Genomic DNA, 72089 nt, shown 5'->3' with positions numbered 1-72089 from the left:
TCATCATTCTCAGCAAAGTAACACAGGAAACTGAACACAGTAAAACAGAAAACTGAACACTGCATGTTCTCACACATAAGGACATTAACTCATTTTTTCTGGCTGCATAATATTCTATGGTGTATATGTGCCACATTTTCTTTGTCCAGTCTATCATCAGTGGGCATTTGGGTTGGTTCCAAGTCTTTGCTATTGGAAATAGTGTTGCAATAAACATAAATGTGCATGTGTCTTTATAGTAGAATGATGTATAATCCTTTGAGGATATACTCAGTAATAGGATTGCTGGGTGAAATGGTGTTTCTGATTCTAGAACCCTGAGGAATCTCCACACTGTCTTCCACAATGGTTGAACTAATTTACACTCTCACTAACAGTGTAAAAGCATTCCTATTTCTCCACAGCCTTGCCAGCATCTGTTGTTTCTTGACTTTTTAATAATCGCCATTCTGATTGGCATGAGATGGTATATCATTGTGGTTTTGATTTGCATTTCTGTAATGACCAGTGATGATTAACTTTTTTTATATGTTTTTTGGCTGCATAAATGTCTTATTTTGAGAAGTGTCTGTTGACATCTTCCTTTGCCCACTTTTTGATTTTTTCTTTTTTTCTTGTAAATTTGTTTAAGTTCCTTGTAGATTCTGGATATTAGGTCTTTGTCAGATGGGTAGTTTGTAAAAATTTTCTTCCATCCCGTAGATTGCCTGTTCACTCTGATGATAGTTTCTTTTGCTATAAAGAAGCTTTTTAGTTTAATTAGATCACATTTGTCAATTTTGGCTTTTGTTGCCATTGCTTTTGGTGTTTTAGCCATGAGGTCTTTGCCCATGCCTATGTCCTGAATAGTATTGCTTCGGATTTTCTTCTAGGGTTTTTATGGTTTGGGGTTTTACATTTAAGTCTTTAATTCTTCTTGAGCTAATTTGTGTATAAGGTGGAAGGAAGAAATCTAGTTCTAGTTTTCTGCATGTGGCTAGCCAGTTTTCCAAGTACCATTTATTAAATAGGGAATCCTTTCCACATTGCTTGCTTTTGTCAGGTTTGTTGAAGATCAGATGGTTGTAGATGTGTGGTGTTATTTCTGAGATCTCTATTCTTATCTATTGGTCTATATAGGTACCAGTATCATACTGTTTTGATTATTGTAGCCTTGTGGTATAGTTTGAAGTCAGGTAGCGTGATGCCTCCAGCTTTGTTCTTTTTGCTTAGAATAGCCTTTGCTCTACAGGCCCCTTTTTGGTTCCATATAAAATGTAAAGTAGTATTTTTCTAATTCTGCAAAGAAAGTTAATGGTAGCTTGATGGGAATATCATGGAATCTATAAATTACTTTGGACAGTATGGCCATTTTCACAATATTGATTCTTCCTATCCATGAGCATGGAATGTTTTTCCATTTGTTTGTGTCCTCTCTTCTTTCCATGAGCAGAGGTTTTGTAGTTCTCCTTGAAGAGCTCCTGCACGTCCCTTGTAAGTTGTATTTTTAGGAATTTTCTTCTCTTTATAACAATTGTGAATGGAAGTTTATTCATGATTTGGCTCTCTGTGTGTCTATTGTTGACATATAGTAATGCTTATGATTTTTGCAGATTGATTTTGTATTCTGAGACTTTGCTGAAGTTGCTTATCAGATTAGAGAGTTTTTAGGCTGAGATAATGGGGTTTTCTAAGTATAGAGTCATGTCATCTGCAAACAGAAACAATTTGACTTCCTCTCTTCCTATTTAAATATCCTTTATTTCTTTCTCTTGCCCGATTGCTCTGACCAAAACTTCCAATATTATGTTCACTAGGAGTGGTGAGAGAGGGCATCCTTCTCTTGTGCTGGTTTTCAAAGTGAATGCTTCCAGCTTTTGCAAATTCAGTATGATACTGACTATGGGTGTGTCTTCTCAGTGCCACATGGCACTTATTCTAAAATCGACACATAATTGGAAGTAAATCACTCCTCAGCAAGTGAAAAAGAATGGAAATTATAGCAAACAGTCTCTCAGACAACAGTACAATCAAATTAGAACTTAGGAATAAGAAACTCACTCAAAATCGCATACTGCATGGAAATTAAACAACCTGCTTCTGAATGACTCCTGGGTAAATAATGAAATTAAGGCAGAAATCAAGTTATTTGAGACCAATGAGAACAAAGAGAAAATGTACCAGAATTTCTGGGACACAGCTAAAACAGTGTTAAGAGGGAAATTTATAGCACTCAATGCCCACATCAGAATGCTGGAAAGATCTCAAATTGACATCCTACCATCACAGTTAAAAGAACTAGAGAACCAAGAACAAAGAAATCCAAAAGCTAGCAGAAGACAAGAAATAACTAAAATTAGAGCAGAACTTAAAAATATAGAGAGGTGAAGTGCCTTTTTTTTTTTTTTAAGACAGTGTCTCATTCTGTTCCCTAGGTGAGGGCTCAGTGGTGCAGTCTTGGCTTAGTTCAACCTCTGCCTCCCGGGCTTAAGCCATCCTTTAATTAGGAGATCATTATACTATTCCATGTGAGAGATAATTGTGGCTCAGATTAGAGCATTAGCATTTGAGAGGGTGACATATGTCCTGATGAATTACATGTGAATGTGAAAAAAAGTGAGTATTCAAAATGACTCCAAGCTATTTTGGCCTAAACAACTAGAAGAAGGAGAGGAAGGAAATTGAGACAGAAAAACAGGACAAATTTTTTAAAAAGCTTTGCTGAGGAAGTAAGAGGAGCACAGGGATGGAGGATTGCAAAAGATGCAGCTCAAGAAAAAAAAAAATATATATATATATGTGTGTGTGTGTGTGTGTGTGTGTATCCAGGTCTGAAAGAAATAACACTGTTTTTATGCTGATTTAAATGAACAAATGTTGACAGAGACAACCAAAATAAATTCTGAAGAAAACCTAAGTGGAATATTTTAATATACACACACACACACACACACACACACACACACACACACATATGTATACATATGTATACACCCATATATGTACTTATATATATATGTATCAAAAATATGAAGATCTTAACAACATCCAAAATTAAAGAAAATTTACATGCAAATAAATGTCTATTAGAAAAAATACAATAATCAATGGAAGAAAGAAGGGTATTCTTATAAAACCAGGTTAGGAAGGATAAAGTAATAGTTAATAAGTTTTTACTACATTACAGTTACCAAATTTGTTTATGGAAAGATTCAGATGATAAAATAAAAAGCTACAATTGATAAAAAAAATTTCCATTTCATATATTCAAAGATATTCAAAGAAGTCAAATAAATTAATACCCCAAATGAAAAATGGAGCTTAATACTTATGAATAAATTTGAAAGAGGAGAAGTGAAAGTAGTGAACATGTGAAAAATGAAATCAAGCCTAATTAGTCATGGGGGAATATAAATTAAGACCTTCATGAAAAATTATTTTCCATTTATCCTAATGTCGAAAATGAAGACATATGATTATACAAAGTGGTAGAAGGCATGCATATGAATTTCTACTTTCAGATGTTACTGGAAAGAGCTTGTATCAGTGCAACCATTATTTTAAAAGGTTTGAAATTACTTTGTTTCTCCACTCTTAAATTTTTTTTGTTATACTTTAATTATCATTCATTTAATGGTTTTCTGGAAACCACAAAATGTATCTGTAACAAGATACTCTATCTGAAATTATCAATTTTACTATGTCCCAGACAATAAATGTAGAATACATCAATCATATTTAGTCCAGCCTTTTTAGATTTTGTTGTATGTTAAAATTCTAACCATTTATGTTATAAAGCCCACAAGACATAGTTACTGTTGTTTCTTCAAACATTTGCTCTCCCAGGCTCACATACCTGCATTCACACATACGTATTTATTTATTTTTTTCTGTGCTGTTTGTTTCTAATTAGAATTCTAGGTATCATTTCCTTCAGAGTGAAGAGCTTTATTTAGTTGTTCTTGTAATGCAGGTGTGCTGGTGGTGAATTATTTTAGCTTTTGATTTTTTTGAGGTACTCCTTGTTTCATCTTAATTGAAGGTTACTTTCATCCAGTGTAACAGTCTAGGTTGACAGGGTGGTTTTCTGTTATTGTTTTTGGTTTCTTCCATTTCAGTAATTTTAAAATGAGTAAAATATATAAAATATCTCAAGGTCCTTTTATTTAGAATATAAAAATCTATCCTTGGATAAACAGGAGATTATAGGATACAAATATATTTAATTAAATGATGGCCCAAATACTGAAACCTGCTGAGTAGATAGCTGTTGTTTCCTTGTTGGGCCTCAATAGAAAACTGGATTGTTGTTGTTGTTGTTGTTCATTTTGCCACTTTATAAACTGCATGATCTTTAACTGTGTTGCAATTAACATTTTATATTTTTTCATGTTGCCTTTTATAGAGCTGTGTATCATAAAATATTTCTTAACAATAACATTACTGAGTGTAAGATTTAAACTTTTAAAACCATTATTATATAGCAAGGCAGGCAGAATAATTTCTTCTCAAAAAAAAATGTCCCCTTATTAATGCCTGGAATCTGTGAATATGTTTATTTATCTGGCAAATGAGGCTTTACAGAGGGAATCAAAGCACAGACTGAGATGAAAAGATTATCCTGGATCATTAGGCTGGACCCAGTGTAATAACCAGGGATCCAATAAATGAAAGACAGAGTTAGGAGGATCAGAGTCAGAGAGATTTGAAGATGATACTTCTCTGCTGGCTTTAAGGATGTAGGAAGGGGTCATGAACTGGGGAATACAAGAGTGGCCTGTAGAAGATGGAAGAGGCAAAATAATGGATTCTCCAATAGACCCTCTAAAAGAAACACAGACTTGCCAACAACTGGACTTTAGCCCAGTGAAACCCATTTCAGACTTTATACTATATTCAATTTGTAGAATAATGACTGCTTTATTTTAAGCCACTAAATTTGTGCATATTAATTGTTTTGAGTCCCCATGTGTGGTAAGCATGTAAGAAGGGAATGTGAAAAGAGAATGGAAAAGAGACTTTCAGGGAGGTTTGTAACAACAGTATCAGGATCTCCTTGACTTTCTCTTGACTGTGCATTAGTATTTTATCTAATTTGCCCACAAAAAGGAAACATATACATACACACATACACACATGTATATGCACACACATAACTTTTTTAAAAAAGAAGACGTAAATGTTTTAGAAAGTTTAAATATATATGTATATATTTATGTATATCTATATATATAGATATACACATAATTTTTAAAAAGCACATATAATTCCTTTTTCAAAAAGAGTTTAAATATGTGCATGTGTATAGAGTTGACCCTTGAATGTGTGGGTTTGAACTGCACGGGCTCACTTATACTGAGATTTTCTCTCACCTCTGCTACAGCTGTGATATAGCAAGCTAATATACCCATCCTCTTTCTCCTCCTCATCAACTCAACGGGAGGACAAGATGGATGAAGACCTTATGATGATCCACCAGAATACAACATATAATACACATAACATACAAAACTTGTGTTAAGAGACTATTGTCAGGTCAACTGTAGGCTATTAGTAGTTAAGTTTTGGGGGAGTCAAAGTTATCCATGAATTTTTGACTTCATGGGGGTTGATACCCCTAACCCCAACATTGTTCAAGGGTCAACTGTATGCAATACATGTACGCCCACCACTCCTGCAACACACACATTCTCCAAAATTGTCAGGGTATGTGGGCAGGCTGGAAATTTATATTGGATTTCTATGTTGCAATCCTGAGGCAGAATTTGTTTTTTTATTTTTAAGAAACATCTAATGTTTTTGCTCTCAAGGTCTTCAGCTTACTGGAACAGGCCCACTGAAATTATTGAGATTAATTCAATATTTAAAAATATTTAAATTTTATTTATTACTTATTTTAAAAATGGATTGATAACAAAAAGTATTGTGGTATAGAACATGATGTTTTGAAGTGCATATACAATATGGAATAGTTACATATAGTTAATAACAAATTTTTATCCTACATAGTTATCATTTTTACCATAAGAACATATAACATCCATCTGCTTTACATTTTCAATAATACAATATATTATCATTTATTATAGTCACTTTGCTGTAGAACAGACTTCTTGAAATTGATTTCTCCTATCTAACTATAATTTTACATATTTTGGCCAACGTGTCCCCAAATCCTACACCCTCCTAAGAAACTGCCCTTTGCCCATTTTGTATTCTTGATATCAGTTAACACTAAATGTCCAGATTTGTGTCTGGATTCCTTTTTTCTGTTTCTTTAGTCTACATGTCTATTTTTATGTCAGTACTATGCTGTTTTGGATACTATAGCTTTGTAGTATATCTTTAAGTAAGTTAGTGTGATAAAAATCTAAATCTTTTACTTAACATCAACTGACTGCAAATGTTAATCACATATAAAGACACCTTCACATAAGAATTTAGACTAGTGTTTGAATAATACCTGGATTTTTTTTATTATACTTTAAGTTCTGGGGTACATGTGCAGATCATGCAGAATTGTCACATAGGAATGTGGTTTTGATTTGCATTTCTCTAATGACCAGTGATGATGAGCATTTTTCATATGTTAGTTGGCTGCCTAAATGTCTTCTTTTGAAAAGTGACTGTTGATATCTTTTGCCCACTTTTTGATGGGGTTGTTTTTTTATTCTGGTAAATTTGTTTAAGTTCTTTGTAGCTTCTGGATATTAGCCCTTGGTCAGATGGGTATATTGCAAAAATTTTTTCCCAATCTGTTGGTTGCTGGTTCGTGCTAATAATTGTTTCTTTTGCTGTGCAGAAGCTCTTAAGTTTGGCTAGATCCCATTTGTCTGTTTTGGCTTTTGTTGCCATTGCTTTTGATGTTTTAGTCATGGTGTCCTTGCCTATGCCTATGTCCTGAATGGTATTGCCTAGGTTTTCTTCTAGAGTTTTTATGGTGTTAGGTCTTATGTTTAAATTACCTATGCCTATGTCCTGAATGGTATTGCCTGGGTTTTCTTCTAGAGTTTTTATGGTGTTAGGTCTTATGTTTAAATCTTTAATCCATTTGGAGTTAATTTTTATATAAGGTGAAAGGAAGGGGTCCAGCTTCACCTTTCTGCATATGGCTAGCCAGTTTTCCCAACACCATTTATTGAACAGGGATTCCTTTTCCCATTGCATGTTTTTGTCAGGTTTGTCAAAGATCAGATGGTTGTAGATGTGTGGCATTACTTCTGAGGTCTCTGTGGTGTTCCATTGTTCTATATCTCTGTTTCGGTACCATGCTGTTTTGATTACTGTAGCCTTGTAGTATAGTTTGAAGTCAGGTGGCTTGATGCCTCCAGCTTTGTTCTTTTTGCTTAGGATTGTCTTGGCTATGTGGGCTCTTTTTTGGTTCTGTATGAAGTTTAAGGTGGTTTTTCCCAGTTCTGTGAAGAAGGTCAATGGTAGCTTGATGGGAATAGCATTGAATCTATAAATTACTTCAGGCAGTATGGCCATTTTCACGATATTGAGTCTTCCTACCCATGAGCATGGAATGTTTTTCTATCTGTTTATATCCTCTCTTAATTCCTTGAACAGTGGTTTGTAGTTCTCCTTGAAGAGGTCCTTCACGTCCCTCGTTAGTTATATTCCTAGGTATTTTATTCTCTTTGTAGAAATTGTGAATGGGAGTTTGCTCATGATTTGGCTCTCTGTTTGTCTGATATTGGTGTATAGGAAAGCTTGTGGTTTTTACACATTGATTTTGTATCCTGTGACTTTGCTGAAGTTGCTTATCATCTTAAGGAAATTTTGGACTGAGGCAATGGGGTCTTCTAAATATACAATCATATCTTCTGCAAATAGAGACAATTTGACTTCCTCTTTTTCTAATTGAATATGCTTTATTTCTTTTCCTTGCCTGATTGCTGTGGCCAGAATTTCTATACTATGTTGAATAGGAGCAGTGAGAGAGGGCACCCTTGTGCCAGTTTTCAAAGGGAATGCTTCCAGTTTTTGCCCACTCAATATGATATTGGCTGTGGGTTTGTAATAAATAGCTTTTATTATTTTGAGATACGTTCCATTGATACCTAGTTTGTTGAGAGTTTTTCACATAAAGGGCTGTTGAATTTCGTGGGAGGCCTTCTCTGCATCTATTGAGATAATTATGTGGATTTTGTCTTTGGTTCTGTTTATGTAATGGATTGTGTTTATAGATTTGCCTATGTTTAACCAGCCTTGCATTCCCAGGATGAAACCAACTTGATCATGAAGGACAACCTTTTTGATTTACTGTTGGATTCAGTTTGCCAGTATTTTAGTGAAGATCTTCACATCAATTTTCATCACGGATATTGGCATGAAATTTTCTTTTTTAGTTGTGTCTCTGCCAGATTTGGTATCAGGATGATTTTGGTCTCATGAAATGAGTTAGGGAGTATTTCCTCTTTTTGTATTGTTTGGAATAATTTGAGAAGGAATGGTACCAGATCCTCTTTGTATTCTGGTAGAATTTGGCTGTGAACCCATCTGGTCCTGGACTTTCTTTGATTGGTTAGGCTGTTAATTGCTGCCTCAACTTCAGACCTTGTAATTGGTCTATTCAGGGATTCAACTTCTTCCTGGTTTGGTCTTGGGAGGCTGTAAATGTCCAGGAATTTATCCATTTCTTCCAGATTTACTGGTTTCTGTGCATAGAGGTGTTTGTAGTAATCTCTGATGATAGTGGTATTTTTGTGGGATCAGTGGTGACATCCCCTTAATCATTTCCTATTGCATCTATTCGATTCTTTTCTTTTTTATTAGTCTGGCTAGTGGTTTGTCTATTTTGTTGATCTTTTCAAAAAACCACCTCCTGGATTCATAGATTTTTTGAAGAGTTTTTTGTGTCTCTATCTTCTTCAGTCCTGCACTGATTTTAGTTATTTCTTGTCTTCTGCTAGCTTTTGAATTTGTTTTATCTTGTCCTCTGGTTCTTTTAATTGTGATGATAGGGTGTCAATTTTAGATATTTCCTCACTTCTCATGTGGGCATTTAGGGCTATAAATTTCCCTCTAGACACTACTTTAAATGTGTCCCAGAGATTCTGGTACCTTGTATCTTTGTTCTCATTGGTTTCGAAGAACATCTTTATTTCTGCCTTCATTTCATTGTTTATCCAGTAGCCATTCAGGAGCAGGTTGTTCAGTTTCCATGTAGCTGTGCAGTTTTGAGTGAGTTTCTTAATCTTTAGATCTAATTTGATTGCACTGTGGTCTGAGAGTGGTTGTTACGATTTGTGTTCTTTTGCATTTGCTGAAGAGTGATTTACTTTCCATTATGTAGTCAATTTTAGAGTAAGTGTGATGTGGTGCTGAGAAGAATGTATATTCTGTGGATTTGGGGTGGAGAGTTCTGTAGATGTCTATTAGGTCCACTTGGTCCAGATCTGAGTTCAAGTCCTAGATATCCTTGTTAATTTTCTGTCTCATTGATCTGTCTAACATTGACAGTGGAGTGTTAAAGTCTCCTACTATTATTGTGTGGGAGTCTAAGTCTCTTTGTAGTTCATTAAGAACTTGATTTATGTATCTGGGTGCTCCTGTATTGGGTGCATATATATTTAGAATAGTTAGCTCTTCTTGTAGCAGTAATCCCTTTACCATCCTGTAATGCCCTTGTCTCTTTTGATCTTTGTTTAAGTCTGCTTCATCAGAGACTAGGACTGCAACTCCTGCTTAAATGTTCCTCTATCCCTTTATTTTGAGTCTATGTGTGTCTTTCCATGGGAAATGTGTCTCTTGAAATAGGTCTTCCATCAGCACACTGATGGGTCTGGACCCTTTTCCAATTTGCCAGTCTATGTCTTTTGATTGGGGCATTTAGCCCATTTACATTTAAGGTTAATATTATTATCTGTAAATTTGATCCTGCCATTTTGATAATAGCTGGTTGTTTTCCCCGTTATTTGATGCAGTTTCTTCATTGTGTCAATCGTGTTTACCATTTGATATGTTTTTGCAGTGGTTGGTACTGGTAGTTCTTTTCCATGTTTAGTGCTCCCTTCAGGAGCTCTTGTAAGGCAGGCCTGTTGGTGATGAAATATCTCAGCAATTGCTTGTCCATAAAGGATTTTATTTCTCCTTCACTTATGAAGCTTTGTTTGGCAGGATATGAAATTCTGGTTTGAAAGTTATTTTATTTAAGGATGTTGAATATTGGCCCCCACTCTTTTCTGGCTTGTAGGGTTTCTGCTGAGAGATCCACTGTGAGTCTGATATAGACTTCCCTTTGTGAGTAACCTGACCTTTCTTTCTGGCTGCCCTTAGCAGTTTTTCCTTCATTTCAAACCTGGTGAATCTGACATTATGTGTCTTGGGGTTGCTCTTGTTGAGGAGTATCTTTGTGGTGTTCTCTGTATTTTCTGAATTCAAAAGTTGGCCAGCCTTGCTAGATTAGGAAAGTTCTCCTGGATAATATCCTGAAGATTGTTTTCCAAATTGGTTTCATTCTCCCTGTCACATTCAGGTACACTGATCAAATGAAGTTAAGGTGTTTTCACATAATCCCATATTTCTTGGAGGCTTTATTTATTTCTTTTCACTTTTTTTTTTTAATTTAATCTTGCCTTCTCATTTTATTTCATTGAGTTGATCTTCAATCTCTGATATCCTTTCCTTTGCTTGATCAATTTGACTATTGAAACTTATGTATGCTTTATGAAGTTGTTGTGCTGTGTTTTTCAGCTCCATCAAGTCATTTATGTTCATCTCTTAGCTGGTTATTCTAGTTAGCATTTTGTCAATAACTTTTGTCAAGGTTCTTAGTTTCTTTTCATTGGGTTAGAACATGCTCTTTTAGCCCAGAGAAGTTTGTTGTTACCCACCTTCTGATGCCTGCTTCTGTCAATTTGTCAAACTCATTCTCCATTGAGCTCAATCCTGGATGGTTGATCTTGGTGGGGGGAGGGGTGTCCGACATTACCAAGGCAGTTCTAACCTTGCCTGTGTAAACAAAATTGCAAGCTTTGTAAACAAAAAAAGCTCAGCAAGGCCTCTGCAGGCAGACTGTGGCTAGACTCCCTCCTTACTGGGCAGGGCATCTCTGAAAAAAAGCAGCAGCTGGACAGGGACTTATAAATAAAGCTCCACCTTCCTGGGTCAGAGCACCTGGGAAAAGGGGTGGTTATGAGTCCATCTTAAAGCTACCAGAGGAAGGAACAGGCAGCAATCCTTGTTGTTTTGCAGCCCCTACAGGTGATTCCCCAGCAAGCAGGATCTGGAGTGGACCACCAGCAGTCCCGCAGCAGAGGGACCTGACTGTTAGAAGGAAAACTGAAAAACAGAAAGAAATATCTTCAACATCAACAGAAAGGATGTCCACTCAAAGACCCCATCCAAAAGCCACAAACTTCAAAAACCAAAGGTAGATAAATTCACGAAAATAGGAAGAAACCAGTGTAAAAAGGCTGAAATCACCAAAAACCAGAACACTTTTTCTTCGTCACAGAATACCTGGATTTTAGAGTCTAGCCAAGTGGACACATAAAATGAACTATTACAGTCCACTCCTCGTCAACTTGTAACACTTACACATCTCCTTAAATCATATTTAATTTCCAAATCAAGATAATGGCAAAGAATACTTCTTTCTGACATGATACAATCATCCTGCATAACCCTGAAAATCCACCAACTCTTTCACCAGAAGAGGATGAAAAGGTCTTGGATAGTGTTTTCTGATATCATGTAACTCAAATGGAATGATATAAAGTTAATATTTAAGTACTATGTTGCAAAGTTAATACAACTTTTTATTATAGAAAGGGGTAATATAAGAGAAAGCAAATATGTTTGTGTATATATATTTGAATATATGTGTTATGTGTATATATAACACAGTCACACATATGTATACACATATGTCCATATACCTCACATATATATGCACACACATACTTACAATTAAATCATAATATTTGCAATACAATAATGTGTTGGTTCTTGTTTCTGAAGTAGTCATGTGGACCTTGCTGGTCATCATAATTATCTTTTTCCAGTATCCATTCCTTATTACTTTTGTCCTCAGCAGTCACCTCAGTGGGTTGTGGTTCTTTGTCAAGTGACATAATCCAAACCTCTATTTCTTAAGGGTCTGTCCCTTTTTTTTTTTCTTTTTCTTGAGACAGGGTCTTACTCTTTTGCCCACGCTGGAGAATAGTGGCCCTATCATAGCTCATTGTAACCTCAAACTCCTGGGTTCAAGCTGTCCTTACACTTCAGCCTCCCCTACAGGTGCATACAACCACCCCAGGATAATTATTTTTTGTTTTTTTATTTTCTGTAGAGGTGGGGACTTGCTATGTTGCCCAAGCTAGTCTTGAACTCCAGGCCTCAAGCAATCCTCCCACTTTGGCCTCCTGAATTGCTGTGATTACAGGTGTTAGCCACTGCACCCAGATTTTCATTAATTTTTAATCACAGCAGGATATGGTAGTACTCGGAGGCCCTAAAGGGTCTCCTGAATTGGGTAGATTCTTCTTTAGCTCAATTGCAGAAGTCTAATCTCCCTTGGTATTAAAGACCAATCACCCTGTGATTATAGTAGCTCCTTTATTTGCCTGTTGATTCAGAGTCATGAGAAATCCAAATTGACTGAGCAGCAGTCTTAATTTCTAGTTCAATAAAATCGTTGTTGTGTCTCTTGGTGCATGTCTTCTCTTCGGAACTAAAACTTCTAGACCAGTTGGCCATAAAGTTGCTGGGACAGAAGGCAAAAAAAAAAAAAATTTGCTAGTGAATCAATAGGAGTTATAGTGAACAGTACCTCATTTCTACCTCTTGATTCCTGGACCAATAAATCCTAGCTATGGGAGAAACAGCAATTTATATGTGGCACAGATTTAAAGCATAGATAGCCTCCTAAAGGCAGAGCATTGCCCCAATCCTGCAAGATATTTCCACCTAGCTCTCAATGTAGCTGAATCTTCAAAGGGCCATTTTATCAAGGCAGCTGCTTCAGAATGGTGGGGAATATGGAAGGACCAGTGAATTCTCCTACAAATTTGAAAAGAGCAGGAAAATGTAATAATGTAGTAAAAACATCAAATTTTCCTATTCTCCAAAAGCAATAACTGTCAGCATTTATTACGACCTTTTCCTACAAATGTGTTTTGTCTGCTTGTATTTATTTATTTTTTATGGCTCATACTTTTAATCTCAGCAGTGTGGAGAGCCATTGCCTTCTTGAAAATTTGTATTTTATACGTAGGCTCTGTGCTGTCTTTAATTTAAAGTCATTTGTCAATTAACAAGGAAGATACATTCTCAGAAATCCATTGTTGGGCAATTTTGCCATTGTCTGAACAACATAGAATAGATTGGCCAAATTTAGATGATATAGACTACTATTCACCTAAGATATATGGTATAAACAATTGTCCTAGGATACAAATGAAAATAGCATGCTTGTCCTGAATGCCATAGGGAATTGTAATACAATGCTATGGATTAAACATATCTAAACATACAAAAAATACAGCAAAAACATGGCTTACAGATAAAGGAACCCCTGTATATTGCACTTACCATGAGTGCAGCTTGTAGGAGTGGAAGTTGTTCTGGGTGTGTCCGTGAATGCATGGTGAGTGAATGTGAAGATCTAGGTAGGACATTACAATACATTACCATAGATTTGTAAAGACAGTACACTTCAGCTACACTACATTTATGAAAAATTGTCTTTAATAATAGCTTACTGTAACATTTTTTACTTTATATACTTTTTAATTATTTTCAAATTTTGACTACTTTGTAATAACATTATAGCTTAAAACATAAACAACATACTGTACAATTACACAAGTACTTTATATTTTTATTCTATGGTTTTTTTTCAAATTTTTATTATTTTACTTTTCAAACTTTTTTGTTAAAAACACAAACACCCACATTAGTCTAGACTTTAATAGAGTCAGGATCATCAGTATTACTGTCTCCCTTCTCTGTATCTTGTCCTACTGGAAGGTTTCAGGGACAATGACACATAAGGACCTGTCATCTCCCATGACAATAAGGCCTTCTTCAGGAATACCTCTTGAAGGATCGTCCGAGGCTGTTTTACAGTTAACTTTCATTTTTAAGTAGGCACACTCAAAATAATGATTAAAAAGTATAGCAAATCCATTAACCAGGAACATAGCAGTTTATTGTCATTAAGCATTAGGTACTACACATAATCGCATGTGCTATACTTTTATAAGGCTGGCAGGGCTCTAAGTTTGTCTACACCAGCACCACCAAACACATATTGGTAAATGCTATGGCGATGATGTTGCCATGGCTAAAATGTCATTAAGCAATAGTAATTTTTCAGGGACTGTATTTTAAGGTTCTTCCATGTCACATAGTCTTTGCCTGAAACCCACTCTCAATGGCTGCCAAACTGTTCACCTTATGGTTTTATTATATTGTGTTTATTTATTAGTGAAGATATTTAGAGTGTTGTTATAGCCTGTTTTCTACTTAGCGTATTTTTATAAGATATTTTTCTGCAATTTAGTTAATTTAAATAGCAGCTTTCTACTAATTTTCTATCACCTATTTAGTGGCTCTGTTAGATAATTTTAACCTTACATGATAGAGTTGCGTCACAGTTACACTTCAATTGGGAGGACAAGAAGATCAAGACAACTGCATTTCTTTTAAAATCATGCTAAAAATTAGAACAAATAGAAAGTGTTGATAGTGAATGGAGAATGTGAAGGAGAGAAACCAGCCTTCTTTCTGAAAATTTTCTCCTTTTAAATTGATAGACAATGTTACGATTTACTGACATAAGGAAGACTGCAGGTGGCAAAGTTCTGAAGGGAAAAGCAGGAGCTTATGTTTTGACAGATGAAGTTTGAGAGGCTTATTAATCATCCAAGGAGGATGTCTCAAAGAGGGATTTAGACCTAGAGGGCTACAGATATAGCAGTCTTAGGGTAGAAGATAGTATTGGAATCATAAATTTAGAAATTACAACACTTAGTATTTAAACTAATGAGGTGGGATGAGATCACCAAAGTAATCAGTGTATATTGAAGGGTGCTGTATAGAGTTATGTCAGGGAAAAATGTGACAGTGTATTTTCAAGCACTTGTCCAATTTCAGTTCCCATCAAGGAACTAACGATTTCAGATTATTTGCAAATACTAGCAATTTAGTTTGGGTTTGAGGTTTGTGTTTATGGGGTCATACTCTACATGTTGAACTGCAATTTGTTTTGGTCTCTAATTGATGTGATAAGGAACTTTTTTTTATTAGTATGCATAAATCTACAGGATTACTTTTGTTTCATAATTTTTAGTGATATTAATGTACCAGAGTTTAATCATATTTTTATTTAGATAACATGCAAATAATATTTAATTATACATGGAATTGAGGTTGAACACAAAAAAAGATGAATAAATAACAAAGGAAGAGTTTATTTAAATGTTACAGGAAATAATACTGCCTACCATCTAATAATCTGCATATGTTTTGATATGAATATGAATTTGTTACATTTTCTCATTGGGTTTCAGATTCAACTTCTCTAATAATACGAGCATCTTACCATGGGGAGTAGGATTCTAGTATCTGTAGACAAGAAAATTAGTATCACAGGGCTTGCAAATCTAAGAGCTCTCCTTCATTGGGTGATCAGTTGGATAGAAAACTGTCTGTTTCAAGTTATAGGAAAATATAGGTTATGCTGGACTGACTAAGAGATACAATGTAAGTTTTTAAGCTTTTAAGTGAAACCTTCCTTGATCCTTTTTTTTTTTTTTTTTAACAAATAATGTCATTACTCAATATTTACTTCTGTGGTACTCTTAGAATCTAAGCCCTGCATAAGATGCCACACCATGCTGCAAATAATGGCATGACAGACTTTCCTAGGGCATGCTAGATAACTTAGTGCACATTGAAATAATTCTGTGGATGTATTTTTAAAAGTGGAAATGCAGGGCCTAAAGGTTTATCATTTTAAAAATTTTCAAAGTATCTCTGGATGCTAACCAAACTTACATTCCCTCAACGTCTTGTGAGAGTTCCATTTGTCCCACCTTTGATAACATGGATATTACCAATCTTTAAAAATTTTGCTGATATGATCCTTATTGTTTTAATTTTAATTACCGTGCTTAATACTCTGAGTGAACACCTTTGTGTATATTTTCCTCTGTTTGTATTTTTAAATCCCTCTACATCTTCTTGACTTCTTTAAATTGTTTTACTTTTCTTTGCAATGTTTTATGTTTTGTTCTTTATACTGAATCCATATTATTTTTGATTCTGCAGAGTCTTTTCAAAACTTTCATCGAGTCTGCATGGATGTGAATTTTAACTTGCTTATGGTTTCACTTATTATAAGTAATTTTGTGTGTGTGTGACTGTGAGTGCATTGTGATCTGTTTGAATGTGTGTTTGTTTACTGTTGTTAAATCTAATATTTTACTTTATTTTGCACTCTCTGTCTTGTAAAGTGATCTGCTAAGCCCATAAAATAAGTCCGGAAGTTCTCCAGTAATTTCTATATACTAGAATATGTCTAAAAATATAAGAATTATCTATTCTTGAAATATTGGTAGCAATTCCTTTAACACCATGTGCTGGGATGAAATTTAGGTATTCTTTGTGTGTTTCATATCCCGCTTCAGCAGTAATACTTTAATGGGCCTGTTTTTTAGTTTTGTATTGTTCCAGAAAACTTGCTCATTTCCAGGATCTTTTCTATTTCTTCCTACCAGCCAAATAGAAATACTGAGTTGCTGACAAACTTTGTGGATGTAATGAATTTTCTAGTCCAGCATTATATGGCACAAATTTTATGCTTTTCCCCTCAGCCAGTCAGCTTCCCTCTGAATTAGAATTTAACTGTGATAATTTAAAAAATTATTATTATGCTTTATGTTCTGGGATACATGTGCATAACGTGCAGGTTTGTTACATAGGTTTCTATGTCCCATGGTGGTTTGCTGCACTCATCAACCCCTCATCTACATTAGGTATTTCTTCTAATGCTATCCTTCCCATAGTCCCTCAACCCTTAACAGACCCCGGTTTATGATGTTCCCATCCCTGTGTCCATGTGCTCTCATTGTTTAACTCTGACTTACGAGTCAGACATGCAGAGTTTGTTTTTCTGTTCCTGTGTTAGTTTGCTGACATCTTTTAATTTTTGTATAAGATGTAAGGAAGGGGTCCAGTTTCAGTTTTCTAAATATGGCTATCCAGTTCCCCAGCACCATTTATTAAATAGGGAATCATTTCCCGATTGTTTGTCAGGTTTGTCAAAGATCCGATGGTTGTAGATGTGTGGCATTATTTCTGAGGCCTGTTTTCTGTCCCATTGGTCTATATATCTATTTTGGTAGCAGCACTATGCTGTTTTGGTTACTGTAGGCTTGTAGTATAGTTTTAGGTCAGGTAGTGTGATTCCGCCAGGTATGTTCCTGTTGGTTAGGACTGCCTTGGCTATACAGGTCCTTTTTTTGGTTCCATATGAAATTTGGAGTAGTTTCTTCTAATTCTGTGAAGAATGTCAATAGTAGCTTGATGGGGATAGCATTAAATCTATAAGTTACTTTGGGAAGTATGGCCATTTTCATGATACTGAATCTTTCTATCCATGAGCATGGAATGTTTTTCCATTTATTTGTGTCCTCTCCTGTGTCCTTGAGCTGTGGTTTCTAGTTCTCCTTGAAGAGGTCCTTCAAATCCCTTGTAAGTTGTATTCCTAGGTATTTTATTCTCTTTGTGCTCGCTGTTTACTCTCTGTTCTGTTTCTAGAGAGATGATTAGGAGATGTACATCACAGACAATATAGTGATTAAGCAGATTTAACTTAGAGGCAGACTGCTAAGGTTTGAGTTAGGACTGTGGTACTAATTAAGTTTTTAAACTTGAAGTTACATAATATAAATGTGTCTCAGTTTCTTCAGTAGTTAAGGCAATAACTATGTAAATGTTAGTTAAATACCTCATTAGTTGTTATAAACTCAGCAAATGTTACCGCGTGTTACTATTATCATTTAATAGGAGGATGGAAGATTGATTGGGAATAAATTATTGCAGTCATGTAATATTTGTGTCACTTATAAATCTTAATCCTCGAATTAACATTTGTGGAAATTTATAAATATTTTCTATTGTTTAATTGCATTTTCACATTTTTAAACTTAACTGAAATATAGCATATATTAAAGAAAATACACCAAACATATGTGCTCAATACATTTTCACAATACATGTAAGTATGCAACTGCAATATGTGTAAAAAATAAACTATTGCTAACATCCTAGAAGCTTACTCATGCCTTTTTCTAGTTGCTAATCTTTTTTTGCCTCTGCCTCTAACGTTTCCTTATTTTGACCCTAACTCTATAGTCTACTTTTGCCTGGTTTTGAGCTTGAAATAAATAAAATCATAATTTTATGATTTTATTTTATTTATAAATTCCTTTATTCCTGGCATTTTTTATTCAACATTATGCTTTAGTCTATAGTTTTAGTATGTTAGTTTTCATTGCTACATAATAACATTTTATTGTATAAAAATAACAACATGCAACCATTCCACTAATGGTAAACATTTCAGTTATTTAAATGCGTGGCTGTTATAAATAAGATTGCTATTAATTTTATATGTCTTTGGTGCACACGTGTGTACCAAGATGCACACGAACACATGCATGAAACTGCTAGGTGGTAGCATACATACGTATGTATCATACATACATGTTTAACCTTGTAGACAAAGGCACATTGATTTTTTTCAAAATCACTGTTATGCTGTCAGTGTTTATGAGGGTTTCTGTTTCTGCAAATCCTTGCAAACAGTTGGTTTAAATATTAATAATTCTGGTTAATGTATTTTCATATAACGTATTGTGATTTGTGATTTTAATTTGTATTTGCACAATTTCTAATCAATTGTCCACTTTTTATTACATTTATTAAGTTTTTGGGTATCCTCATTCATGACAAGCCTATTCTGCCACCTTGCCTAAATATCTATGAGATAGAATTTCCATTTCTCATTGCTGTGTAGTAGTTACTTATAGTTTCATAATTTCAGCTTCTTTTCAAATTCATGGATTGCAAAATGTATGTTTTATATTTACAGTATTAGGTTTCGCAATCCTTGAAAATATTTTTTTTCATTTATTTAGCTATTCTTTATTTTTTCTAAATTTTAAAAATATTTTTCTGTAGAGATCTTCAACATATTTTATGTTTCTTCATAGTTATTCACATTTTAAAAAGTATATTTTTAAATATCCTTTAAATATATTATATATATTACATTTATAGGTGGCGCCCAACTAGATTTTGAGAAGGCAAATGTGCTTCGGATGTTTCTTCTAGATGAATCACATCTATATTGCGGGGGGTGTTTGCAAGGTAGTGGAGAAGGAGAATTGAAGTAGAAGGCCTTTACAACAAGCTAAGTGGTGCATAGTTAGGGCTTGATATAGATAAAAAGGAATTAATAAGTGATGAATATGAGCAAAATCTCAGCATCTGAGTCTGCAGAAATTGGCATGTTTTGACTGTGAAGAGTGATGGATAGGATGAAAGATGAAAAGTTACTTTCCTACCAAAAATTGCATGATTTATTTTCTTCTGGAAGAATAAAATAAGATATCGGTGTTCAATGGGAGTCAAGAGAAAGCAGAGGAAGTCATGACTATGTTTTTACAAATTTTCATGGCAGCCTCTTTTCACATTCTTTTCTGGTATGTTCACTACATATGCTCTCAAAGGAAAAATTATTTTTTTTTCTCCTTCTCTTTGTGACTAGTCTTTGTTCATCATGAGAAATACTCCATGACTACAGACATAAAGAAAAAGCATTCCATTAAAGTTTCAATGATGGGTTAGGAACTGAGAAGTCGGTGAAATCTTCTGCCTAGGTGTATCCTTGGAAAAGCCACTGCTATGCCCAACCAGCACTGGGAATCCCAGATCACATGCAATCATAGGAGATGCCCTGGCATGCAGATGTTTAGCATATGTTCTGGTAGAAGGAGATTACAGTGTTGTGTAAAGCAAAGAGATGAAGGATGTCCAACTCTCTAACATAGGCCTCGGTTTCCACATAGAGGTAGGAAATGAGCTAGGAAGCAAATCTACCATAAATAGAGAAAGAGGAGAAGCCAGTTGAGCTTTTAATAACCCTATGGCCTGACTCACTGGGGTGGAAATGGAAAGAGACCCTTATGCAAGCATAAAGTATGTCATGTATAACTTGTACCAATAATGATTTTCTCTCCCACAACCTCAATTTTGCCCAGATTGAATTCTATCTTATTTCCTTATTTTTTCACAGTAATTTATTTAAGTAAAACTAGGATTTCTTTTATTCACCTCCATTTCAGTTGCTAAGTCTAAGGGATTTACATAGTTCCAAAAATATGAGAAAAGATGATTGGGTGAAATTGCACAACACATTATTACCTGATGTATAGTCATTGATTTTGTATGCTAGCCTTGACCCCTGGCTATGGACAATTCTGGCTTTTGAAGATTCAAAGAGAGACTTGTAAACACTTTACTTTTTTATCATACTCATACCTGGGACAGAAAAGTATCATTTCATACTTTAAAAGCATTTTTATCGTACATGTGTTTAAATAATTCATAAGAACAAGTAATAATACCTCATGTTATCTATTTTTCAAAAATATTTCATATTTTTCCACCTCTTCTTTCAGATGATCTTTAGAAAAACTTGTGAAGATTCAATGTGGCGGTTGTCTTTCAAAGATGGTCTTGTCAATCACAAGGTCAGTTTTTTAGCTTTGCAATATGATAAGATGATGTGCATTTGTTTAGAGGGAGACTTCAGGATATAACAAAGTGTTTTACAAATGTTTACCATTTTTATTCTCATCAGATTTTTGAAAGTATTTTGTTTAAAATTTTCTTCTTTTCAACCATCTCTTTAAGTTACCCATCAATTCTTGTTAAGAGTGTACTTTGTGTATCTCTCTGTACATTTGGTATATTTTTGTGTGAATTGTGTTATTTTTCTATTTAGTCTATATCTCCAATATGACTAAATATGTATATGAATGCCATATTTTGGTAGTGATTATTCCCTTTTATTATTAATACATTCTAATTTATTTCAAGTTGTCATCTCTGTAATACATAATATTCTATAAAATGTTGAATCCATTTTTTATGTTTTAGAATTTCTCAGTTATAATTGCACATAAATTAATATTTCAATTGATGTTATGATGTACACAGTGTTTTTTTACTATGCATTATAATGTTTATCATCCAAACTACCCTTTCAAATGTGTTTTATTCTCCTCCATTTTATATCTTAGTGAAGATGTCCCTCCTAAACTTAACTGTTAAATGAAATAAATAAACTAGGAATTAATTCCACACTCTCTTTCTTCATTAAGTCATGCTGATCTTACGCCTCAACGGTTCTTAAATTCAATTTTTATTTTTCCCCACACTTTTGTCCAGGGTAGATGCTCAACATCATCTTTCCTGGATTGCTGGCTCAACCTCTTGATTCTTTGTCTTCTCTCATGTCCTGCCAGCCTCATACCTGCCCCCTAGCCTGTGGCCAGAGTGCGTCAACTGAACATGCTACTTAATTTCTGAGACACATTTTAAAAAAACCTATCTATCTATAACTCTCCCTTTCTTGATTCATCGCACTTCACAAAGGGGTGACAAATGTGGTTAGATATTGATGTCCTCCCCTCCTAGGGCCACAGCAAGGGTCTCATGGTTGCTGCAGTGCCCCAGCCAAGGAAAGCTTCATACTTACCTTAGTGCATTATGCAATCTTCCTCATTTCCTAAATATTGGTGGACATGAATAAATGTGGAAAGTATTAAATTAAAATATTTAAAGTCCTTTAAATGATATAGAAAATCTTCCTAGACTAGGAAGCATAGCTAAACTATATAATACCCTTGTGAAAATCTTTAAAAAGATATCACTTAGCCCCTAACAGACAGATGATTTTTAAAAGAGGCACCAAGTAGACAGCTGGTATAATTGATAATTTGTTTTTGCTAAGAATGAGGTGGGGGAGGTTGGGGAGGAAGAGAGAGAGAGAGACAGAGAGAGAGAGAGAGAGAAAAGGAAAGAGAATTACTTATTAATTCTCAGGGGCAGATTCAGCCCTGTGTTAAGTTCCAGGAATTGGGCCAGTTTTACAAACTGCATAACAGTGAGCAGAGGCCAAACTCCCGTTACCTGATCTCTTGGTGTATTGCCTTTCTGTAAGCTATTCATCATGCTGTTTTACAAATTATGTCTTTTCTATCTTTGGCATCACTGATTAGGAAAACCTTACTCTGTTTCCTTAAAGGATTCTTACCTATCCGTACTTTCAACTAGTGTAACCTTTTTTCTTGAGTCCTGTCTTGCTTCCATCAAATCTAGTGTGTAATATTATCATAGACATGATCACACCATTTTCTCTATATAGTGTTTATATTTTCCAAGGGACAAAAACACTATAAAGTTACACTACTTCTCAATCCAGCAATTTTACTCTTAGTTATCTGCCCAAGAGTAATGAAACATATATCTACACACACTGGCACATAAAGGTTCTTGTCAGTGTTATTAATAATTTTTACAGTGAAAACAATCTAATTGTATGTCACCTGGTGAATGAATCAACAATCTATCCAAATGGTAAAATACTGCTTAGCTATAAAAAGAACAAACTGGAGATACATACTACTATGTAGATGAACCTCATAATTTCATACACACTGAAAGAAGCCAGGTACCATAAATCACATACTGTGAGATTCAATTTATACATAATGTCCAGGAAAGGCAAATCTTCGGAGATAGAAAGTAGACTGGTGAATGACTTGAATAATGGAGAAGGAGAGTGACAGTTAATGTGCACATAGAATCTCAGTGAAGTGATGAAATATTTGAACACTGACTTATGTTAATGGTTTCAAAGCTTGGCAAATTTACTAAAATATCAGTGAATTCTATACTTGAAATGGTTGACTTATATGATACATAAAAGATGACTCAGATAAGTTATTTTTTGAAACAGATTAGTTGTCTTTTCATTTCTGAGGTTTGAACCAGCACCCCAAGATCTGGCTCATGCACAATCTCTACTCAACGTTTTCCCCAATTTAAAAAACATTAGCTATTACTCATTTGTTTATAATAAGAGTATAGAGGCCTTATTTTCAATTTGATAGATATTTGGTTAATATTAAAAAGTCAGCCATGATTCTAATATGCTTTTCTAAATAGAGTATTTTATTAACTAGTCACAGTTCAGTTTGTGTTTTCCCATTGCTAAAAAAAAGATTTTTTTGGGTGATCCCTAAAATAAAAGATTCTGTAATAAAATAAAGTTTGTAAAATTGCATTATATAGCCCTTTCTTGAAAGATTCATAACAGACACTATTATATAGTTTTAGGAATCTCGAGTTACAAGCTTTACATTTATTTCTTGTTTGGTTGTTGCTATGATAGTGCTATGTTTTTTAGGAGCCAAAATTATAATAGTATACAAGAATATACATGAATTTTCCAAGCACAGATCTGAAGACCCATTCAATGTAGACCTAGCTGCTTTTTATACATCATTCATTCTTGGATCTGGGTGAACGGACAGAATCTATCTGGAGCTGGCTTTTTGCTGTAAATAAAAGGAGACAAGATACCATGATACACCACACAGACACATATAGGACTTTTGCTTGGATGTGGAATGTATTATTCTCGTTCAATGATATGTGGACCTATATCTTACCCAGGGTGAAGTAATGGCAAGGGAGGGTATGAAACATACATGACCTTGCTATTCAGAGTTTTCTTACTTTTAAATAGATCTCACTGCCCATTTTTTTCACAATACATTTTTGAATCCTAGATTCATGGATTATATTTTGAGAAACAATGATAATGTGAAATTGTAATTATTATCTCTGAATGTATATTAAAATCATATGTAGTGTTTTTAAAAATATTGATAGCCACTTTCCACCTATGCCAATTGATGAAACAGTCTTGGGGGAGTGGAATCCAGGCATTGGTATTTTAAAATTCTCTTCATTTGATCTTAGAATATATATAAAAAGTTTGAGAACGACTGCTGTAGAGAAATGGAATGTGGCAGAATAGTTTTCATATTCTTTATTTGAACATTTCTAACTGGAATTCAATATTTATATATATATAACTTAGCTTAAGTTCATTACACTTCAAGCAGATCTGAATTTTATTCTCTTAGTTACAGAAAGAGTAGTGATTCTTGAAGTCTGATATAGAGCTTTATTTTAGCCTTTTCTGGATTATATATTCCATTCTCCTTGGAGTCAGTCTGTAGACACCAGATCATAAATCCATTTGTAGAATTTTCAGTGCATTATATTTTGCTGGTATATTTCTACATAGAGGAGAGAACATATTTTGGGCCATAGATACACTATGATTAAGTATTATGTCTTCCAGGAGAAATGCGAAGCACAATATGGTTTCAATGATATATATTTGCATAATTTAAAAAATGTAGAGCTAAGGAATTGCAACATTATTTCAGAAGTTCCACAAGATGTTAAATTTTTGTAGTTTCAAACATTTCAATCACCCTATGGGAAACTCCTATTATTTTTTACCATAAATTCAGTATCTATTTTTTGACTTGAATTACATATATTGCCTTATAAAGTTTTCAAACACTTTGACTATAAAACATTATTTAATAACCTACATTTAATAAGTCAGAAATGTTCTATTTGTATTATCACCTTATTCATACTTCTGATTTGAAATTCTTGGGGACTAACATGTAACATGGTGATTCAGAGGACAGAATAATAAAGAAATGAGAAGTCTAAATCATATTAAAACATATAAAGCAATAAAAAAGGAAGAATCAATACAAAAGAAAAGCATAGTATGTAAAACAGGATGAAGTAATCAGTAGCAGTGGATCATAGCATACAGTTGCAGATGATTAAAGGAAAATACACTTGAGATATGTAGTGATACTAAAGAGGGACAACAAATTTCCACTGCACAACATCAGAGGATTAAAGGAATTCTGAACAATATTACCAAAGTTGAACTATTACCAAAGAATATCAAAGCTCTAAAACTCTTGGAACATTTTACAAAATAATATTTGAAAATAGTTCTGCTTTCAGGTCACCAAAGAAGAAAACCAAAGTGTCCAGTTTCTAAGATCTAACAGGACCTTAAATCCTATATTAGGAGACTAGGACTCTAATTTAATCTAATTTTATCCCATGGTAGCCTAATTTTATTTTACCACAGGATAAAATTAGATATTACTAAGTAGTTATTACTTATTTTCTAAGGAACTGATGTGAATTATTAAAGTTTCTTATTACTACACTAAAAAAAAAAAAATCACCACAAAATTGGTGGACTAAAACAATAGCAACCATTGAACTTTTCTTTTCCATGTTCCTAGGGGCTGACTGTTCTCAGTTGAGTGATTCTCACTTGGAATCTTGCTTATGTTTCCAGGGAAATGGTGGTTGAGACTGGAATGATTTCAAAGGTTTTTTCTCTCACAAGTCTCCGTGTGACTTGCCCTTCTTCACATTATGATAGCTGAATTATAACAAGAATCTTAAGTGACAAAGCAGAAGCCAGAAGGTGTATTCCTATTTAGGTCCTAACTTTGGAAATTATAGCATATCACTTCCTTTCTATTCCAGACATTCAAGAGGATATGCAGAGCCCATTCTTTCAAAAAGAGGAGCGTAAACTTCGCATAAAAACATGGAAGATGGAAAATATTTTGGCCACTATCTTGGAAATGTAATCCGCCACATGGATCTTAAGATTCATTTTTTATTTTTGCTTGTTGTGAGCAATAAAATATTTACCTAGGCTTATATAATGCATACATCACAATTTTCCCAAAGAAGAATTTTAATATGGGAGTTTTGGATACACACAGGATGTGAATTGCAGACGTTCTCCTAAGAGTTTACCTAGTTGTTTAAGGTATGAGAAAGGCCTTTGTCTGAGACCCCGAAACATATCACTCTTTCTTTCTCTTATTCATTAAAATGCAGACTTAGTCTTGTAGTTCCTCTGAAATTCTAAGCTGGTTATCGTCTCATGATCTCTGCTTATGTTTGTTAATTTGTCCCCTGGATCTTTGCATAATGTCTTAATTAGCTTGGGCTGCCATAATAAAATACCGTAGGCTGGGTGACTTGAATGACAGAAATTTATTTCTCATAATTGTGGAGGCTAAAATTATCAGATCAGGGTGCCAGCAAGGTTGGGTTCTGTTGAGAGGTCTCCTAGCTTGCAGAGGGCCACCTTCTATATATGCTCCTATGCAGAGAAGAGTGAGAGCAAGCTCTCTGGTACTTCTTCTTATAAGGACACTAATCTGGAAGGCACCCACCCTTTGATCTCATCTAAACATAATCAGTTTCCGAAGTTTCCATCTTCAAATACCTTCAGATGAGAGATTAGGGCTTCACATATGAATTCAGGGGATGGGGCAATTCAGTCCACAGCACATAGGTAACTCCTTCTCGTATTTTCTCTCTCAGCTCATATATCAAGCCTTCTCTGGCCATCCTGTTCACAATAGTTCTGTTCTTCTCCACACATTTTTATTATGTTGCCTATTTTCTTCAGTGCATTTACACTCATCTTTCCCTTGTTTATATTAGATTGAAATCTCAACAAAAGTAGCTTTTTATGTTCATGCTAGAACAGTGCTTAGTGCAGACAAGCCTTCAGAAAATGGTCCATGGTTGGGTGAATGAGTTGATGACTCACCAGAATAATCATATATGAGTGCTTTGGCAGCTTTAATTTTAGGGGAGAGGTACTCTTTCTTAAATGGTCATAAATCAACCCACCTACAGCTTTTATGCATTCATTCCTATTCTTTTATCCTGCAGCCACAGAGAAAGTCATTAATTCTTTGACATAATCAACTGCACTTGAAAAATTTATAAACAGCTCTTCTGTCCCATTTATATCTTCACGTTAAAGGTTGTGTATGCTTACAAACACATTTAATATGACAGTTTTCTAATCCTCTTGTCATCAGTGACACTTTTCTCTACAAGTTTTCAGTTTTCAAATGATTCTTTGAAAGTGTGTGCTCCCAGTAGAATATAGCACTCTAGGTAATGCCTCACTAAGCTGAGGATATAATAGGCCATCATTTCCCTTGTTAGGGGCTGTGTATTTTTATTGACGCTGAATAAAATATTTTGCTTTTTCTGAAGAAACATGATTCACAAACAATCAAATGCATATTTCCATTTTTAATTTTGTCTATTTTGCCAAAGCTAAAATCAGTTTTGCCAAGTGTCAGATATCAAGAATTTTAGGGCCTTTCAAACTGACATTTAAAAACCAAGAAAACAACAAAAAAAGTTATTCTAAATGGGTTAAGATTCCAAAATAAATCCAGAGAATTGACACAAAATGAGATCATGCTGTTTTCACAAGCAAGATCAAAAGAAGCTTCCAAATAATTCATGAGACTTCTGATTTAATGCCATATGGCTGGCATCTTTGCAATAATCAGCTTGAATTTCCAATTTAAAAAATGATAAAGACCTTCAAAGGAAGAAATGAAAATAACAAACACTAAAATTGATTAACAACCAATGATTAGAATCAGTTAAATTTTAACAATTACTTCCCTTTTTGGTTGGATTAAGGCTATTTTTTTTTTCATATGTCCTACTCATATTTAGACTCTAAATTCTGTAATCTCTAGAACTTTGTTAAGAATATCACTATAGTAGTCAGTCATACTGGGTTCAAATCACAGGGTCAACCTTGTTGATTTTAAGGCAAGTTACTTAGCATCTTCATGCCTCAGTTTCCTTGTTTGTAAAATGAGAGTATTAATAGCATCAAATCAGAATTAAATACAAGATAAAATAATGTGCATATGCCTCAGTAAGTATAAAACAGGTATTCAATAAAAGTAAGAAATTGATGGTGAAGTGGTTATTATAGAATAAAATATTTAAGTTTGCTTGAAGACATTTAGAGATATATAATCCTTTCATCAATGGCTTCCCTATTGGCAAAGCAATTCACATTTCAACACCAGAATTTGTAGTTCTAATGAAAAAATTTCGCTAAATTTCTAATGAAAAAATTTTACCTTTGAAGGTATCTGGGTCGCCAAGACCACCATCACCACCTCCACTACTCTTGTGTCTCAATCCATTGATCTCTCCACTAGACCCTGGCCACTTCAGCTCCTTTTTGTAGACTGCAAGCATAAGTATCAACTGAAGCAAGTTAGAATCTTAGAACCTCAGGCCCTAGCCTAGATTTAACTCTGAAATCTGCCTTTTAATAAGACCCCAAGTTTATTCATATGTTTATCAATATACAAGAATCTCTGCTGTATATTTATCCAGAGGCTGCAGCTCCAGCAAAAGACTGTTCAAAACAGTAAATATAAGAGTATGAAATTGTTACTTAAATCCTGAAAATTTTTAAAGTCTGTTAATAAATCCAGATGTTCGGGTATGGAACCAAAAGCAAGAGAAATATTCTTAGATTTAAAGTTTTATCAATTGTATTTGCATATACCTGGGTATCATGTAAAGGAAGATAGAAATAATTGATTGTATAGTGTTTCTTGCTGGAAGCAGGATATATCAATGACTTTCAGCTCCAGATCTGCAAGAAGATTTGAATAGCATCTAGTTAGATAGCAAATAGAGAAAGGACTTTGACAAGTAGTATTTGTATTAAACAAAACATTTGAATAAACTTTTCACAACAAATACAACACTTAAAAAAACATTAATAATTGGAAAAGAGCCCAGTCACAGGAGACACTGAATAAATATATGTTGAAGTCAACCAAAAAGTGGAAAGAGAAAATTACAAAGAACAGACAGTCTTTCAGATTTTAGGAAGCTCTGTTTAGTGGCAAAAAGAGGAAATTTCAAGACAATGCCCTAAGTGCAGGATAGGAGTATGTAAAGAGCTTGTGCAAACTCTTGCATGTATCTCACTCAGCTTGTGTGTATGTGGGTATAAGACGGATCTCTGTAAGTGAGTACATTTTACCTCAATTTAAAAGGCATGATTGCTGCTTATGGGATATAAGGGAAGGTAATGATATTCCAGAAAATTTGATGTAGCCTTTCCTGTGAGTCATGTATGATCAGCCAGCAGCACAAGTTGTCTTGGGAGGAATATCAGAATTCACAATGTCGAGGTTATTGCATGAGGAGCTTGTGTAGGGTGGAGTGGGGTGGAGGTAATTATAGAGGAGACTTGGAAATGTTTTAAGGGGAAAAATGCTAAGATCAGGTTTTAGTTTCATATAATAATAATGTATATTAGCATATTATGCTGAGAATGTAATATATATATAGTCTCATTTAAACCTAATAAAACCCTATACATTATGGGCAATTATTCCCATTTCAAAGATGAGAAAGTGTGAGCTTAGAAAAGTTAAGTTTTCAAAATTATGTGTAATAGAGTCACACTTCTCCAGTATGAACTGGTTGATCTTCATGTCTGGTGCAAACACTTAGTTTGGTATCTCAATTCATTGTCTTCCTGGGAATTTTACTCACATTCCTGTTGTTTTTGATTTCTCAGCTTATGTAATTTATGTCCCTTTCTTGGCTTACTGTCTTACTTGAGGTACACGTCTTCTAATAACAGATTTAAAACTGTTCCTTGGGAGAAAAATGTATGGAGATCATAAATGTCTGAAAATATTTGTCTTCTACCCTTATACCTAATTTTCTGAGTATAAAATTTTGAGGTTGGAAATTATTTTCCATCAGTCTTTTAACCACTGCTACATTGCATTTCTTTTCTTTTTTTGCTTGCAGAGATGCTATTGAGAAATCTCAAGCCATTTGGAGATCTGATCTTTTATCTGATATTTATCTTTTATATTTTCTCTAAAAGCTTTTTGATTCTTCTCATTGGTCATAGTGCTCTGATAGTCCACAAACATGTGCTTTTGACTGTAACTTGGTATGAATTTATTTCATAGAATGTGGTAATCACTTAGAGTTGTATCTTTTAATCTGAAAGTAGGCATTCTCTGGTTCTGAAAAACTCGCTTATCTCCATTCTATTTTCTCTGTAAGCAGTTTTTGGAAGAGTTTTTTATACTGCAATCATCTAATTTAATTAATTTTATCTCATATTTTCTTTGTGTTCAATTTTTTGAATTCTTCAACTTTATTTTTATATTGTTTTCTTTTATTATCATATTTTAAATTCCATGATTTCGTTTTAATTCTTGATTTCTTTTGTATTATGATATCAGGGTTCTATACCTTTTGGTACAATTCTGAAGACATTAAAATAGTTTTTAATGTCTGCATAATTTGTTTCCATCAATTGGCTTGTTTTCTATTTATGTTGTTCTTTTTTAGAAGTTTTCTTTAGATATCTCATAATCTTTTATTGTCAGTTTATATGTAAGAGTAAAAATATTTTAAAAATTAAAACTTGACTTCAAATTTTGAACCTAGGATTGAGCGTGGTGACCTTGGAATTCGCTATATGCTGATCTATGTGGGGTGATTATTGGATGATTTCTCATTCCATCATATTTGAGTCTTTCTTCTTGACAAACCAAATTTTTCACAGAAGAGAGTTCCAATCTCCTGTTCAGAGTTATGTCTACCTTCTAGAATTTTGTAAGAACAGGGAAGTAGGAGCATGAAGTTTCAACATTCAGCACCCAGTTTTCCCTTTTCTCATAATACCTATATATTCAATTATCAAAGGATCTTCCAGACTTGAAACAATGTTTTATTCTTCCCAATAGTATTGAGTAAGGTAGCAGAGGATAGCTTATAAGGACTTCTAAAACTTTTTCTTATCCATTTCTCCTCATTGAGTGGCATCCCTTCAGGTAAGCCATCAGGTGAGGCTAGAATGTGTTGTCTTTCTTATTAAAACTACACATCTCAAGACCTAATCCATTACTATTCATAACAATAATAGGTCCTCTTAGGGTTTACATTTAGTAGAAAAGGTATGTTTAGTAATAAAAGTGTATTTATAGGTATACATATGCTTGTAATAGTTTTACAATTATACTACTTAATTTTATCTTTATTATTTTAGAGCAATCTCATAAATAAGAACATATATTATGAAAAAGTAAATATAAAAAAGCAATGCATTTGAAAACTGTAATGAGAAGTAATAGATATTTAGCAACACGTGAATAATACAATTAGAACTATCAAGATGCTAAGACAAAGGCACATCCATAAGCGTAAAATCAATACTTCTGTTAATACCAACATCTCTATTGTTAACACAGTGAGCTTCAGAATGAATTGTGTACATTGTCATTGAATGTACATGTATACTAACAAATAGTTAATATTACAAACAGCATCGCTTCTCGGCCTTTTGGCTAAGATCAAGTGTAGTACAAACAGCATGTAAATTATAGGACATTTGTACTTTATGGAGTTTTTAATTTATGCAGCAAAACAAACTATAAATACAATTGCATAGAGGATAAATTTGTGGTAAAATATATTAAAAACTAAATTGTATTGAGTTTCAAGGACCCCAAATGCTAATTAAACAGAAGATGATATAATTAGTAGATGTGACAGAAAATGTTCTACTGCAAGAAATATTCGTAACACAGTGCAAAGGGGCAGATCAATAAGGAGTGAGATTAAATGAGATTGCAGATCTCTCTCTATGTTTCAGTGAGATAGGCATTTTAAACTGGGTCATGAAATGGATTGAGTGCCAAAAGGAAATCTGAGATAAATGAGAAGGCAAGCATGAGATTTAGGGTAATATGAATTCATACCTAAAACTCCTGCACAATTTAGAAAACGGGGAGGTCAGGTTTGTTCATGTTACTTCAGAGCAAACAGAATGTGAATTTAAAAGGGACTGTCAAGATAAAAAGCACCCATTTCATAGTACTGAAAATGGTGGTCATGGGCATATTTGTAGATATAGAATGAGTGAAGATCAGCTGTATTTTTCTAAATGAAGACACCAAAGAATAGTTGATAGATTTCTAAACATATTCAAAGGAGATTAGAAAAATGTTTGCATGTGTTCCAGATTAAAAAAGAAATTTTGAGTTTAAAATATCTGAACAGCATATAATACTATTTTAATAAATTGTTAGGACCATATTAAACTTTACCAGAAATATGGAATCAATTGGACATGATTTTTATAATTAATTTATGTATCAAAATAAATTGTCTAGAGACATTAAGACTAAGTGTCAGAACAGCTATGAAAAAACTATACCAACAAAGCATCAAACTTCCACACTGTTAGTAAAGGATTTGGGGATATAACTGCTTGAAATCTGAGTTAATTTGTTGAGAGTAAAAAATACTTACTATTATTGGTTTGAAAAGATGAGAAAAATGTTAGAAAAATTCTACCCTGACGTTAAAAATGCATGATTACATGTCTATATTTTCCTCTTTCTCTCTCAGCTTCTCAGCTTACTCCTATCTTTGTGTTGTCTTTACTCTATACGTAGTGGAATATGCACCCACTTTCAGAATCAAATCTTGTTTTTATGGTTCATGTACAAATGAACGCTAAAAATAAAAACAACACAAGTGACAGATACCATCGCATGAATTATTAATTAAAGAGGAATGAATTCCTATCCTATTTTCTTAAGATAACCCAGTTGTCTCCACTACTTTCACCACTGGAAAGTGGTAGAAGCAGTTGGTGGGAAATATTCTACTAGCAGTTCAAGGACTACATATAACCAATATTTAGTGAATATCAACAATAAGCCCGAACACTCTGGTGTAGGTACATTCGCAACAAGGAAAGAAAAATTTCTGTTCCCGTGGAGCTTACATTCTCAAGTAAAATATGAATAGAAAATATAAGAATATGGAAAACATATAAGTACATTATATAACATTTTAGAAGGAAATGCATATTTTGCAGAAAATGATAGAGTATAATAAAATGAAAGAGATTGGGAGTGCTGGGATTTAGGGTATTGGGGGTTGCTACTTTAAATATGGTTCTTAGGCTAGTACTCACTGAAAAGGTGATTTTAGATCAAGCCTTACATGGAATGTTGGCCTAGCCATGCAGATTTATCTAGGAGAGTTGCGTTCGTGCCAGGGCTAATATAGGAACCTCTCTGACATTTTAGGGAAGTTGCAGGAAGGCTAATGTGGTTAAAATTGGAGAATGAGGAGATAAGATCAGAAATAAATCATTTGTGGACTTGACTTTTATTCTGAATGAAATATGTAGACTTTGGAAGGTTTTGAGCAGAGGAATGACATAATCCAACCTATATTTTGAAAGCATCACTTTGGCTGCTCTGTTGAGACTAAATGGCAGATAGACTGAGAAATGAGAAGCAAAGCATGGAGATCAGTTAGAGGAACTTGGAGTAATTCAGATGTGAGCTGTTGATATTTAGGATGGAGACAAAATCATGTCTCTCTTAACAATGAATATCTGTTCTGAGCAATCTGTCATTAGGTTATTTCATTGTGCCAATATCATAAGTTACACTAGATGGTATGGCCTACTGTACACCTGGGCTGCAAGATACAGGCTATTTCTCCTAGGCTGTAAAGCTGTATACCATGTGACTGTACTGAATACTGTAGGCAATTGGAGCACAATGGTATTTGTTTGTATAAACATATCTAAACATAGAAAAGATACAGTAAAAATACAGTATTATAAGCTTATGAAACCACTGTCATAAATGTGGTCTGTCATTGACAGCAAAGTTATTATGCAGCTCATGACTGCAGCTACAGAGCCTCTGGTCCTTAAAAAGACACTCAGCAGGCAAAGAACACTTCTACCAGAGCAATCTGAATTCCATTTTTCTAGTACATTTTAATGATGATTAATGAGGAGAGCAACGCAATACTGCTGTATTTTATCCCTCCAAATAAAAGACATATTGTAGCTAGCTCTTAATAATGTGGATATAATATGTGGATATTAATAATGTGGATGTAATGTGAATATAATAATGTGGATATAAAATATCCATAACATTTTATACATTTTATAGGGATTTCTCTATCATTTATTCATGTAATCATATTCTCCCATTATTCTGTGAGGTAGGAAATCCTGGTATTTTTAACAACCTTTTATAAATAGAGAAATTAATGATTACTGTAGTTAAATGCTTTGCCCAACTCATAAGATCCTCAAGAATTCCAACTGGAAAGCAACATAGAAAATGCACTCATTCGATCCTGCTATTTTCTCTGAAATCTTGTTTTTCTGTTTAACTGTCAATCACTTTTTATGAAACCATTTGATGTAATTGTCTGTTTTCTTTCTCCTGATTCCTTTTAACACCTGTGGATTCTGCCCTTGATATATGATTGTTCTTTGAAGCACAACTCCTTCTATTAGGGATCCGCCATAATTCTTCTATTTCTTTCCCTCTTACACAATTTAGATGGTGAATCTTCTTCTTCTTCTTCCTCCTCCTCCTTCTCCTCCCCCCCACCCCCCCCCCCCCCTCCTCCCCCCCCCCACCTCCTCCCCTCCTCCTCCTCCCCCTCCTCCTCCTTCTTCTTCTTCTTGATTGTTTTTGTTTTGGTTTTTGTCCTTAAACTCTCTCACTGTCTTCTATCTTGGCTCTGCTTTTACCTTCTTACAGCTCATTGGTTCCCCCAATCTTCTTGTTTCCCTCTCTTTTTCACTGAAAACGTTTCTAACTTTGGGTAGTATAGGAAGCTGAATTTCAGATTTCCAATTATAAATTAGTGTGACATATTTCATATAATTTTAATCACAACATCTGTAACATCCAAGACTAGTTCACCTTTATGCATACAACTATTTTTAGGTGATTTCTATTTGAATGTTTTATCACAACCTCAGAAATTTTAACATTAATTTTATAGGATTCTCTCAAATGTTACCATTTTTCCAATTTCTGGGGTTGACATTACTCATCTCATCCTTGTTTCTGGCTTCAAAATGTTGATGTTATCTTTAATTCTAACAGGTTATTCAATTACTTCTATTAATTTTTACTTCCAAAGAACTCTCAGATTCAGACATTTTCTTTTATTTTTATTTCCATCAACCAAGACCGGGCACTCATTAGCCAACACCTGATTGACTTCAACAACATAATTGCCAATTTACTGACTTCTAGAAGATTTTGCATATGCTGCTTTATAATATCTATTTGCATGCTGTATTTAGAAATTCTTCTTCTTATTATTTTTTTAATTGTACTTTAGATTCTGGGGTACATGTGTAGATCTTGCAGGGTTGTTGCATAGGTACTTACATGGCAAAGTGGTTTGTTGCCTCCATCCCCTCATCACCTATATCTGGCATTTCTCCCCGTGTTATCCCTCCCCAACCTTCCAAACCCCTGCTGTCCCACCCCAGCCCTCCACAACAGACCCCAGTATGTGATGCTCACCTCCCAGTGTCCATGTGTTCTCATTGTTCAACACCCGCCTGCAAGTGAGAACATGTAGTGTTTGATTTTCTGTTCTTGTGTCAGTTTGCTGTGACTTATGGTTTACAGATTCGTGCATAGTATTTAGAAATTCTAAGGGGACTTTTTTCCTGCTATAGCATCAAGTCTGAATAGTTCTGGTTCTCAGTTTCATAGATCATTTGACATAAATTTACTTCTCAAAATTTACTTTACAATTCAGCATAATTTTTTTATTTGGTCAGAAGAAGGGAGCAATGAACAACTAATATTTGTGAAATGCCCACTATATTCTAGTTATATGAGACACCAAAGAAGACCATAATGGAAAGATTTTAAAAAGGGAACATAGTAAATGCTATAGTCCCTTCACAAATGTCACTGAATAAGCTGATATGGCAATATGACACATTCTACAAAAAGTAGGAAAACTTATTCTGAAACGTGAACTCAGATGGCAAATCCTGGCACAGTAAGTTAACTTGTTATGCTTCTGGTAACATGGAAAGATGATTTAGAGACATGCATAAGCAATACAAGCACATTTTCTCCTATTTAACTTTTATATCTTTAAAATTGAAGACTGAAATGATATTCATAAGCCTACAACCTGAGACTGCCTAACACTGAAGAAATAGGCCCATAAGAGAACTCTTGGTCACATACAAGATCAGTGCTCTAGTTAAGTTTAGAGAAGCTGTTACAAGTTCTCCATAGAAGCTGGTGCATTTCAGGGAGCTAATAGATTTAATGAGGGTGGTAATGAAGTTTTTCATTCTCATCAAGGAAACAGCTAAAAAGAAAAAAATGTCAATGAGCTTTTGAACAAATATACCAATGATTTGCAGTATCTTTTTACCTCTGAATATTTGTGTGTGTTTTTTTTTTTTTTTTGGTATTTCCTTTTAAACTCATTTCCTAATAAAACTAAATAACAAATATGTGTGCGATGTGCACTTTTGAGTCCACGTACATGTGTTTAATAGACAAAGAGATGGAGAGACAGAGGATATATATTATATATATTTCAACTCCCTAGGTGATATCAATGCCAGTTGAGAACCACTAATCCAGGTGGAATTGAAGACTCTTATATATTCCAATAACATACAGTGCTTACAGTGTTCATAGTAGTTAATAATATGGATTGAAATACATATTTTTCCTTTTTTGAATTGACTGAAGACCACTGAAGAACTTAAGATCTGAAGCTTTTCATTTTTATTTTTATGGCTTCTGTCTCCTCAGTGCTTACCATACCACCTGGCACACACTAACTTCTTGGCAATATGTATTTTATGAATATTTGTGATTGAATACATGGCTGTACATTCCCATATCTTGTTTTCTAGTCCTACTGGTATCAGCTCTGACATCTATTGGCAGGCTATGTTTTCTCTTTATTTGTACATGACTGGTTCCTCTTTCTATTTTACACTGGCAGAGCAAGTATTCGAATTAACCCCAAGAAAATAGCACTCTTTTATAATATTACCATTCAAAGTAATTGTATTAGTTTTCATGGGGTTGAGAGAACACCAAAGTACCACAAATTGTATATTTTAAGACAACAAAAATTTCTTGTTCTATGGGTTGGGAAGCTGGAAATGTGAAATCAGTGTTTGTAGGCTCTCAGAAAGAATCCCTTTTTGCTTCTTCTAGTTTCTATTGGCCCTGGCATTCCTTAGCTTGTGACCTCACAGCTTCAATCCCCATGTCCATCCTTACATGGCCCTCTTCCATCTGAACATCTGTGTCTTCTCTTTTTATTTGAATGCCTGTCCTTGGATTTAGGGCCCACTCTAAATCTAGAATAGTTTATTTGAGATTTTTAACTAATCACATCTAATTAGACCATATTTTAAATAAGATCATATTCTGAGGCTCTATGTAGTTGTGAATTTTGGAGGGACACTGTTCAACTTACTACATTAATAGTCGTTAAGAACTAATGTGGAAATTGTCCTTATTGAAGGACTATGTTTGGTTTAGTCTTATGACTATTAGCCTATAGGACAGCTTTGCAAGGCAATCAGGGAGCTTCCACTTTTTGACACTTAAAGATATTGCATTTCCAGAGCCCATAAAAAATGAAAAAGCATACAACTAGTTTGTTTTCTTAACATTTCTGAAATTCTTTGTTTTTCTTTAGGGGGAAAAATAGAAATATTCATTAAAAATTATCATCGAGCATAATATTTGTGGATGTAAATTTTATTTTTGTATATGCTTAAAAAACCTCACTAAGCAGAATTCAGATTTATTCTGACTCGTATACAATTGTCATTTTTTATCATTTATCATTTTTTATAAATATCATTTTTACAATGGAAAGGAAAATATTCTTACATAAGGAATATGTTTTTAAAACAGATTCTGGAATGAAAAATTTTGGAATTTTCAACTTCGTAGACTATGTTATTTATACTGGGAAAAAATGCATACTTTATCATTAAGAATTCTACAGCACAGTGAGTATTCATCTATAAATAAAATATAAAATTATAAATAATAATATATAAGAACTCATTGTTTCTTAATTCATCAAACATATTCCTAAAATTAAGAATAACTGGAAATTCAAGAAACAAATATTCTGCAATTGCACATTATTATAAGTATATATGTGTGTGTCACAATACAAACAATGGGGCTGCTTTATTTTATTTTATTTTATTGTGGTAATAAAACATAACCTGAGGTTTACCCTCCTAAGAAATTTTAAGTGAACAATGCAGTATTATTCACTATAAGTACAATGTTGGCAGCAGATATCCAGAATTATTCATCTAGCTTAACCGAAACTGCATGCCAATTAAACATTATTTTAGCATAATTTAGCAACTCCCAGTTTTCCTTTTCATTTCTTCCCTGGAATCCACATTTTCACAATCTGATTCTATGAATTTGATTATATTAGATACCTTGTATAAGAAGAAGCATGCAGAATTTGGCCTTCTTTGACTAGCTTATTTCACTTAGCAGGATGCCCTCAAGTTACATCCATGTTGTTACATATTACAAAATTACCTTCTTAATACTAGAATAATATAACATTAAAAAATCAAATATTTTTCTATGGCATTCATGTTATCACGTTTTAAAATAATATTTCCTTGTATGTTTATCACATTTTCTTTTATTCATTCATCCTTTGGTGACCATTTAGGTTGTTCCCATATCTTGCCCATTATGAATAATATTACAATAAACATGGGAGTGCTAATATCTTCTCAAGATCCCGATTTCATTTCTTTTGAATAAATATTGAGAAGTTGAATTGCTGCATGATGTGGTAGTTCTATGTTTGATTTTTTGAGGAAGCTTCATACTGTTTTCTATAGCAGCTGTACCATTTGTATTCCCGCCAGCAGCATAAAAGTTTTTTGATGTCTCGCTACTCTCAATAACACTTGCCTTTTGTTTTTATTATAATAGTCACCTGACAGTTTGAGATATTTCAATGTGGTTTTGATTTGCATTTTTCTGATTATCATTGGCACTGAGCATCTATCTGTCTGTCTATCTATCTATCTATCTACCTATCTATCTATCTAATCTGTCTAATCTATCTACCTATTCATCATGTGTGTCTTTTTTTGGTAAATGTCTACTCAAGTTTTTAATTATTAGATGTTGTCTTTTGCTATTGAGTAATAGGAATTTTTAATGCATTTTGGTACTTAACTGCTTATCTGACACATGGTTTTCAATTGTTTTCTCCCATTCTATGGTCTATGGTCTTTTCATTCTTTTGTCTCTTTGGCTGTAAAGAGCTATTTAGTTAAATGCAATTCATAACGTAGCCTCTTAACATATTTTGAAATCATGAAGTCTGATCCCCCCCTCTCCCCTGACCCTCATTTTTTATCTTTGAAGTAAAGCTTTGAAATTTCCACCCTTGAGTCTGATGTTAGCTGTGGGCTTTTCATGCGAGGATTTTCTATGATGAAGGTGCTCTTCTTGTATTCCTAGTGTGTTGAGTGTATTTCATTGTGAAGATGTGTTGAATTAAGTCAAGTGCTTTTTCTGCATCTATTGAGATGATCACGTCATTTTTATTCTTAGGTAGTACAGTTACAAGATTGATTTTTGTGTGTTGAACCATCCTTGCCTCCTAGGAAAAAATTCATGTGATCACAATTTATGACCTTTTTAGTGTGTTGTTGAATAAAATTTGCTAGATTTTATTGAGCATTTTTAAATCTACATTTATCAGGACTATCTTGTAGTTTTCATGTGGTGCCTTTTTCTGACTTTGGCATAAGGGTAATTATAGTCTTATAAAATGAGTTTAAAAGTCTTCTCTCTTCAATTTTCTGGAAAAATTTAAGAAGAATAGAGTTAATTCTTCTTTAAATGTTTACTAGAGTTCACCAGTGAAGCCATCTGATCCTAGACTTTTCTTTGTTGTTGTTGTTGTTGTTGTTTTTTAAATTACTGAGTGATTGAATCTCCATACTACTTATAGGTCGTTAAGACTTTCTATTTCTTTATAATTCACTGTTGATATATTGTATGTTTCTAAAAGTACACATTTCTTCTAGGTTATTCAGTTTTAGTAGGCATGTAATTGTTCATAATAGTCTCATGATTCTTTTTATTTCTGTGAAATCAATAATAATGTATTCTCTTTCATTTATGATTTTGTTTGAGTCTTCACTCTTAGTCTTAGCTAGTCTAGCTAAAGTTTTGTGGGTTTTATTTATATTTTAAAAATAATTCTTCAATGTTTTCTATTCTTTATTTCATTTGTTTTTAAATGTTTTTATTATTTTCTTCCTTCTGCTAATTTTGGGCATGCTTTGTTCTTGTTTATCTAGTTTCTTGATATGTAACATTAGGTTGATTATTTGAGATTTTTCATCCATTTTAATGTAATTTACAGCAGTAAATTTCCTTTTTAGTACTGCTTGTGCTGCATCCCTTAGGTTCTGTCATATTGTATTTTCATTTTTGTTTTCTTAAGGCATTTTTTAAAATTTTTTTCTTTTGATTTCTTATTTTACCCGATGGTGGTTTAAGGGTGAGATGTTTAATTTCCGCATAACTGTATACTGTCCAGTCATTCTGCTTTTGGTTTTGAGTTAGATTTCATTGTGGTCAGAAATGGTACTTGAAAAGATTTCAGTCTTCTTTAAGATTTGTTTGTAAACAAACACATTTGATCCATCCCTGGTAATGTTTTATGGGTTCTTGAAAACAATGTGTATTCTGCCGTTTTTGCTTGAAATGTCCTGTATATGTCTGTCAGGTCCATTTGGTCTAGTGTCGTTCAAATCCTCTATTACCTCATTGATATCCTGTCTGGATGTTTCTCTTCACTGTTGAAAGTGGTATTGAAGTCCCCTACTATTATTATATTGTTGTTTATTTCTTCCTTTAGTTCTGCCAATGTTTGTATTATATTTTTAGGTGTTCTGTTAGTTGCAAATATATTTTTTATTTGTTGCATGTTCCTGTGTATCAGCCCTTTTATCATTATATAATTTCCTTATTTTTCTTTTGTGACAGCTTCTTACTTAAAGTCTACTTTGTCTGGTACAGTTATAGCCACCTCTGCTCTTTTTTTTTAGTTACCATTTACATGGACTGTCTTTTTTAATCCCTTTACTTTCAGCTTATGAGTATACTTAAATCTAAGGTGAGTTTCTTGTAGACAGCATCATATAGTTGGTTTTTTCTTTTTATTTTTCTCATTCTGACATTATTTTTTGTATTTTGATTGAGGAGTTTAATCTCTTCACATTTAAAGTAACTACTGATTAGGAATGATTTACTCGACGTTTTCTTAATATTTTATGTTAATGTTATAGCTATTTTGGCCATCTTTTCATCTCTGGCTGTTTTCCTTTATGTTTGCTGGTGTTTTATGTTGATATGCTTTGATTTCTTTTTTTATTTTGTATATCTTCTATGCATATTTTATTTCTGATTATCATGAGACTCAAATAATATATATTTATAAAGGCCTATTTTAAGCTGATATCAAATTAAGATTCATCCCATACCAAAAATAGACTTACTTGTATCTTCTTCCTTCTACTTTACACCATTTTCACAACTTACCTCTATTTACGTTGTGTATGTAGTAGCACATTTTTGTTAAAGTTTTAAAAAAAAGTCTTTTAACTCCTCTATTATGATTAAAAGTAATTTACCAACCCATTACATTATTCTATACTGATAGTCTATATACTTGCCTTTCCTAATGAATATTTGTAAGAAATAATACTCATTTAAAAAGTAAATATATAGAAAATATTTTTATGCTACCAGCTTGCTGTATAGCATTCTTTCATTTTAACATGAAAAATTCCCTCTAGTATTTCTTGTAAGGCATGTCTATTGGTAACAAACTTTCTTAACTTTTGTTTGTCTGGCAAATACTTGTTCTTTTTTTTTTTTTTTTTTTTTTCTTTGGAGTTTTCCTCTTTTGCCTAGGCTGGCATGCAGTGGCACAATCTCAGCTCACCACAACCTCTGCCTCCCGAGTTCAAGCAATTCTCCTGCCTCAGCCTCCTGAGTAGCTGGGATTATAGGCATTCACCACCATGCCCGGCTAATTTCTGTATTTTCAGTAGAGACGGGGTTTCACCATGTTGATCAGGCTGGTCTGGAACTCCTGATCTCATGATCCACCCACCTCAGCCTCCCAAAGTGCTGGGATTACAGGCATGAGCCATGGCGCCCAGCCTCTCCTTCATTTTTAAAAGACAATTTTGCCTGGTATAGTATTATTAATTAGTAATTTGATTTTTTCTTTTAGCACTTCAAATATATAATCTATCCCTTTCCAGTATGCAGTGTTCTTTATGAGAAATCTGTTGATAGTCTTATAGAGATTACAAATCATTCTTGTATGACAAATCATTTTTCCTTGCTGCTTTCAAAATCTGTCTTGTAACTTTTGACAATTTGATTATAACGTATCTTGATGTGTATTTATTTGGGTTCATTTGATTTCACAAATTTTAGATCTAGATGTCCATTTTCTTCACCAGATTTGGGAAGTTTTCTGTCATTATTTACTTAAATTATCTTTTTGTTTCTTTCTCCCTTCCTTGTCCTGAAAATCTCATAATGCATACATTGGTTAACTTGATGGTGCCCCGTAAGTTACTTTTCTTCTGACCTTTTTATTTTTATTTTTTTAACTGTTGCTCTTTTAACTGAGTAATTTCAAATGACCTATCTTTGAGTTCACTGATCCTTTATTTACTTAATATAGTCTGCTCTTGAATCTTCCAGGTGAATCTTTTAGTTCAATTATTGTATTCTTCACCTCTATTATTTGCTTGTTCCTTTATTTATTATTTGTTATTATTGTTGTTGTTGTTCTGAGACAGGGTATCCCTCTGGTACCCAGAATGGAGTGCAGTGACAAGATCTCAGCTCGCTGTGAGCTTTGCCTCATGGGTTCAAGTGATTCTCCTGCTTCAGCCTCCTGAGCACCTGGGATTATAGATGTGTACCACCAACCCCAGCTAATTTTTGTAATTTTAGTAGAGACTAGCTTTCACCATTATGGCCCGGCTGGTCTTGAACAATGTTGTCAATGCTGTTCTGGCCTCAAGTCACCAGTCTGCATTGGCCTTCCAAAGAGCCTGGATTACATGTGTGAGCCACCACACTGGCCCTGCTTGTTCCTTTAAATAAATGTTTTCTATCTCTTTGTTTAAATTCTCAATTTGTTCATGTATTGTTTCCCTGACTTCACTGAGCATCTTTATTACTGTTAATTTGAATTCTTCACCAGGTAAATTGTACAGATCCATTTCATTAAGGTTGGTGTCAGAAGATTTACATTGCTTTTTTACTTGAAGCATGTTAGCCTGTTTCTTCATCTTCATTAATTTTCTGTGTTGGTGTCTCTACATTAGACAAAGCAGCCACGTATCCCAATCTTGATAGACTGGTCTTTTATAGGTGAGGACTTTTACCAATCAGCTCCAATCCGCTTTCTTTGGTCTTTGCAGGCCCTGGGTATATAGGGTAAACTAGGTCCTATCTGTACAACAGGATAGTAAGATAAAAGCAAGGTGCTTAGGAAGCTACCAGAAATTCTGGGTCATTGGATGCACCATTCAATTCTTTACCTCCCCAGAAAGAAGCTGGGAGCTGGGGTTTTTCATTCATTCTCTTTGTGCTGATCCTAGGGGGAGAAGTTTTGGTGAGTGATAGCTCATGCCTCATTTGTATTCTACCCCAGGCAGCTAGTTTACATCAGATTCATTAGTATTCTTTGATAGGCAGGTTATAAGCAAGTTCTTGGGCAGCTCTGGAGGAGCTGGGGCATTGAACACATGGCTCTACTTTCCTCCCCAGGGTAGAAGCTGAAAGCTAGGAATTTTCTTCCATTTACACTGTGCTGAGCTGGGAGGAGGAGCTATCCTGACTGCCAACACAAGCTGCCATCTACATTTTTTTCAATGTGGCCTAACTGTGCTGTTCCCATCAGCATTCCAAGCCTCACAAAATAAAAGACAGTTTTCCGAGAAACCTCCACAAAGAGTCTATAATATTGGATGTTTGGACCAACTCTTTCCCTCCCCCAAGAGAAGCTGGGAGCTAGGGGATGTCTTCCCAATTTTATGATTCTATGCTGGGGACGGTGGTTCTGGTAAAAGGGTGTTCTTAATCTCCCTACTGGCTTTGATAAATTTGGTTTCCTGTTCAGCTGGGGAAAGAGGCTTTCAGTGATCTTCAGGATTTCTTAAGAAAAAAATTTCTGTGATCATTGCTGAATCAGGGTAGTCACGGAGGAAAGGATTTTCCAGGGTTGCCCCTACCACTTCTTCCTGACTTCACTCCCACTTTTGGACTTCTTAGGTTTAGAAAATTTGTTCTATTTATTAAATGTGTTCCATAGTGTTTGTAAACAAAAAAAATGAAGCTATAGACTCTGAAATGGTATATCTATATCTTTTCACAATTGATTTTTTCATGAAAATATTAGCAAAATCAAGTAGTTACTATTTTCATGTGTGCATATTGGTGTTTTCACTGTAAAATATAGTGTGAATATCATTTACTTGTTATGCTATAATCTAAATTCCTGTGTCTTCTAAAAATGCAGGTACTGAAACTTAATCTTCAGTTCCATGGTACTGGGAGATAAGGTATGTGGTAATGGAATCAGTGTCTTTATGAAAGATGTTGGAGAGAGCTTATCTGTTGTTTCCACCATGTGAAGACACATCAGTGAGGCACCATCTTTAAATGATATTAACCTAATATCATGTATTTGAAAGAGGTTCTATTCAGCATTTATTGTTTCAATTTATCTAACTTACATATTGAAATGCTTAATGTATATCTCTACAAATGTAATGTACTTAAATTGAAGTTAGAACATAATTTTATATTCTGAAATTACACGTTTAAAACATAATCAAAGGATGCTTGATTTCAGTAATCTTACCAATATTTTTCAAAACCCTGATAAGAAATCAATTATTTACCATTATTATTGTGCATTATTTGGTGTTGATGGTAGAACATGTCTTAGTCTTTTCAAGCTGCTATAAGGAAATATCTTAGACTAGATAATTTATAAACAATAAAAATTTGTTGCTCACAGTTATGAAGGATGGAAAGTCCAAGTTCAAGGCGATAGCAGATCCAGCAGTAAATGAGGGTCTACTCTCCATTTTAAAGTTTACTCCTTGATGTTTATGCTAACAAGAAAAAGAAAATACTTGATGGATTGTAAATGTAATTTGATACGCTTTAACCTTTGCCTAAGAGCATTTGATTAGGAAGAACAAGCCATTTTGTTTCTAACACTTATAGCCTAAAGCTTGCTATAAATACATAGGCACTACCCGTCCAGGGAAACTAACAAAATTAATTGTTGACATTGTGGGACATCACAACATTTTAAGATTATATAGATTGCAATTTATAAGATAAAGTAGGCATACCTGTTTATTTATTATTTTTTACTTGCCTTGCAGTGGAAAATAATTTGTAGGCAGTGTTCAATAATATATTTAAATAATCAAACAGATATAAGTAGCACATGAAATCTGAGAATGCTACCATTTTTGAAAAATATGACTAGGAAGTGAGAGAATTCTATCAGTAAAACTAAATATGCACTAAACTATTAGCAAAGGTTAAATTAAACTTTAAAATTGTAGAGTGACAAACATCACAACATATTTATTCATCATCAGGTTCAAGTCAACATGAAAAATCAATGCTTATAACTTCATAAATATTATTTAACAATTCAAAAGACTCAATTAATTGAACAAGGCTGGTTTTTCCTTTCCTTTTTTTTTCATTTAGCTAAATCCATTTTCTCATACCATAGGTTTATTTGCTTTTCCTTCTGTCTTCTCCTTCTACATATGCACATTTCTATTTCAGTCTGCCTTCAGGATTTGAACTTCGTTTCTACTTCATTACTTCCTTTTATCTCCCTTAGCTGTATAAACCAACTAATTTTCTTCTTCTTTTTTTCCTCCCATTTTAGATCTGTTCCCAGAAATAGCAATTGTCTGATGAGATTGTGAAAGAATAGAATAGAATATCTATTTTCCTATTGGAAATGTCAAGTAGAATATATATGAGTGCATGTCATATAATAGATATCCATTAAATGTAGATTATATAGACTATTTCAAATTTTCACATGGAAGAACTCTATGTAGAGCCTCTGTTCTACACATATGTTCCTGTAACTCCTTCTGAATGTTTCAAACTCCAAATTGTAGGTTTAAATGTAATTTTAATTAAAGACACCTTTATTTTCTATCTTTTACACACACATATATAAATACACTCTTTTTTTTAATTTCAATACGTTTTGGAGAACAGGTGGTATTTGGTTACATGAATAAGTTTTTAATGGTGATTTCTGAGATTTTGATGCACCCATCACCCAAGCAGGGTATGCTGCACCAAATCTGTAGTCTTTTATCCCACCAACCATTCTCCACAAGTCCCCAAAGTTCATTGAATTATTCTTATGCCTTTGCATCTTCATAACTTAGCTACCACTTTTAAGTGAGAACATACCATGTTTAGCTTCCATTCCTGAGTTGCTTCACTTAGAATAATGGTCTCTAATTCCATTCGGATTTCTGCAAATACCATTATTTCATTTCTTTTTATGGCTGAGTAGTATTCCATGGTGTGTATGTGTGTGTATATCTATCTATCTAGAGATATATACATATGCAATCTTTCCTAAAAATTGCATTGTGACTAAGAGTTTCTGCTTCTCTGTAGAATATAGCCATTTGTATTATGTCAGCATTCCAATCAAAGAAAACTAGAACATTAATCAAACAGAGAAATTATCTCGTTGAAGGTATGAGAGATCTGCGTGGCAATGAGAGCTGAAGGAGCTGAAAGAGATGAAAGAACTTCAGAGAGGGGAACTGACATCTGCGTTCACTGGTATTCTGGAAGATGTTGTTAACACTGAGCAAGAACACATGTTTCAGAAATTGGCCTTTGTATTGCCAAACTAGTGGCAATGAAGAGCAAGTTTTGGTGAGAACTTGAGCTCCAGCATGCCGGGCATACGCCATTCTGAGGTTTTGCAGATGAGCAATATAAAATCAGCAGAATTCTCTCATTTTGTGAAAATATTGAGAGATCTCTAAAATAGAGACGGTTTAGACTTAGGGACTGACTGGAAGAGGAGCTCTGCCTCAACACTATACCTAGTGTTTAAAAAACTTGGGTGATCAACTAGAAATCAAATGTAGACAATTTCCTGGGTCTTCAATATACATTGACTGAGCACAGTCACTATTTAGATTAAGGTAATTAAGGTTCACTCTCTTGATATGGTTTGGCTGTGTCCTGACCCACAGCTCACCTTGATTGTCATAATCCCCACCTGTCAAGGGCAGGGTCAGGTGAACACAATTGAATATGGAGGTGGTTTCCCCAGTAATATTCTTGTGGTAGTGAATAAGTCTCACGAGATCTGATGGCTTTATAAATGGGTGTTCTCCTGCACATGCTGTCTCGCCTGCCGCCAAGATTGTGAGGCCTCTCCAGCCAAGTGGAACTGTAAGTCTGTTAAACCTCTTTCCATTATAAGTTACCCAGGCTTGGGTATTTCTTTATTAGTAGTGTGAGAATGAGTAATATACTTCCTACCCAGCAGAGAGAAGGACATAGTGTCTTTCAAGATATAATATCATTTGGAGACTTTTAAAAACATACATCTATTATTAGAAAAAATTACTAAGCATCTCCAAGCTATATGACCAAAGTAAAGAGAAAAGCACAGTGAACTCAGATCTGCAGTGATTGCTTTTGGACTGAGCTGACAAGACCTTGAAAACAGCACAGAACGCTGACATCTATGAAAAAGAATGAATTAGAAAGATGCAGTTAAGCTACTCAAGAAGTAGACCAAAATTTGAATACTAACTTCATAAAAAAGCGTTTTAAAATGGTCAATAAACATGGGAAAACCTGTCAATTGTACTCTCACTAAAAAATGCAAATTGAAACCACAAGATGCTATCACTGCACACCCACCATAATGAATATAAAGAAAAAGCAAGAAAATAACAAGTACTGTTAAGCATTTGGAGCAACTGACATAAATTGGCACATTCACTCTAAAAATTATTTGGCAGTATCTTATAAAGTAGAACACACACATTCACTTTGATCCTGAAACTCACCCCTTGGTATTTGTCTCACACATATATTCAATGAATGATGCATACAAGATGTTCAACATGGCTCTATTCACAATATTCAAAAATTTGAAACAACACAAAATGCTTATTTACTCTAGAACTGGTATAATATATAATCGAGCAATAGGTATAAGTGAATAAAACCTACACAATTAACTTGGAAGAATTTCTCAAAAATAACTTTGAGCAAAGTCAGCCATATATAAAGATTACTGACTTTACAGCTTAATTTGCACTTAAGTTGAGTGAAAGGCAAAATTGATCTAAAGTGTTTTGAGTTCAGGATGGGGGTTTGATGATTGGAATGGAGCACGAGAAGCAATTACAGGTTACTAGTAATGTTCTAAATTTCAATGCTACACAGTTATGTTAACTTTTGTATTAACTTTAACTTACAATTTATAATGTTTTCTCATGTTATAATTCATTAACGAGTTTGCATTAAAAATAAAAAGGACTTTAAAATCATGTAAAATGTTAACTACCACTAGAGAATTTATAGTACCAAAATAATGTTGATCTTTAGAGTAGTCACATTTGGATGTTACCCTGCATTTATCCCTGCATGAGACTAGCATTACATAATTTATTATCTATATTTTTGGAATTGCATTTGAATTCCTTTGTGCAAAGTATTTTAAAAATCAGTATTATAACCATTCTTTAATCTTTATCAATATCAAATGCATTAAAATGCAGTTCTTTCTAAAAACTGCATTGTGGTTAAGAGTTTCTGCTTCTCTGTAATATAGAGGCATTTGTATTAGGTCAGAATTCCAACCAAAGAAAAATGGAACATTAATCAAATGGAGATTATGTTATTTTAACAAGTATATGCTAAAAATATTTACATTAAATTACAACTGGTATGATAAAACAGTATTGTAGACAAGTAGAAACTTAGAAAGCTTATTTTAAATGATAATGGTAGTAAAAATGATCACAGTGTCATTTTCAGAGAGCACTGAGATACTTAAAAATCTAAAACAAAAGCAACTCAGGTTATTATGATGGTATTCCCCAGTAAAAGTGAGGATGAAATAAGTGATTTTCCCCTTGTGGCTCTTCTTGGAGTCTTGCCATCACAATTCTGTTGATGTAACCTAAATAGCAGGTTATTTATTTACAATAGCTGCCCTACTCAGATACTACCACTCAGGTGTCATTGATATGACATTTTAAGAATATTTTTAGATATTAGATCAACACGCCAGTTTTTAGCTGAACATAAGTACAAAATACACAGGGAATAGGCTCAATATTTAATATTCTTATCTGTTGAAAATTATGTTTAAAGGAAAGCACATAGAAACAGACTGAAAGCATATGCTTCTTAGCATACTAAAGTATAGATTTCCAAATAATTTTTGAAAGTTATGGTTGCTGCATTCAAAATTTAAGAACTTGTATAAGCCCTAAAATATCTGACATTCAGTCTATCATTTCTCTTGGAATTTTCATTCCATGTGTTGTTGATTGTTTTTACTTTCTATTTTTTCAACTTGACAGTAGACCCGGATTTTGCCCATAAGGCAGTTTCAGCTTGCATTGCATCATCAGTCAGGCTGCTGTTAGAATCATCATTTTAGATCTTAAGCTTGGTTATAATTTGATGTGAATTTTTTTTAACAGTCCGGTGATGAGGAGTCTGATGTTTCCCAGCAGGGAAACTCCATTTATGTGCAGGTTATTTTATGTCTTTGACCTCCCTCCCCTTCTTGCTCTTGGTGAAGCTACTGTTTGGAGGCAAAAACTCTATTTGCAGGCCTTCTTGTAAGATACACCTGTTGGCATATCTTTTGGTGCTACTGTCAAGGTATAAGAGGGATGTCAGTTTTGTAGCTGGGATTGCGATGTCTTTTCCCAACTCAGCCAATTGAGTATTTTTGAACCACAGAAACAAAATAGCTTCTGAGCAGTTGGTTTATTCTTGGTCCTCTATTTCCCATACTCACTCTAATATTATTACAGTGGTCAGTGGCCTTTAGACAAGTTGTCCACTGTGCATTTCTCCTGAAGCTGCTGTGATTTTTCTTAATAGGGGGATATTTTGAATGATCCTTGCAGGGTCAGCACTTTGTACTGTATTTGTTGAGTTAGCATCCTTTTCTGCTTTCCTACCTGTATTAGTCTGTGTTCATACTGCTATTAAGAACTGCCTGAGACAGTAATTTATAAAGGAAAGAGATTTGATTCACCGTTCAGCATGGCTGGGGAGGCTTCAGGAAACTTACAATCATGGTAGAAGAAAAGCGGAGTAAGGTACCTTCTTCACAAGGTGGCAGGATGGAGAAGTGCTGAGTGAAGTAGGAAGAGCCCCTTATAAAACCATCAGATATCATAGGAACTCACCCATAAGAACAGCCTGGGGTAAACCACCCCCATGATTCAATTATCTCCACCTGGTCTTTCCCTTGACATGTGGGCATTGTAGGGATTATGAGGTTTACAATTCAAGACGATTTGTGTGGGAATACAAAGTCTAACCCTAGTACTACCTAAAGATAGGTTTCTTTTGTTATTTTCACTAGCTTTAAGTTTAGTGTAAATTGTTTAAATTATTTTAGAGAAGAAGTTTTTTTGTTTGTTTTGTTTTTTGAGACTGAGGAATCTAGCTCTGTTGCCTAGGATGGAGTGCAGTGGCACAATCTAGGCTCACTGCAAACTCTGCCTGCAGAGCTCAGAGGATTCTCCCACCTCAGCCTACCAAGTAGCTGGGATTACAGGCCCGCACAATCATGCCCAGCTAATTTTGTTTGTGTATTTTTAGTAAAGACAGGGTTTCACCATATTGGCCATGCTGGTCTTGAACTCCTGATCTCAGGTGATCTGCCTGTCTCAGCCTCCCAAAGTGCTGGGATTACAGGCGTGAGCCACTGGGCGTGGCCAAGAGGTGGTTTCAAATAGTTAAATGTTCAGTACTATAATCCAAAATTAGTGACTTTAAACGAGAGAATCTTAATTCACGTCCTGGCTCTTTCTAACTATATGAAATTGGAGAAATTATATCAAGACTCGGGCTTCAGTTCATTCTTCCATATAATAGAAATATTTCTAAGGTTTGTTGTGGATTTTAAATAAGTTGATTAATACACAGCACTTACAAGAATATCTGGTAGGTATCACATACTACATTAAGATTAGCTATTGTGCTTATTATATAGTCTTAAATTGTTTTTAAATATGTGACTTGCTACTTTAGAATTTCAAAGGATAACTTCTATCCCTTGAAATATATATATATATATATATATATACACACATATATATGTGTGTGTGTGTGTGTGCGCATGTTTGTATACATATATATACGTTTAATTTTTGTTGATAATCTGTGTGATTTAGTGCTAGGTAACATAAACCATAGCTTACTATAAAATACAATACAGGCAAAGGAGTAAATACATTTGTATTTGGAACTAAGTTTTCAATGTAATAACAGTTTATTAAGCATCTACATGCCAAAGGACTTAAAGAAATGTAAATATAATTATGGTCTTCAAGACCCTTAAAGCCTGGTAGTGTCAACATTGCAGTAAGAACTTACAGGAGAGAGTTTGAAAGATGGGGAGAGCAGGGAGAGAGATGGTAAAAAAAAAAAAGAGTGTTACAAAGTGTTCATGTAGTTAGTTAAAAACTATATTTAAGTTCTATAGCTATGGTACATAAATGCATTGATTAAATCATCTTCTGTAATTTATTACCTATTTAGTGCCTCATTCATTTTTATGCATTTAAGTATTTAACTTCTCAGATATATTTATAGCTAGAATACATTTTTCATAAAAATTAAATATACTGTAAATATATAATATAAAAAATTAAACATAAATATACTACCTGCTCTTAAGAATAATATATGTATTTTTTAACCTTATACCCCCAATCCCTTAAGAAGCTAAATTTGAAAAAAAAAAAAAAAAAAAAAAACACACTTTACATATTTTGGGGTATAGAAGGAATGTGTATTGACTGTAATAGTGTGTTTCAAACAGTAATGTTATAGAGGATATAGATTATTAGTATTTTCAGAAAAAATGTATACTATGTAGAGTTAAGGAAGACTTTATTCAAGGCATCACAGTAGGCATAAGACTACTATAAGATAAGAGGGAGACAGATTGAACTCAATGACAGGAAAACAAAAGGAGGGAGAAGTTTGATGGGCTAGAGTGAGGGAAAATGCATGGAGGTTCATTAATGTCAGTAGGTCATCTGTGTTTCCTCACTGGTGCTTCTGTAAGTTAGGTTCCTAACATCTCACAAAGACTGGGAAATATAAACATTATCTTACTTGATTACATTTCAATGGAATGACTTCTTGGTTCATAAGAAAGATATCCTTTGTTGTAAAACCAGCAAGAGGTTGACAGATGATTTACATCTCAAAGGAGCAGAGAAAGAATTTACAATTGGAAGCTTTCTAAATTAAATGCTCTGAGAAAAGGGATATCAGAAATCTGTACTCAGGAAGAGTCTATCTGAAGTATAGGCAAGCTGATACCAGAAATCTGTACTCAGGAGGACTCTGAAGTTTAGGCAACCTGGAGAAAACATTAAGGCTTTCTTGCTCAATATCCTACTTTAAATATTTTTAGTTATATTCCTTAGCATACTCAGATTAGAAATCAAAACAAACCCAAAAAGAGAAAAGTTCTACAATAAACAATAGCCAAACAAGTATGAAGAAAGTTTCAGTATGTGACCATGTTGCTAATTCAGTCTTGCTATTTAATGTTTAACAAGACTCACAAATAGTAATAATATTTCACAAAAAAAAAAAAAAAAAAAAACAGAGACGGATTTAGACTCAAGTCTCAGAGCAATAATGAAATTGCACACACATTACTGTTTTTGGATCTTGAACTTGAACCTACTGCTATGTTAATGCACAATGTAATGATCCAAAGGTTGCCCTGATTTGCCAGATTATATTTCATTCAGCTTGAACAGATGGCCTTCCATTTAGACAAATTGTTCCTTGAAACAAAAGATTCAATTCTTTGCTTTATAGAAGATACACATTCTGCCAACTATTTATTCAAGTAAACATCATATTAGATAAATAAGAAAAACAATTATAATTATGGGAAAATTACCTATCAGCACTGGTGATTTCCCGTGGACCACATTTTCACTTAAGTCTTCTATAGAGGAAATATATTTTTAATTTAGTGACATTGACATTTCAAATTTTAAATATTACTGAACTACAGGGACTTGGCAATTAAATTACAAAGTGATGCCAGATAACTGTTTAAAAGCGATACTTTCTAAATAGCCCTAAAATATTTTAAAATACAGTTCTCCCTAATTTTTGAATAATTTCTGGTAAGTAGTAGAGGTAAAGGAAAAAGAAAACAAGATTCTCTCAAGAGGGAGAAGATGAGGGTTTGATGTAGATTATATGTACTTTTTAAAAAAAGTTTAAATATTTATGACAAAAACAAGTGTTTTTAATTGAGTTTCTTTTTTAAAAAATTCAGAAATTATATCCATAAGTTTTGCTAAAATTTTACATTTAGCATTCTTTTATATTTATATATTTTTCAATTTAATTTTTATTTTATTCAAGGAGTATGTGCTTGTTACCTGGGTATTACATGTGTAATAGTGGAGTTGTGGCTTCTAGTGTACTCAGTACCCAGATATTGGACACTATACCCAGAAGGTTAGTTTGTAACTTTCACACACCTTCCCTACTTCCCTTCATTTGAATCCCTACAGTCTATTATCTCTGTATCCATGTACATGTGTATCATTTGTTTAGCTCTCTCTTACAAGTCAGAGCACACAGTATTAGATTTTCTGTTGCTGCGTTAGTTCGCTTAGGATAACTGCCTCCAAATACATCTGTGTTGCTGCAAAGGATGTCCTTTTGTTCTTTTTTATGGCTTCATATTTTCCATGGTATGTCCAGTCAACTGCTGGTGGACACTTAGGTTGGTTCCATGACTTTGCTATTTTAAATAGTGCTGTGATAAACATACAAGTTCAGGTGCCTTTTTAATGAAATGATTATTTTCCTTATTCTAGTAGATACCCAGTGGTGTGACTGCTAGGTCTAATGGTAGCTCTATTTTAGCTCTTTGAGATATCGCCATACTGTTTTCCACAGAGGTTGAACTAATTTACACTCTCATAAAAAACTTATGAGCATTCCCTTTTCTCTGCATCTACACCAGCATTTTTTTGTTTTTTTGACTTTTTAATAAAAGCCATTCTGACTGGTGTACAATGATATCTCAGTGTGATTTTAATTCACATTTCACTTATGATTAGGAATATTAAGCATTTTTTTCATGTGTTTGTTGGCCATTGAATATCTTCTTTTGAAAAATGTTCATGTCCTTTGCACGGTTTTTAATAGGGATTTTTTTTCTTGTTGTTTGAGTTCCTTGCAGAGTCTGCATATTAATCCTCTGTAGGAAAAACTCTTTTAAATATTGACCTAGGCAAATAATTTATGCTGGAGACTTTATAAGCAATGCAACAGAACCACAAATAGACAAATGGAATTTAAACTAAAAACTTTCTGCACTGCAAAAGAAATAATCGACAGAATAAATGGACAACCTACAGAATGGGTAGAAATATTTCTATGTAGTGGTTTTTTTGGTAACTTAAGAAAAACTGCAATCTCAATACGTGATCAATTATGTAATAACAGTAATTGCTCTACCATCACTATCACCATCATTATAATAATGATACATATGTAATTATACTGATATATAACATATATAATATAAAAATTTGTATCATTTATACTGTTATTAATATGATCATAAATAATAATCATGTTACCATTATCAGATATTAACCTAGAATGCAGAAAAATGAACAAAAATACTTCCTTTATCTCCAAATATTCCAGCTACTAAATTGTTTCTCTGTTTCTCTTGAACAATTTAAAAGCATCTATATCTCTTTTGTCTATCAACCTTTGCTGAAATGTTCCACAGAAACTGCTGTCATTAAAACATTAAACACATATTTCATATTGTCAAACCCAGTGTTTGCTATTCTTAACCTTTTAATATCCTCAATATCCCTATCTCTGTAAATGGTACCATAATTGTTTAGTTGCCCAAGCCAAAAATATGAGGTTATGCTTGGCTCTTTGTTCTCCATTCCTCTCCACATAATCTCTAGAGACTATATAAATTTGTAGTTACAGCTATCAACGTCTCAGCACTTGCACTGCCAGTAACCCTGTATATATCAGTAAATATGTCATTGTTCATTGCAGGTCTCTTGTCAACCTTCTTCTTATGTCTCTCTAACCTGTCTTCTGCATGGCATACAGTACTATCTTTAAACAAGAGGATCATATTACTCCAGTTGCAAGATTTTAATTACTTTCCTGTGTATTTAGATTAAAATTAAAACTCATTTAAATGGTGCTTTCTGTTTGAGTGCCTACTTATCTCTGTAACCTGTAATTTCATATTCTCCATGCCCATTTTATTCTGTCAGACCTGGTCACTATTCATTTTCTTAAATATAGCCACTGCAGCAATGTCTTAAAGACTTCACACAAGATTGTAGTTTTTTCATAAGATATTTCCCTAGGTTTCTCCACTGCTGTTTTCATCTTTTAAGAATCAGTTTTAAAGTTACCTCCTCAAAATACTTTATTCTTTCAATCTTAAGTTTTACTCTTATTTTCTATTAATTTTGCTCATATGCCATCTCTCAATTTGTAGCTGAATATTGCTTGCTTACTTTTTTGTTGTAAACATGGTGAAATTACCTATCAACTCTAGAAATTTCCTATGGAGCTCATGTGTTTTTATAGTCTTGAAGTCAGAACATTTTTTTAAAAATTCCCTAAATGAGATAATTTCTAAATTATGTTTCTCAATGGCATACCAACTACAGTATACACTTTGGGTAATAGGAACTGTGTGTGTATTCCTGACTGCTTCAAACTCAGTGCCTGGCGCAAGAATTGGCACACAAGGCTCTAAGTTATATATAAATTGGTTGAATCAATTAAAGAATAGGGGAGCATGATAAAGGTTTATTCTTTCTCCATGGAAAAACTTTTGCAGATTTCCACCACCTTCTTAACCAAAGTCTAGAATATTTTCTTTTATTTTTTCTTACCACAAACAGTGGAAAAATTTTAAACTGAAGCCTGCATTTCATTATGCTGCATGATAAAAACCCAAATTTGGAAATCCATATCGATGTGTATTATATAAAACACTATATTTTGAGGGTGACATCCTTTTGACAACACATTTCTTGGTAGAATAGATTGTTAGACTGATCCACCAAGAAAAAAATAAAAAGCACCCATGCATTATATCTTTGACTGCTATGCTGATTTCATATATACTAAACTGTGTTACAGGTTTAGAAGGAACATTATATAAATGTATCCTAGTGGTCAAATTTCTGTGTATTATTGGTTTACTATTATTGAGTTTCTTTGTTTTGAGAAATAGAGTAATAAATACAAAACTTTGAAAAGGAGGCTTGCACTGTTTGTCCTCATCTGAAAGTAGAAGAGTATCTACCATACTCTATTTGAGCACAGCTGGAAGCCTTAATGAATAAGAACATTGAGTTCTCCTTCAAGCAAGGTTAATTTAGAGCGTTTCCACCTTCAGTACCATCCATAAATTAATTTCTACAACACATAACATTTTTATTAGCTCTTTCAGGAGAAAATTTGAATGTAATGTGCATAAAAATCCTATAAAATCACATTTCCTGTTTAAGAATGAGATGAAATACCATATAGAAATTTTTGTGTTCTTTTTTGTGCTTATCAATTAGCAATGTTATCAAAATACATGAGTTTCATGAATGCATTAAAAGAGTAAATGACATGCTGATTAGAAATTTCTTCTCTAATAATTTTTTAAATGTATCATCTAGTTTCCATTTTTAATATAGTTATTTTCTTGCTTATCAACATTGCTATAATCCATTGTGAATTACTTGCCAAGGGATCTTTTTTTTTCCCATTTCTCATTTTCTGGTGCATAATTACATAAACTTTATCACTTATTTAACTACTTTTCCTAAATTAACCAGGTTTCCTAAGCAACAAAATGGATTTTGGACTAAAAATGGTTACTGACAGACCATCTATCATTAATAAGTTCAGACTGGCCTAATTTATTTTTAAATAGAGTATGACTAGCCTTTTTTAACCTTATCAAATTATACAGTGGTATTCAGCCAAAAAGGAATTCCTTTTATGGAACTGGTTTAAAATATATTTCAAGGTCTTTAAATTGTTTAACTCATGACAGTGTGAAGTTCTATAATTTCAAAATTGTGAATAGAATGTGAAATTTCTTCCCAAAGAAAAAATTCTGGTAAAAACATATGCAATTTTGCCTTTATACTGATATTTTAAACAAATATTTAAATATAATGCATATAAAAATGCATAACTTAGTTGTATATATGCACTGATTTTATCAACATTCTTTAACATGTAGATATGTATGTATCAGTAACATATTGTTAATAAAACATGAGATATATATATCATATGTATGGCATAAGTAATAGTAAATAAATTGAACCTAGCACCCAAATAAAATATAAAATGTTAACTGTAATTTAGAGACTGTCTCCTCAACATGAGTAATTCTTCCCTTTCTCTCTTCTAAATTCAAATACTCTCCTGAATTTTGTTAAAAATTTTATTGCTTTTAACTAATATATTGTTTAATTTTTATAATTCTTACACTTTATATAAATGGATTGAATTATATGTATGTTTCTGGAAGTGTGCTTCTTGTGCTTAATGTGATTGAGGAAATCACATTGAAGTCTGCCTGTTTTATTTATTTTGGGGGGGGGCTTCATAAATATAATAATCCATTACATAGGTATAAGACAATATGTTTATCCTTTGTACTATAGATATATTCAGTGCCTGACGCATGCAAATATTATACTATTAATATTATTGTGCATGTTTCCCGAGTATGTGCTTTTATAGGATGTTACATGAAACAGGAACTTCTGGGTCACAGAGTTTGTTCCTGTTCAAATTTGCTATGAAAGATTAAGTGTTTTTAAAAGAGTCTACCAATCCATGTACATTTGTACAGAGGATAAGCAACAGAATTTTTTAAACCACAAAAATGTAAACATTTGACTTTGTGCAACATTACAAAACTCATTTGAACCTATTGGATATGGAATATTAATTTGCATGCCCCAATTATTTTTAAATTTGTAAGTTTTTCTTACAGTTATAGGACATTGGTATTTTCTTTCTCTAAACTGTTTTAGCGTAAGTATTTGTCAAAAAATTATAATCAAAAATAGATAAGGAACACCTATAAATTATAGGATGCTTATACATGTTTGATGCTTATACTTGGCTGTTTCTCTATTTTCCTATACTTTAATAGTAGATGCTTCTTATTATATGACATTTACATTTTTTGAAAAACAATTATTCTAAAATGCTTTCCAGTCTGTGCGTTCCTTTTTTTCTCATGCTATTTATGTGTGTTTTTTGTTGAACAACTAAGTAAATTTGATATACTCTCATTTATCAATTCTTTTTTATGATACATTATTTTAGTCTTATTGAAAAATGCTTTCCCTGCACAGAAACAGAAAAATCTACAGGGCAGTTTACATTATTCTCTAATCATATTCTAAAGAATACTTCAAACTCTGTATGATAGTACATATTATTTATCAACTCATATTCACTAATATTCACTAATTCATATTACTTAACATAGTACACCATAAAGTATAGCTATAAAGCTGCATGGGATTTGGTAGATCCCATGAGGATAATTTAATTTACAATATCTTTAATCATTTACTTAGATTCTGCTATTAAATTTTGTGGATTTCATGCAGATGGATACATGTATGTTATACATAACTGCTTTCCTGCTTCTCTACTATTCTATTAGGGAATGATAAATTTGCTTAAGGGAAGTACAAATCTTAAAAAAAAGTGAGCCTAAAAAAGGGTGGGGAATTACTTATACATGTGCAAAAACATTTAAATAAAGCTAATAATGTACAATAGAAAATTTATTAATATAATATTTATTAAAGATGGGACTCGGTAAGAAAAATTGCATCCTTTTAGTTTCAAAATACTAAAATTGTAGAGTTAGAATGGATACAAAGTTTAAAAGATATAAAACTGAAAAATAATATATATGTAACTTTCTATAGAGGAGGAAATACTAACTTGAGCAAGAACAAAATAAAAAAGAAAGTAGAATTCAGAATAACCTGAACTAAAATAAATGTCACAGAAAAAAACTATAAGCAACTTTAGATATCTATGCTCAGGATAATAATCATGTACTATAGTATTAGAAGAAAAGCAAAATATTTGACAAATAATCATATATGAGTTTATGGTTCTAGTTGTATTACAAAGTTCTCAAATAGTCAAGAATATCATTAAATTGAAATGTAGTAAAATTAGATTTCTTTTTTTGGATCTTCTCAGTCTTCCAAATTCTACCCACTGGGGGAAAAATAAAGCATGCTAAGATGTCTGTCTAATGTGATTTTCAAGTTCAAAATGAGATTTTCAAAACTCAAAAATAAAATTAGCAAGTGAAATAAGTGCATACATAATGGAACACTAGAGATCTAATAGTCCATAATGGAATAGGATAATAATTGGTTTTCCTTTAATAGTTCATCCTTTTATGCCTACGTCACTATTCTATTAAAATCATGCAATTTTATTTTCATGTTATTTCTACTCAATAGTACAGCAATATGAATAAACTTTATAATTTTACTAGTTTGATAAAAAAGTAGAATATTTTGAACTATTTCCATTACTTTATCTCTATATAATTTTCATCACTTATTTTTAAAATATAAATTCTTAACCATGTTATTTCATGTGTAAAAAGCTAAATTTGCATAAAGCACTTATGCAGATTTGTATATTTAATCATCATATTTCATCTAATTTTCAGTGCTATAAAATTAAATGATACTGCCTAAAACATAGCTTATTCATGTCCTATCTAAAAATTTCGCCCATCCTACAACATATTTATGATGACACTGTCATTAAAAATGATTTTGCATGTGGAATCACCAACATTTAAGCTTCACATTTGTATTAAACATGAACAGTTTAGTATATCCAAAATTGTAAAGATTTGAGAAATAAATGTAATAAAACACATAAACCTAGAGATGATATAAATGCATTTTTGGTCATAGGACATGTATTTCCTACTTTTTTATTCATATTTTACAAAAGGGTGGAACTTCTGGATATTGAGTATACTTATTTTGTGAGACTATCATTAAAATTTGGTAGAGTTAATATTCCATGTGCCTACTAGAAAATATTAATATATTCCATGGTAAAGTATTTTTTAATACTTGATATGCCCAAAGATTAAACATAGAAACAGTTAATAAAATATATGTATCTGTGAAATTCATTTCAATATCTTCTTTAATATTAATTCAGTTCATATTTGTCAACTCAGAGATGAGCGTGTTTGTAATACATAGCTACATGTATATGGGTAAGCATGAAAGTGTATTTATCTATAAACAAATCCAAAATGTATAAAGTTTAATGATATGTTACTCTATTACATTTTTAAAATGAGGAAAGGATATTTGTAAAGGGTTTATGTCCTACCACTATCCCACAGGGTAGATACTTTAATTTATAATCTGACTCAGATTACATATTTTAGACATCTTTGACCTGTTGTTTGGGAGAGCTGGTAATTGAATAAGCATGTAAGTTATAAATTTTGGTATATAATTATTATAAATACATTTTAAATTTGTATACTTATAATTAAACACTATTTTGTTGTACAAAATTATCTAAAATTATTTTACAAATATTTATTCATTTTAGTTATATCTATCTCAATTCCAATAAAAATCTTATGTGCCACTACCTTCATAATCAGACAGTATTGAATTGTTTCTGTATAATATCCTTCTCTTGGCATTCTCTCTTCCTTGTACTTGTTTTTTTTTTTTTTTTAATTCCTAACATTGGTCATCAGCTGATTGAGAATTTATTTTTAAGATTTCTCTCCCTACTACAACTTAAGCTCTAAGAATAGAAATTTTGTCTCGGATTTGTGTTGCACTGTAAGTGTTGCATGCCTGGCACATGAACCTTTACCTGGCTCACGGTGGTGCTAATGAGAACACTTTACTACTATTGCTGCTGCTGCTACTACGACAACTGCCACCGTGGAACACTCCTAATCTGAGAATCCAAAATTCAAAATGTCCCCAAATCCAATTTTTTTTTTGAGTGCTGACATGCTAGCACAGTGGAAAATCCACACCTGACCTCGTTATTTGAAATATGGTATAAAATTACCTTGGGGTGATGTGTATAAGGTATATATGAAACGTAACTGAATATTATGTTTAAATTTGGCTACCATGCCCAAAATATCTCATTATGTGCATGTAAATAGTCCAAAATCTGAGTAAATCTGACACCCAAAACACATCTGGTCCCAAGTACTTAAAGGGATATTGAATCTGTATTACTGCTAAAGTTAACATCTGTGCAGAGCTTGTCATGTTCCAGGAACCATTCTTAGTTTTGGTTTTGATTTGCTTTGTTTACATATAACATATTTAATAGTCAAAATAACCTTATGATGTATGCAGCATAATTATTCCAGAAAAGGAGACTGGGGTGCAAAAAGTCAAGGCAAGATCTTGACAAATTTCACACCCTAGTAAAATTTGTATCCTGAATTTAGCCCTTAACTTGTTTATATTCTATAGAATTATATTTTATACTCATTATTCTACCTTCACTCTCAAGCTATTATTTTAAATTAAACAACTGTGATGTGATTCCACACATGTACAATTAAAAGCATTATAGATCAGAAAATGACTTAATTATCAGTGAATTTTTTTATTAATTGCAGTTTATTATAAATAAAATTTCTTAAGTGATTTTCCTCTCTGAAATAGTTAATATGTGTTGTAAGTAAAAACCAAGTAATTCCGTTTTCCTCTTTATCTTCAAAGTATTATTCTAAGTAATTAATCCTTAACAAATGACATGGAAACATTTTAATCCGTTTTTTATTACTCTCTCAATGGAAATTTATTTATTGGTAGATAATTTGAAAATAACCGTTGCATTGGCTATGAGAGTCATTTTATTTTTCAATGTAATTTGTAATATCTGTCATAAAAAGTTTTTAAAAGTAATTTTACTACATGTGTTGCAGTCCAATTGTAATATTGATTATAAGAGATATTAAATGTAATGTTTCTTATTAAAAAATGCATTTATAAAGAAGTTGATATACACCATGGAATATTATGCAGCCATCAAAAATGATGAGTTTGTGTCCTTTGTAGGGACATGGATGAACCTGGAAACCATCATTCTCAGCAAACTGACAGAGCAGAGGATCAAACACCGCATGTTCTCACTCATAGGCGGGTGTTGAACAATGAGAACACATGGACACAGGGGTCTGTGGGGGGAAATAGGGGAGGGACAGTGGGGGGTGGTGAGTTGGGGAGAGATAGCAAGGGGAGAGTTGCCAGATGTAGGTGATGGGGAGGAAGGCAGCAAATCACACTGCCACGTGTGTACCTGTGCAACAATCTTGCATGTTCTTCATATGTACCCCAAAACCTAAAATGCAATAAAATAAATGGAAAAAAAAAGTCGAAAAACAAGATTAAAAACTAAAGAACACCACCTAAAAAAAAAAAAGTTGAAATAGCCTCAGTTCGCTGTTTGATTATATAGAATTCAATTTTTAGCCAAAAAGCAACTTGTTGGTTTAACTTTTTTTTTTTTTTTGCTTTGTTTTTTTTTGCTGCTGAGTCTTGCTCTGTGGCTCAGGCTGGCATGCAGTGGTGTGATTTCTTGGCTCACTGCAACCACCACCTCCTGGGGATTCAAGCAATTCTCTTGCCTCAGCCTCCTGAGTAGATGGAATTATTGGCACCCAGAATCACATCCAGCTAATTTTTGTATTTTTGGTAGAGATGCAGTTTCACCTTGTTGACCAGGCTGGTCTCAAACTGCTGACCTGAAGCAATCCACCCGCCTCAGCCTCCCAAAGTGTTGGGATTACAGGCATAAGCCACCACACTCCTCAGCCAGGCTTAACATTTTAGAAATGTAGGTTGTTGACTCTCAAAAGAGAAATGTAGGTAAAAACATACAATAATATATTGTATACCTCAAAGATGTAAACAGTGAGTCCCCAATGCTGTTTGTAAGTTGCTACATGGGAAGGCACAACTTTTTGCTCCATGAAAGCCATATTATAAACAGTGTTTGCTTCTCAGAAGAGACAAAAGAGGCCATTATTTGCATGAATTGATTCATTTATTCAACTAGTTTTGAGAGCTCATTGTGTCCTAGGCTGTGGTCCAGACCTGTCAAGACAGCGGGGAACTAGACAGAGAAGGTTTCTATCCCCTCTGCAGTCATCTTTTCAGAAGGGGACAGGAGTAAAAGCAAATTAATTAATACATACATATATTAAAATTTTCAGAAAATGATAACTGATAAATCAATATTTAAAATGATAGTGTGATTAAAAATAACTGTGTATGTGTGAGTCATTTGTTTAATGAAGTGATATTTTGGGCCATAGCCTGAGTAATGAAAAGTGGCCATATACAAACCCTATTTGTTTGTTTGTTTGTTTATTTAGAGACAGAGTTTCATTTTTGGTGCCCAGGCTGGAGTGCAATGGCAAGATCTTTGCTCACTGCAACCTCTGCCTTCAGGAATCATGCAATCCTCTTGTCTCACGCTCCCAAGTAGCTAGGATTAAAAGTGCATGCCATGACACCTGACTAATTTGTTTGTATTATTATTTTTTAAATTTTAATTAAAATTTTAATTTTTTCTTATGCCATAAGTTCTGGGGTACATGTGTAAAAACATGCAGGTTTGTTACATGGGTAGACATGTGCCCTGGTGGTTTGCTGCATCCATCACCCAGTCATCTACATTAGGTATTTCTCCTAATGCTACCCCTCCCCAATCCCCCCACTCCTCGCTATTCCTCCCCTAGCCTCCTACCCCCAACAAGCCCAGGTGTGTGATGTTCCTCTCCCTGTGTCCATGTGTTCCCGTTGTTCAATATCCACTTGTGAGTGAGAACATGCAGTATTTGGTATTCTGTTATTGTGCCAGTTTGCTGAGAATGATGGTTTCCAGCGACATCCATGTCCCTGGAAAGGACATGAACCATCCTTTTGTTATGGCTGCATAGTATTCCATGGTGTACATGTGCCACATTTTCTTTATCCAGTCTATCATTGATGGGCATTTGGGTTCATTCCAAGTCTTTGCTATTGTGAACAGTGCTGCAATAAACATAAGTGTGCATGTGTCTTTATAATAGAATGATTAATAGTCCTTTGGGTATATACCCAGTAATGGGATTGCTGGGTCAAATGGAATTACTATTTCTATGTCTTTGAGGAATCGCCACACTGTTTCCACAATGGTTGAACTGAATTACACTCCCACCAACGTGTAAAAGCATTCCAATTTCTCCACATCCTCTCCGGCATCTGCTTTCTCCTGGTTTTCTAATGATCGCCATTCTAACTGGCATGAGATGGTATCTCAATGTGGTTTTGATTTGCATTTTTCTAAGGAGCAGTGATGATGAGCTTTTTTTCATATGTTTTTTGGCTGCATAAATATCTTCTTTTTATAAGTCTCAGATCATATCCTTGGCCCACTTTTCGATGTGTGTGTGTGTGTGTGTGTGTGTGTGTGTGTGTGTGTGTGTTTTGTAAATTTGTTTAATTTCTTTGCAGATTTTGGATATTAGCCCTTTGTCAGATGGGTAGTTTAAAATGTTTTTTTTTTTTTTTTTCCCATTCTGTTGGTTGCCGGTTCACCCTGATGACAGTTTTTTTTGTTGTTGTTGTTGTGCAGAAGCTCTTAAGTTTAATTAGATCCCATTTGTATATTTTGGCTTTTGTTGCCATTGCTTTTGGTGTTTTAGTCATGAAGTCCTTGCCCATGCCTGTGTCCTGAATGGTACTGCCAAGATTTTCTTTTATGGTTTTCATGGTGTTGGGTCTTATGTTTAAATATTTAATCCACCTGGAGTTAATTTTTGTATAAGGTGTAAGGAAGGGGTCCAGTTTTAGCTTTCTGCATATGGCTAGCCAGTTTTCCCAACACCATTTATTAAATAGGGAATCCTTTCTCTATTGCTTGTTTTTGTCAGGTTTGTTAAAGACCAGATGGTTGTAGTTTGTATTACTTTTACCATTTTACCATGTTGGCCAGGCTGGTTTTGAACTCCTCACCTCAGGTGATCCAACTGCCTTGGCCTCCCAAAGTACTGGGATTACAGGCGTGAGCCACCGCTCCAAGACTATGAACCCTATTTATTTGAGTATTCTACGTAGAAATAAACAGATAATAAAACTCAGGGCAGTCTGACATAATCAAAGGAAAGAAAGAACCATGGTGCATCTACTGTACGGTGATTGAAGGACCAAGCTGAAATCAAACTCAGATATGAGGAGAACAGGAGAAAGTCAGAGTCTGTTTCCTGAGGCTTGCTCCTGAGGCCTGGAAGGCCCCATCAGTATAACAGAAGACTTTAACAATGGCTATGGGAGTTATGTGTCAGCAGCCATGGACAAAAACCAGTAGCATACATCATAACATCACAGGCCATCCCCTTGTTTTCCAACACAGATTCTTTACTTCAAAAGATACCCTCATGTATAATTGGATTGTTTATATACAAAGGAAAAATTCTTGAAGGGATGGATACCCTATGATAAACAATGGGATTATTGCACATTTCATATCTGTCAAAAGAGCTCATGTATCCCATAAGAGTAACTACTATGTATCCACAAAAATCAAACTAAAAAATCCTAAAAAAAATGCACAACTCAAAGATACTGCCACATTGCTAGAATCCAATTTAGTCATTGAGTCCAGTCTATCATCATATTGTATGAATATGTCTCCCAGGGAGAGGCCCCTCAAACTTGCAGTCTTGTCTTTTTAATCCTGTCAGGTTTCTAAAGCAGGATTGGCCTCAGAAAATGTAGACCTTTATACTTTCAGGGAACTGGAATAATTGAGCTAACAGAAAATGCCTTCTCTTGCTCTGAGCCTTTATCAAGATGTTAATGGAATGTTGGATTTCCTTGAATTTATAACCCATTTATTCATTTCTTTATCCTTAGCTACTGTTTCTCCTCTCCATTAACACCCACACTTTTTCGCCTTTGGAAGGGACATTAGAATTGCCACTGTGCTGGCCTAGATTGCAGGCAGCAAATCCAGAGCTAGCAAGTACCTCCACCTTGGTCCATTTGCATTCTGATAGGATAAAGTTACATGAGTGCAGATCTGATGAGCTACTTTTACCATCAGGTGATATAGCTACATTCATTTTTAACCGCAAGTTTGTTAGATGACATGAAGGAGAACCCATCCCCATTGGGCCCTTAGGAATTCTGACCTAAGTTTTAAACACATAGTGACAGTTTGTTGCTTAGAAATCATGCCTGCTTCCAGCACCTGTAGTTGCAGCCCTGGTCCTAGGACCACTGCATCAGGTAGGGGAGGAAAAAAATTGGGAGTAATTTGAGACAGAAAGAAAAAATTATGGTCATTATACTAGTGTATTCCTCCCTTGGGAAGAATAGCAGTTATGTCAGCATCCTTCCCACCTCTTTTCTGGATTAATCAGGAAAACAGGAAAATCTAATGGGGACATCCTGTTAGTCTCACAGTCGTGAAGACATGTAAGACAGCCCTTCATGCTTTTATTTCCCCTGCTTTAAACAACTGATATTTAAATTGCCCATCTTCTCTATCAGACTGTTACTCTGAGGAGGAGATCTCTCTTCCCATTGTTGGATATTATGGGCTGTGCTATGTGTTCCTTGTTCTGAAGAAATGGCAGTTGGCCATCCAAATTTCTACAGTATCTTCTGTTCCATTTTATTTTAATGGTACTCTGAGTATTTGCATCTTTTAGCAGTAAGCAAATTTCAGTCTAAAGTCAGTGTCTATTTCTGTCAAGACCCATTTGTAGCCCCCACAGCTACCAGCGTCAGTCTCACTTGACAGCTATCTTCACAGCCTTCTCATCAGGGAATCTGCCCCATAGCCATCTGTAGTTCTGTCTCTCTTGCTGACAATTAGAAGAATTTTTATTGGCATTTTGTGCCTGACAGTGTGCAAGAAAAAACATGCCTAGATTTCAGCCCATTTATGCGTTGCTGCAGTGCCCCATATCCATTCATTTCAGGGAAGCTCAAGGGAGCACACAGGGATGTCTAGTTGTTGATTCTAGTCACCTTCTGAACCAGAAAGGGGGTTCTTCCAATGGCTATCACCTTTTCTTACTTTAAAGTACTATTCAGATTTCTAGTTCTGTGCTCCAAAGGGTGATCCTTTTAATAGCCAGGCTTCCAATGTCCTTCTGCCTAATCATGTGGCCAAGCCAGAAGTCACTATCCATGAGTCAGTAAAAATGCAAACATAGGAGCTTTTATCATTGTTTGATTTTTTTTTTCATCCGTGCTAGGGAAAGAGCATGCAATTCAATGCACTGAACTGACTTGTTTCTACCTTCATTGATGAAAGTGGCATCCTTCCAAAGAGGGTGGTGTCCATTTTAAAACTGCCATCCACAAACCAAGCAGTTATTGGTTGGTCAGCTAAAGTTCATTTATAGGTCAGTGTAGAACCCAGCAGCTCCTCACACAGTTCCAGAGTCAGTCCCGGAGAAAAGAGACTTGATGCTTATGAGGACCTCTTTCTTTCGTTCCCCTGCTAGCATGATCCTGTATAAACTACTTCCATTATTTAGAACTATTCTGGGCACTGCCATCCCATTAGAGCGTTTCTCTGAAATCACCTGGGAGAGCATGGGTATTTCAGAAGTCAAGATGAATTTTATGTCCCTCAGTCATAGGAGTGCTTTAAGTTAAGAGCCAGGTAATAAATGTGCCTCAAATGGAAATTCTCTAGTCCAAAGTCCCAGGAGTCCTTGCTGGAAGGCTCCCACAGGCTGTTGTGATAAACAGCAGGAAACGCTCCAGAGAGAGTTATCAGGTGGGGAGCTTGTCCCCAGCAGCACTCCTGCTTCTGCTTCTAGTCTATGCTCTGTGGGCCAAGGCAATCTTACTGGTTCCCATTTAGCACAGCCAATTGCTATTGCTCAAAGGGAAGAATTGCATGCCTTCTATTTTACAGTACTAGGTAGGAGAAACATCTCTCAGCCAGATACAATGTCCATTCCCATAATACATTTAGGCAAAGGAGACAAGGATTTTGCATAAAGCCAGTTTAAACATTTCAGCTTTCATTATCCTATAAACCCTTACATTTTTATAGTCTAGTCCCAGGGACTTTATTTTTCTCCCACCCTCGGACTATATTACCTTCCCTTGCGCAAAAGACTTTGGGTCGTCAGGAGTTGAGCCAAGGAAACATGGCCTCTCTGTCAATCATTTTCTGGACAAATCAGTCAATTACCTCAGGAAATTCCAGGTAGGGTTTCTCATCATAATCTTTACCATCTGGCTTTTAAAATTATTCAAACTGGAGTAAATGCAGCAAACTGGATTGAGGCCCTGTAGTATTGGGAGAATACCAGGAGTTCCTTTCAGTCTACCAACCTTCAAGGGTGTTGTGTTAACATCTTTGTTTCAGACCATCAATTTCCACTTTATTTCTCAATGTCTACCTAAAGATTTCCACCCTGCTGGGATGAGTCCCATTAACTCCTTTCCTCTTAGTTTCACTCCTCTCAATGTTTTATTTATGTTATTACTTAATAACCATTTAAAATTGTCACCTTCTTGCTGTCAGTTCTTTTACTCTCCCTTTTGCCTTTCATTCTCTTGTAATTAACCTAATGTTTTTGTTAGCATCTGTAAGACCCAGGAGGGGTAGCCAAGACAGCAAGTTTGATAAGGCATCTGGAACTGCGGTTGGCTTCTGTAGGAGTAACATCACTTAGGGTACCCACATAGAAGAGGCCCCCTTAACCACAGCATTTACCATGACCTACGTAGTGGGCATATTCAGTAGGTACATATCCCGGTCATCACAAAGGCAGTCACACATGGGTTGCTTGTGAAATATCAGCTGCTTCATCTGGGGTGCTCCACTTGCCATTTATAAGGTAAAGTCTGGCAGTCCCTTTCCTCTGAGTAAACAGACCTTAGAGTGGCTTTTATCTGGTCTACCAAGCTGGCTGTTACCTCATCAGTAACCTCCTGTGTGTCTGGATCCTATATCCCCATCTGTGATTTTTCAGTAGTGAGCTGTGGGTCCGGCATCAACCCAAACATACTCTTCCATTCCGTAGCATTTGAAACCAAAGATACTGTTCCTCAATTAGTTACTCTCAGAATCTGTTGTAGGAAAGGAAGCTGAGGATACTGATCTACAAAACAGAACAGTTTCTTCACACTCTACCCTCTGGTTTCAAGTTACTTGGCTTTGTCCTTCCCCACACTGACTGCTTTCCTGGAAACCACAAGTCTCACAGGTGCTTTCTGTTGTCTCTGTATAACTTTGCCCTTGTAAGGGTAGCTCTGAGGCTCGTGGCCTGAGCTCACACTGACATCTGAGTTTGGTCTAGATTCAAGGCCCAACACGGCATTTATTTTAACTTTCATTTTAGCCATTACCGATAGCAATAACCAAGGGCTAGCATGTATCAGGTTTATCTTATTAGCTTGAATTTCGTTATGTGTCTGGTAAACCAAATCCCTGGGAGCTGAATCCATACCTGAATTCCACAGGTAACTTTTTTATTTAGTATGTGAGTGCAGCACAGCAGTGACTCCATACCATGGATAACCACATAGCCACACGGAAATTACAGATTCTTCATCCTCCATGCTTTTACCTTTTCTCTTCTGAAACTACTTATTTCTGTTAGCCTGGGCAGTTCTACCACATCCCACTTCTGACCCCAATTGTTTGGAAAAGCTCTCAAGTTGTTTTTCTTCTGCTTTCACACCAACATGTCGATCAACACATAAAGTTTTGTGACAACATGTGTGGGGTTTTCCCACCTCACACCAAGCTGCGGATACCAGCTGAGATTCCTCTAAGTCAATTCAACTCTGATGCTACCTTCCTAGAGACAGCCTGAGATCCCACAGGTTGAAGGTTCAGTCCACAAGACTGCCCCATACCCCAGACACCAGTCACAAGTCTAGGCCTCTGGAACTTCTAGCTGACTTGTTGCAAGTTGTGGTTCCCATGACTCCCTCTTCGTGCTTTGCTAATTTGACAAAGTAGCTCAAAGAACTGAGGGAAACACTTACATTTACCAATTTATCATCAAGAATATTGCAAAAGATATCAATAAGGAGATGCATAGGACAAGGTAGAGGGGTGGGGTGCAGAGCTCCCATCCTCTTCCTGGGGCATCACTTTCCAGGTACCTCCAGATGTTCAGTTATTCAGAAGCTCTGCGAACACTGTCATTTTTGGCTTTTATGGCGGTTTCATTACTTAGGCATGATTCACAATCATGTAGAGATGTGATTGGATGAAAATAGTATAATTACATACTAATAGAATACACAGAAAAACCTGACAGGACTTGTTCATTCAGATTCTTCTTGGACTCCTTGTGAAGCGTTCCTTCCTCCAAGAATGGAACCAGACCCTCTCTAAATTAGGGTCTTTTGACCCACAATCAGATTAGAGCCCTGTCTTGGGCAAGTAAAAGGGAGAATAGGGAAAGGTAAGAGAGAGAGAGAGATACATATTGATTCTCTTTGCTGAGGACCGCTCAAGAGGCTTAAAATGTTCCAGCAATATAACAAAAGACTGTAACAAGGACTGTGGAAATTATGAGCCAGAAACTGTGAAATAATGAGCCAGAAACTGTGAAATAAAACTGTGTGTGTGTGTGTGTGTGTGTGTGTGTGTGTGTGTGTGTGTGTGATATATATCATAAAATCACATGTTTATTTTACTGCTGTAGTATTTTAGAATATTAGAAGAAAAAAAGTAACAAACAGAACTCATATTTTCACCACCTAAAATTGAAACTATTTTTATATTTGATTTAAATCATTGTATAAGAAATAAACATTTCATCGATGGGCATTTGGGTTGGTTCCAGGTCTTTGCTATTGTAAACAGTGCCACAATGAACATACGTGTGCATGTGTCTAAATAGAATGATTTATAACCCTTTGAATATATACCCAGTAATGGGATTGCTGGGACAAATGGAATTTCTCTTTCTAGGTCCTTGAGGAATTGCCACACTGTCTTCCACAATGGTTAAACTAATATACACTCCCACAAACAGTATAAAAGTGTTCCTATTTCTCCACATCCTCTCTGGCATCTGTTGTCTCCAGATTTTTTAATGATCACCCTTCTAACTGGCGTGAGGTGGTATCTCAATGTAGTTTTGATTTGCATTTCTCTAATGACCAGTGATGATCAGCATTTTTTCATATGTTTGTTGGCCTCATATATGTCTTATTTTGAAAAGTGTCTGTTCTTGTCCTTTGCCCAATTTTGAATGTGTGTGTTTGTTTTTTCCTTGTAAATCTGTTTTAGTTTTTATAGATTCTGGTTATTAGCCCTTTGTCAGATAGGTAGATTGCAAAAATTTTTTCCTACTGTGTTGGTTGCTGGTTCACTCTACTGATTGTTTTTTTACTGTACAGAAGCTCTGTAGTTTAATTAGATCCCATTTGTCTATTTTGGATTTTGTTGCCAATGCTTTTGGTGTTTTAGTCATGAAGTCCTTGCCTATGCCTATGTCCTGAATGGTATTACCTAGGTTTTCTTCTAGGGTTTTTATGGTGTTAGATCTTATGTTTAAGTCTTTAATCCATCTGAGTTAATTTTAGTGTGGGCAAGGAAAATGTGGCATATATATACCATAGAATACTATGCAGCCATAAAAAAATGATGAGTTTGTGTCCTTCGTAGGGACATGGATGAATCTGAAAACCATCATTCTCAGCAAACTGACAC

The 72089-nt window shown here is 34.2% G+C and overlaps 1 long non-coding RNA gene and 1 pseudogene across 1 annotated transcript; both read left to right on the top strand.

Annotated features, from left to right (window-relative positions):
• Window positions 1-20561: 20561 nt before the first annotated feature.
• LOC116551346 lies at window positions 20562-44637 on the top strand. Its single transcript, XR_004268867.1, has 3 exons — window positions 20562-20750; window positions 25675-25966; window positions 44497-44637. It is a non-coding gene; the product is annotated as an uncharacterized LOC116551346 (long non-coding RNA).
• On the top strand, window positions 31354-31500 carry LOC116551403 (annotated as a pseudogene).
• Window positions 44638-72089: the final 27452 nt, after the last annotated feature.

The sequence above is a fragment of the Sapajus apella genome, unplaced genomic scaffold (assembly GCF_009761245.1).
Source record: "Sapajus apella isolate SASKATOON/1434 unplaced genomic scaffold, GSC_monkey_1.0 scaffold9, whole genome shotgun sequence".
Taxonomy (NCBI): Eukaryota; Metazoa; Chordata; class Mammalia; order Primates; family Cebidae; genus Sapajus; species Sapajus apella.
Note: the sequence above shows the minus strand (reverse complement) of the source record. Positions and strands in the feature narration are given on the sequence as shown.